This window comes from Mercenaria mercenaria, chromosome 1 (assembly GCF_021730395.1).
Source record: "Mercenaria mercenaria strain notata chromosome 1, MADL_Memer_1, whole genome shotgun sequence".
NCBI lineage: Eukaryota > Metazoa > Mollusca > Bivalvia > Venerida > Veneridae > Mercenaria > Mercenaria mercenaria.
The window spans coordinates 83,421,146-83,481,198 of record NC_069361.1 but is presented as its reverse complement, the minus strand read 5'-3'; the positions used below and the strand labels follow the sequence as shown (position 1 = coordinate 83,481,198).

The window sequence follows — 60,053 nt, the reverse complement described above, 5'->3', positions numbered from 1 at the left end:
AATTAGCATGTTTCTGAATGAAAATGACAAACATCGTAACGATTAAATGGGTGTTAAATGTAAATTCCACGAATAAGGTAAAATTAATTGAAATATTGCTTGCACAGGGCTAAATTTTGCATATTTTTGGGCATGGGGGTGACCTGTAATGAATTGTCATTTCTCTACATTTTCTCAATATTTTGCACCAAAACAAAGCAGAATCATTGTGAAATAGGTGTACCTTGAGAATGAATGCAAATTCATGGAAAAATCAAACAAAAAAGTTCTCTTATAGGCTGATCACTACCAAATAGAATGTAAGCCTCCGCAGGTCTAGTCACAAGTAGTCCAAATATAAATAGTACTAATCTTTTTTTCCTTTCCTAGTGCATTTTCTCGGCAGCAACGTGCTTACTTTTACCCTACCGCGTTTCAGTATGTATCACTTTGCATTCTAATGAAATCGGCATGTTCCTATTGCCTGCTAGATAAAAATGGCGGCGTAAGAATTTAATGTCACGAAAAGATAAATTGAAAGAAGCGAAAAGTAGTAAAATCAGCGGGTTGTATTTAACGAACTGTAGTTTTCTTATATAAAAGTTAACACCCCCTTTTCTTTTTGTTTTTCTAAAGTAGCGATCTAGTTCTTTATGGGAATATAAGTCTCTGAAAATCTGATATGCTAGAAAATGTCGAAACACCGTTATGAAGTGAGTGGATTTTATATGAAATAAAGAACAGCTGGATTTAGTGGTGTTCAGCCTTTATGATACTGACTGTACATCTAAAATGTCATTTATCCTATTACATGCAAAAATTGTCAGAAACAATATATGTTGGTCAGACAAATAAAAATCTATCGAAACGTATAAATAGCCACCACTCTGATATAGTAGTAGTATATAACATGTTATTGCTGACTAAATTGTTTTCTTATTTTAATGTACTAATGCTTATACATGGTATTATTAGCTGTGTCCATTAAACTGCCGTCTGTGTCCCACAATTTTGACGTAACGTACTACGACATTGTATCCGTTGTTTATTACTGTTATCATTCCGTGAAGAAGGCAATAAGTCCAAACGCTGGAATATTAGTAAACTGTAAATTGACTGCGTGCTTGGATTTTATCTTCTACATTATTTAATTTCAAGCCTTACAAAGAGTACAAAACCGAGACATTTTTCGACAAAAGACTGGTACTTTACTCGCCATCCAACCCTTCCCCGTCCCTGTGTGCTTTTCACTTAAGATTGCGTCTTTTGCATTTCATATTTCATATATCTTTCAGCATATGATATCTACAATGCCGTTTCAGTTTAAAATCTTTTTGTTATGAATTAAGATTTCATCGATCGATTTAATAGTAAACATAAATACCTGCCCTACGTATCACTTTGTCTTCGGTAATACGGTGAAGGTGGTTTCCATACCGGCCACCGAGTGCAAATTTACATGGCAATGATAAAGCCAAGTACCCGGATTATATCCCAACATCTCAACAGTTTGGTATGTTCCAGCCCAGATTTCAAGCACATCTCGCCTCAAGGTTAATGACGCCGTCCGCAAATAAAGTTGACCGTGGAAATGAACAGTGTGTATATTAAGAAACGAACCCATTCCAAAAATATACCACGCGGACCTCTCCCCTTCGCGAAACACCAGTCCTTTTAAGTTTCCGAAAATAAAGCCATTAATTGTGTTATAAGTGTTGCTCCGGACAAAGTCACCGGCCATTGTGTTTTGTCGTGCAGGCGCTCGTGCAAAATTTGTGTCACGGTAGTTACTTTTATTTTCGTCAATGATGACAAATGCAGTGGAAAACTCTTTTGTTACTTCGTCAGTTCTCCTACCAGAAAGGTCGAGGACGCCAGGTTTACAAATAACTAAAGGTCCCAACAACCCACTGTATGTATCAGCCACTGGATTAACTCTCGACGAGTATATGGATCCAACACAGTTAGGCTGTCTCGGTAGAGGACCTGATCTTTTCGGAATAAAGTAACGGTATATTCGTGTTTGTCCAGGGTTCGTTGGTAAAGCTGAAGTTATTGGGGAGCCGTCTTCAAAGACAATATTCCTTGGGACAATATTGTACGGAAAAGAAGCCATATTCTTGAACACTATTTCGATAGTATCTCCAACATTGCCACGAATAAATGGCCCTAAGAGTGCAAGATGTTTTTCATCATCTTTTCTTGGTTTTATATCGAGGAAAGATTCGTCGGTGAATTCTCTGTATAATGCCTTCTTATAGACACTTCCAACAAACATCGGATCATCTCGGACATATACGTATGCACTTCTGGAGTGAAAAAGACCTCAATACTTTAATTTGACGTTTTTACTAAAGGTCACATAAACATACACGTTCAAAATATGACAAAAATGTTGTAAAAGAAATGATTTAACAACAATGGACCTGTTGTAGAACAGTACGTTTGCTAAATCAAGGGCAAATAACTCTGAATAAATCAATTCGTGTTGACTCATAATTCAGACTGGATAAGTATTTGCTAATGTATCTAGATATTGTTAAGAATTTTAAAGAAATGGAATTGTTAGTATTAAAGTGGTGAAATGCAACAGATAAATGAACCTGGCATTTAACATTAAAGCACCGCATCCAATATTGCCCTTCATCAAACTTGACTGTTAATATCGGTGCTAACATGCTATTTACCGATCTACAAGACTTGCCAAGAAACAAATGTGGTAGGCTGCAAAATATTGATATATAGTATTCCTACTGGTCTGAGTCGGTCCATGATTGAACTTTCATAAACACATACTAGTCGTGTCAAGTATGCAAACTATGCTAAAAGAAATTGAACCGCATTATGTCAGATATTATGATGGATATTTTGAATGTTCCCATTACCCAATATTGAAAATAATGGAGTTCTGGCCTACATTGAATGTTAAGTAAAACAAGAAAACAGTATGTTGCATGTGTTATTTAAATGGTCATAATTCATTACTTTGCCCATTGTCTTCCATTCTGGATCAAACGATACTGAAACAAATTCGTCCTAAAGTAATGGACCCGTAAAGACAATCGGCAAGTTCCGTTCGATTACGTATCCTGCGTACGCGATTTCGGCATCCTTTGGCCACATTAGAAACATGCGGAGAATGCCGAATTCGTATACGTAGAATACGTTAACTAGCGGAAAATGCCGATTTTCACTACGAGCATTAGTGGACGGTAAAGACTTTTACGTGCACAATTATTGCAAAGCATTTGCAGATATACTATTTATTTGAGAAGTATCACTACTGAATACGCATGCATATTTGACTGATCCAAATTATATGTAAAATGAATTATATCTTTTCAAAATGAACAAACGTAGCTTAATATGCTTGTAAAAGCTAACCGAATACTTGATCTCCTTCATCTTAAATATTATGTGACAGAAAAAATATTGAATTAAGATATACATAGAGGATATTACATAAGTGTCTTTTCATATTGAGTTTATTAAACGAGTTGGATAAAATGATAAAATGCGAGGCTCTGCCGAGCATTTTATCAATTTTATTCAACGAGTTTTATAAATTCAATGTGGAAAGCCACAAATGTTATATTCTATTTATCACATGTTAGCCTTTCCTTTCGAAACATCAAAAAGTCCACTTTCTTTTACTATAGAAACAAGTCTATTTGACCAACGTCTCCTATATTATTATTCAACTTTACAATATTACACACTGTATTAGACCAATTGCGAACAACATATGAAACAGATATAGCTAATACAAAACATAACTGAGCCAATATGAGAAAAGCAGGACCAATACGAGAAAACAGGGCCAATACGGAATTCAAGCATTTTGATTGGTTCAAAAGATAGGGCCAATACGGAGAAATCATTTTGACGTCATTTTGTTTTACATCAGAGTTATAGATTATAATTTTTATCAAATTTTTGACAAAAAATCATCTAACATGTTCATGTGATAACCAAGTATGTCTGAGCGGACGTACGATGTCGATGTACGTCTTTTTAGATTACAACGATACTTTCGCTTATTCGGTAAAGTGTACAAACAAGTGTTTCCTGTCAAAATTTCTGGCAATTTTCAAGGAAAAAAAATAGAAAATATGCGAAACTCAGATTAATTAAATGGATGAGACTTATCTTTAACATCCATTTTGATAGTGTGGACTATTGTGCAATGGTAAATAGTGATTCACATGCTGGAAAGTGGATGAAAAAAAATGGCGAACACGAGTGTCAGTTGTAAACTGCAGACAATTTCGGATAAAAACAAGTGAATGAAGTATTGCCATGCAATACAAAGTCCCCTACTGGAATGCACCTAATTTTCTCTACTGCAGTATAGCATAATGAACTGGTATCTGTCAATGATGTATAAACAAAAGACTTGGATTAAAATTTGTATATATAAAACCCTAAAGTTGTTTTCATATAGCATATTTGGCCGATTATCAAAAAGGTAAAAAAAAAATCCATATAAGTCCACACAAAACTCTTTACCAGGTAGAGATAGGTCAAAATACACCTAAAAATTGGATGTAACATGCATGTTGTACCACAGAAAACTGGTCTCGATTTTTCCCTACGGCCTGTAATAAGTAAGTTACAATATAAGCTATTTATAGTAAAACAAAGGGAAATAACTCTAAAAAACGAGAGTGCCTTATGGTGGTGAACATTTTTGCCAAGTTACATCAAAATCCCTCCATGCATAAAGAAGAAATGCTCCGGACAAAGTCATTCTTGAATTTGGCATTTGACCTCTAAGCTTGACCTTGACCTTAGACCTAGGGACCTGGTTCTTGCGCACAACAATCTTTCTCATGATAGTGAACATTTATGTCAAGTTACATCAAAACCCCTCCATGCACCAAGAAGAAGTTTTCCAGACAAAGTCATTCTTGTATCTGACCTTTGGCATCTGAGTGTGACCTTGACCTTCGATCTAGGGGCCAGGTTCTTGTGCATGACACTCCCTCTCATAGTGGTGAACATTTGTGCCAAGTAATATTCAAATCCTGTTTTGCATGACAAAGTTATACACCGGACAGGAAAAATGTCCCATTAACCTTTGATCTCCAAGTGTGACCTTGACCTGTAAGCTAGGGTTCTGGGTGTTGCGCATGACACGTCGTTTCATCATGGGGAACATTTATGCCAAGTAATATTAAAATCCCTTGATGGATGTCAGAGCTCTGGACTGGACAGGAAAAAAACCCTATTGACCTTTGACCTCCAGTTGTGATCTTGACCTTTAAGCTAGGGATCAAGGTTTTGTGCATGACACATCATCTCATCATGGGGAACATTTGTGCCAAGTAATATTAAAATACCTTGATGGATGACAGAGTTATGGACCGGACACGAAACAGACCCTGTTCATGCTATTTTAACATTTGACTGCCAAGTGTGCCCTTGACCTTTGAGGTAGGGGTCTGAAAGTTGTGCACGACACATCGTCTTATTATGAGGTACATTTGTGCCAAGTAATATTAAAATCCCTTCATGGATGACAGATTTATGGACCGGACAGGAAAAAAGCTGTGTTGACCTTTGACATCAAATTGTGACCTTGACCTTTCAGGTAGGGGTCCAGGTTTTGCGCTTGACACGTTGTCTCATCATGGGGAACATTTATGCCAAATAATACTAAAATCCCTTCATGGATGACAGAGTTATGGACCGGACATGAAACAGACCCTGTTCATGCCATGTTAACATTTGACTGCCAAGTTTGACCTTGACCTTTGAGGTAGGGGTCTGAAAGTTATGCACGACACATCGTCTTATTATGAGGTACATTTGTGCCAAGTAATATTAAAATCCCTTCATGGATGGCAGAGTTATGGACCGGACAGGAAAAAAGCCCTGTTGACCTTTGACCTCAAATTGTGACCTTGACCTTTAAGCTAGGGGTCCAAGTTTTGCGCATGACATGTTGTCTCATCATGGGGAACATTTGTGCCAAGTAATATTAAAATCCCTTCATGGATGACAGAGTTATGGACCGGACACGAAATTGCGGACGGGCGGACGGAAAGACGGACGGAATGACGGACGGACGGAAAAGCGCATTCCTATAGTCCCCGAAACTGGTTTTCAACCAGTAGGGAACTAATTAAACGAGGCATGCGAGTGTATAATATGTGCTTGGTTGGTTGTATTATCTTGATCATCACATATGTGTACAATTTTGTGTCTCGTTGCCTGCATCCTAAAAGGAAATTACTTTTAAGCAGTTTTTATCACAGTTCAAATGATATTAAAGATACTGCAGGAAATAAATAGGAAATTTCCCAAAAAGGTAAGTTCTAGAACTAGAATTTTTCTCTTGATCATGTTGCATAAAAATATCTCTCACAATTATTCTCAAGTACCTATATACAACATGCTAAAATGATTATAATTTCTAAAATAATTAATAGTCTTAACAACTTGTCAAGATTTTTCACCTGAACGTGCAAAGCTGCCATAAAGTAACTCACAGAGTTCTTATGGTGTTACTGCCAACAGTTGAAAGTTGAATAATTATATTATCATTAATCAAGCGATTTCATATTGGCCTAGTTATTTGTCCTCAGACAACTCTTAGACAAATAACAAGGCCAGTATGAAATTGCTTGATTAATAACATTATATTATAAACGACGTCGACGTCAAGGCCTTAGTACACTAGTGTATTATCATTTTTATTTAATGGCTTTATTACACTCCCACGACGTCAAACATGTGATAAATATTAATTGATGATGTTTCAACATGTTCAAAGAAAAAAATGTTGAGAGAAGACATCAGTTACTGTGATATTCCACAATGAAAGGTGTTTTTTTCTGTTAGTGAGCTGGTATATTTGTAATATTCTTATAGTTACTGTATGGTTCTCGGTTTTGTTGTAAGGTTCATTGAATAATTAATGTACTAACATGTTAGGGTTCAAAAGACTTTCGCCATTTATTGGATCTATTTTCTCCGGGCAGTAATCCCAGTCATCCTCAACAACGCCTATATAATATCGCCGTACTACACCTCTAAATTTCGGCAAGTTACGAGGCGGTGGAAACCTTTGTCGGTAGTTCCCCCTGCAGTCCATGACGTCATACCAAGCAAACATTCCTTCTGATTCATAATTAATTTGACTTGTTCGTAGCAATAGTCTTCCTGTGAAAAAGAAATAATGCAAGATTCATGTCAAGAACATATTAATACCTTTTCAAATATCTTTAAATAACATTTATTAGTAAAAAGTAAGATATTTTCTTTCCCGTAGAAAATGCTACATGTATAAATCGACAATAAATTTGCAGTGAAACAGACTCAGTTTGTACGACGGTTCGCAAATTAGGCGAAGTTAAACAACAGAAATCACCACGAAATTATGGATCAAAATAAGAACGGAGAAAATCCCACTAACTGGATAAAAACAAGAACGAAGAAAATTCCACTAGTGGACAAAAATGAACGGGGAAAATCCCGCTATTGGATAAACATCATTATAAGATAAAACATGTATGCGGAAAATCCCACTGTTGAATAAAAAACATTAACGAGGAAATTCTCATACAGACATCGCATTATCATATTAACTTACTTTCCTGGGAACTTTAGAATGTTATAACTTTATGGCAACATCACTTTGCAAAACTTTAACACTTTTTTCTTTTTGATTACGCTCAATGTGAGTTAGCAAGTGAATACTGATGGAACAGATATTTTGATAAATTACTGTTAGTTACATGTTCTTTCTTGACACATTTACACCACCTGTTTCTACCTAGTATTATAATTATTTTTAAAGACTGTTTCGATACAATAACACGGCCACACATTGTTTACCATGTTAAGGCTGTATACCACTGAATCCAGATGTTCTTTATTTCACATAAAATCCACTTACTGAATATTGGTTAGCATATCAGATTTTCAGAGACTTATATTCCTTTAAAGTAGGAAATACATGCAGCTTCTAAAGAAAAACAAAAAGAAACAGAAAAAGTAGTTAACAGTTAATGTTATATAAAATATGAAAGTACTATTCATCCCTCGTATACAACCCTCTGATTTTACTCCTTTTCGCTTCTTTCGCTGTCTCTTTCCGAGACTTAAAGTTCCCACACCGCTTTTTTCATTTCTAAAGAATGCTACACATACATACAGAAACACAATGCTATTGACAACGTGGACGACGATAGAAAGAAAGTTAAAGATTATTTATGTTTGGACTAGACCAGAGTAGGCTTCAATAAAAAAAAAACAAAGACAAATATCAAACAGGGAATGCCACGTACCAAAAACGCAGCCTCCTCAAAACGAAACCCACAGCACGCAGACGCGTGCACCACACACACACACAGACACACACATTAGGACAAAACGAACAAACAAAGGAACACACACACAAACACAAAGTCAACACATCAGGACAAAACGAACAAACAAAGAAACACAGTGGGGCACCGCCTTGGAACGGTCAGTGGCAAAAACACCACTGGGGAGCTTAAACCGGTTTATGGTGCGCATCCAACCTCACTCTTACCCCCACCATGTTCCAAAGACACGGGACAGTGTAAATAAAAGTAATCCCCTCCAGGTGAATCTCTTACACACGTAATGGAAACAAAAAGGCATGGCATGTAAAACACAAAAATGCTCGTGTATAAATATATAAAAAGCAAACCTTAAGAACCAAAAACGTATGTACTCAATGCCTTTTCAGAAGACAGAGCAACAAGAGAAACACCCTTAAGGGCCCGACGAAACAGGCCAGAAGACAAATATCAAAACAGTTCATTCCTGATAGGATTTATAAACTGCTTATCATAGAGTCCTCCCCCTCTTCCGTCAGACACAACCAAAGAGGGAAGCGTAGTGTCCAACTGTAAACGGGTTGAACACTAAACATGCGGTATGTCTCAAAACAGTTGGGTCGTAACCTCTTTTAATAAAACGTTTTATAATTTTACCAAATACATTTGGAAAATTACCATGACCCAATATCTTACGAAGTTTGTAAACCACATCCCCGTAAAAACGGGTTTAAATTACTATTGAATTTTAAAACTAAACCAGAATTACGATAGTAAAATTTAGCAAAATATTTTTTCTGACGAAGACATAAAGGTCGAAACTAGTCAAGAATGTGTTGTCTTGGTCATTTTAAATCTTTTTGATCGCAAAATATTTACGCAATTTGTAATAACGGTAGCCTTGCTGAAGAAGTTTACTTGTAATATATTGATTACGTTCATTGAAATGCTTGACATGACTACACGCTCTGGCAAACCGAGTCTGCAACATTTTCGTTTTTGTCGTGTTGAGCGACCTGTGGAGTTTCCACTTTTTCTATTTTACGTTTGTTTTGTAGTGATCATCTACTGTAACACCAACAAAGACTAAAATTCTATATAACCTTTTACATAATTCATTGATGTCCATTATTTTTCATCAGTAAATGACCAAATTTTAAATGTATATTCGGTATGTATACCGGAAAGGATCTTGATGAACTAAGTTAAAACAGAAGACCTCTGCACACTCTATGCTAGTGTAAACAATATAGATGTATACAAATTCATACGAAATTTCAGCAAGATACTTTTGGCTCTTTTCTGTCTTTACTTTTTAAGATTTTTTTTCAAGAATTTTTAGAATTTTCTAATATATGCCTTTTCCTGCTAATTTCCACATACAAATTATAACGTAGTGGTAATAAATGTGTTCTAACACAAACAAAATTTACCCACTCAAAAATAAAAGCGCCAACGAAAGTTATAATCAGTATTTGGACATTTCTTTTATATTTTGGTTTTACGTTGCGTTCCGAAAATTAAGCTTGATCTGCATTAGAATCTGAACTATTGAATTAATATATATATAGCTTGATCTGCATTAGAATCTGAACTATTGAATTAATATATATATATCTATATATACACACACTAACTGCGTTGTTTTCCCCGCCTTAATCGGAAAAAAGGCTAATTTAGGATCAATCTTACACCATTATACAGTATTATTGCATATGTTACTATATATAGTAACAAATTTGCACTGAATTTAAACGTATATGAGCAGCGTGAGGCCGATATTCGCGTTCGTGTGAGCTGGTGTGCCTGATATCGATATCAGGCACACTTCCGGGTGTGCCTCAAAAATCCATATCAGGCACATTTCTGGCTGTTCAAAACATCAAGATCTTATACTCCCACTGGCAGAATGTCAAGTATATACAAGACAAAAGAATGCGAGATATGAAAACATAATTTCTCTGCTAGCATCTTCTTCTATGGTGGATAAATAAGGCTGACACAAGAAACTCCAGCACTGCAATGCATGAATTTAAAACAAATGTTTGACAGTATAGTGGAACATATGCAATAAAAAGGTTATAAAACAGGGCTGGTGTGCCATAAGGCGATATTGGCATAAAAAACAACAACCGGTATTTGCCCTCGGGCCAATACCTCACCTAGTATGCCAATACCGCCTTAAGGCACACCAGCCCGGTATAATAACCTCTAATGATATTACACCATCAAATAGGTTAGGTGTAGTCTTACCTTCCTGATCAGGAATCATTGTTACAGTTTGTCCATATCCAGGAAACACAGAAGCTGTGTCTACTCGTTGTCCGTCATGTAGAAAGTTATTGCCCTCAAAACTAAAATGGTGGTGATCGAACCCTGCTCCAAAGCCGTACATATGCCACGAAACACGGTCGCCTAAACACATGTTTAGTCCGCGAAGTGTTCCGAATGAATGTCCGTTTATCGCTGAAATTAGACGGTTTATGAGCCATGTTTATTTTAAAATTTAATAGAGAAAGAAATGAGTATCTCTCAAGCATGTACAAACTTGAAGAACATTGTTAAGATGTGTCTGACATTTAAATTTATTTTTGTAAAATGTGACATCTACATATCTGTTTCCTTATCAATAATATTCAACACATTTGTTTCTATTTTGCGACTGGAGGTCATATAATTCATATGTTTGTATAACTCGATCAATTATTGTGTTAGAGCATTATTGGATCGATTCCCAACCAGTATCCATTTTTATCTTTTTAATTTTTATTGTGAAAATTGTGAATGTAGCCAGTCTATATCCTACGTCCAATATCATGATAATATAACAACCAGTTCTCTGGGAAAACCTCTAAAATAGACTTGCATTTGTCACTATCACAAAAATAAATATAAGAGAAAAATTACAAAAGTGACAAATTCTTTATTATCAGTCTAGTGTCTAGTCTAACTCTGAATATACATATTTTGAAAAAAAAAAAAAAAAAAAAAAAAAAAAAAAAAAAAAATAACAAAACAATACACCCAAAACAGCGAAAATGTGACTTTGTTTGAATTTTCACAATTTTTGTAGCAAATTGCAATGAAATGTTCATTTTCTATCAAAATCTGACCAAATTAGCTTATTTATACCCAATGTCGATGTACGGTAGTAAATACATCTGCTATATGTTCTATATAAAAATAACAATCTTCTGAGAGCTGTAACACATAGCCAGACCCATTAATAAAAGAATTACCAACATTTTTGTTCTTAAATGACACATAAACCACCACAAAACACCAGGAAAAGTAGGGCTCATGTAAGAGATATTTCTTGTCTGACAGGTCAACACTATTGAATATCTTTCAAACTGACAGCTAAAATGTGGGTATGAACATATGAGTAATAAGGTTTGTTAAAATTTCTATAAATGCGAAAACTCTCCTTGAAAATGCTACCAAAATGTCAAGAATAGGACCACAATAAATTAAAAACAGGAACTGGCTACTATAATACATGAAAAAGCAATTTTAACTAGAAAGAATTTGAGGATTTTTTCTTACCGCCATAATATTATCCGACTAGCCCGGATATGCTCCTGCATTACCTATTTAGTACTATTGTTACTTAACTATTAAAAATGAAATACAGAATGGCGTTACACTTTTGTTCTTTTTCCATCTAATTTCTATGTTGAGTGAGAACTATATCAAAGTAATCTGTCGTTTTACTTAGTGTAAAAGCCAGTAAGGGGCCAGTTCATTATGCAAATGTTCAACATAACTGAGAAGACAGAACCATTAACCAGAGCTACACATAAAGGAAACAACTTCCATTTAGAAAACGTCTCTTTGGCTTTATCTATTGCAACAGCTGGTTCTCAGCTTGACATGCATTTACCATTGCTTGTACAGAAAGCAGGATAAAAAAAACCTCCATGGCATTCGAAGGGTTCCGTCTTTTTCGTTGTTTTCAAAGAAAACTCCTATTGTAATACCTACCGGTCGAGAAGGGCAGTTATAGGACTTTAACATCAGTCTAAACGTAGATAAAGCGAAGAGTACGTGGCTATGAGTTAAAATGACCCGAAATTGTACTCCATTCAGTATAATGTACCCGTTATACCTAATAAATGAATCTATGTATTCATAAACTGTATCTAAACTGCTGAAAATATGTTTTCACAAACAAAGAACAGACGAAAAAATATTGTCAGAAAATCTGAAATGGAGCAATTGAAGGAATAAATGTTATTAATTAACTTAACGGTTTAGAATCATAAGATTAGAAATTTAAAGACACACATTACTACATTAACCATTAACAATAAAAAGCAAAATAATGAGCAGAAGTTTAGCCTGTAGTCAAAAGGTTAGAAAAAAGTATTTGATTATAATGGCCCTTACTTAAAGGTCAATTGAGAAAAAAAAAGTTTTCTTGAAACTTATCGTATACATTCATCTTTTGTATGACATCTTTGTTTTCTTTTTCAAAAACATTTAACGACCATTCTTTATAATAATAATCAAAGTATCTATTTAAATTTACGCTGTAAGGCCTACTAAACGACAATGGTGGGACTAAAGTTGTTATATATTAACACGACTAAATCTATATTTCACGAGGGCGTATAACGATTGCTCAGTTGGTTGAACCAGTTGAACCGATAAGGTATCGAAGATCGAATATTTCATCGTGACGAAAACAGGGTAAAATGCTGTTAAAACAACGTCATTCAGCCCTGGCGGGCCAATTACCGGTTATATTGCCCACTTCCGGTTACTTCTTATTTGGCCTGGGTTACAGGATTCTGTCCTATGCAGTTTTGTTTCTATTTAACGTATGGTATATAATAAGTGTATATTCTTTCACCACCGACATTACATTTTCAGTGATGTCAAAAGATGACATTGCCGTGAATATACGTTATCTCTTTTCCATATACGAGTATGTAAAAAAACCATTTGTAATTGTATTCTTCTGAAAAACAATATTTTAGGGTTTTCATTTATTGTAAATTTTAAGAAAACAGCAGCATATAATTTTACACAGTATGACATCTTTCAGGTACATGTTGTATGTGTCAGATAACAAATGACATACTTTGCCTATTTGTATAAAATGAGATTTTAGTGTAAAAAGATGAGAAAAATGACTGAAATTTACAACGGAAAATACCTCATCGAATTTTGACGAGAGAAAGACATTTTTTATACTTTTAAAATTCCCAATAATCACCACGGAGTTCGTTGAAATTATGTATTGTCTTATATTCAAAGGCAAATCAAAAGGACCCTGATTAAAGGAAACGTCGGCCAAGCATTAGCATACATTCTGATTGTTAGTAAAATACGCCGTTGTGAACAGTATACTTATTTGATCCTGTGACAACAATCAGAAGACTACTCGAAGGAATATGGCCCTATGTACCTTACCTCTTATCCTATTTGAAAGCTGAAACTGTCCGTCCCGTTTGTTGACTGTCATTGGTTCCTCAGCAAAATCATTGATATTCTCGTCAATATACCAGGATAGGTTCTCATCTATAACCATCCAATTTAAAAAGAATTCTCGATCCACATCAATCTAAAACATCAATTAATCCACAAAATCTATGCTCTTACTAGTCTTAATATAAGAAAGACGCTAAGAGGCGATAGAATCTTTTTCTTCCATACCATAATCAAGAAATAATTATGATTATAAAATCAATCGAACGGCTTTCCTTTTAGAACTATTTCTTAGAGCAGCGTATTTAAACAAAGTATGGAAAAACAACGTCCGTAAACAGGAAAAACGGGTTTGTTTTGTCAGTTGCAGCGTAACGTTATGAATTTTTTATTAAGTAATGTTTTTTTGTTTTGCTTTTTTTTTTAATCGAGAAATATTCAGGAACAAAGGAACAAAGAGGAACTGTCAGGGTATTGGAATTTTATTCCTTTAAAAAAAAATAACATAAAAATTACTACATAAATCTTCTACATATTTGTAGTTTGTAATACGTCATTAACAACACAAGAGTCATCTTACACCCCGGGATGTACGAGGGGTACTCGAAAAATATCCGAAAAAGTTTCTTAACTTATTTATTTATGTGGTTATTAGAATGAAAATTCTAAAAGTGATACTTTGATATATTTTGTACATAATCCAATTGACAAAATGATATAAATTGCACTCTTGCAGAATCCACAGTCACTATGGTAACGTTGGGTAACGTTGGGCGGGGCAAACTACTTATGACGGGAATATGGCATCTAAAAAGCCTGTCTGACACCTCTAAAATTAACATCTTTTCGAAATATTCGCCTTTGCATGATACACATTTCTCCCACTTACAAATCCACTTGTCAAAGGATGACCTGAAATGCTCTTTTAGAACTTTACGGAGTGTTTCCCGGACAACGGTGGGTAAGTCATCAACCTATCAAACCTATTGCCGTGCAGGTCTGATTTCCAGGTAGGAAAGAGCCAGAAATCGCACGGTGCTAGATCCGGTGAATATGCAGGATGATTCATTGTGTCAATTCCCAACTGTCTCAGTGTTGCTTTGGGAGGTGTCCATGATCATGGAGAGCATGAACTAGAAGGAATTAGAAGTGTTAGCATTGCGGGCACTCCATCTATTGACCAAAGAGCAAAATCCCTAAACTATGCAATCAATGTTGCAGAAAACGTCTAAAAATCTATAGAAATGCAGATGAAAAACTTTAATGACAGGGAGTGAGACATATTATTTTGAACCTTGAAGGCCAGTTGCTTAGGAAAGGCCAAGAACGACCAGTTATCGCAAACAAAAACTCAAAATTTGCACTCGGGTTCTTTAAACAACTGTCCCCAATTCCAAAGGTCATATTGTGTAAATTCCCAGGGAACCAGTCACATCTTTTACTAAATTCCCAGTGAACCAGTTACATCTTTTACTTGAAAGAGTTGCAGGGAAGGGTTCTAATATCAGTTAGAAAACATTACGTTAAACGTCACCCACGGCACCTGCCTTATTTATCACAATGCACATGTGCACAAGAGCAATTTTGTATGGCATCTTTACATGGCCAGCAGGCCAAGCAATTGCCGCACCTTCCATATTCACCGACCTAAGTCCTTGTGCATTTTGACTCCTCTGATAAATGCTTGCAATTCCAAAAAGCTCCATTAGTAGCACAGTGTATCAGTGTCTGCATAATGCTAAGGGCAGATTACTCTGTAACTTTCAGGTCATGGATAGCCAATTTCTGTTAAGGGTGAATGCAAACAATATGCTTAGATACAGGGTTTTCTTTTATTTTATTTGGACCGTCTCAAAATTTTCGCAATTCCCCTCTTATTACGAAACTGTAATTATGTATGAAAAATAAGAGGATATTTGTTTGTATCCAGTGTAAGATCGAAATATATTTTTGCATAGTAGTCTAGTGTAAACCAGAAGCAAAAATTTCTTGAGCGAAAGTATAAAAGGCTGGTGTTCATATGTTAAAGGCTTTAGATTTTACATGTAAAACAAAACCATTTTCCTTTTAGTTTATGTCTCTTTATAGTTTTAAGCAATTCATGCCCATTTTACAAACGCAACGTCACACGCAACACACAGCGTCACGCAAATAAACTTGACGTCGCAATATTTATTGGGTAAAAACTAAAAACTGATATCCTACCTGATTTCGGTAACGTGAAATAGTTCCTGGTTTACAGACAAGAAGCGGACCAAAAAGTCCTGAGTGAATGTCTTTTGACAGGTCAACGGAGGAGTGATACACGTAAGTAATGCAGTCTCTGTTTAATGGCGCCGGTGAAAATTGCCGTGGCACTTCAAATTCATAGACCCTTACATTTCCCGGAAGAACAATGGAACCGGATTCTTGATCGTCTGTGGACAAAATTACCATAAAATTGTTTAAATGTGGCTATATCTGCGAAACGTCATGTTTAGCTCGAGTCTACTTAATGAATTTTTGTACTGACACCTTCATTAGTGATACAGCGAAGACAGCACTCAATTTATTCAAACTATTATGCGGGTACATGTGCGTTAAAAAGTATGTATAAATGCAAATATTTGCCACTTTTCTACTGGATTTAGAAGGACTTATATCAGAAAAGTTTGTTTTATATCCTTGTACAATAAAACAGTAGAAAATAATACAAAATGGTCTAAAAAGACATAAACATACTACTGTATTACTATTTTTGTATGGCATCCTTAGCGAATCATTAAAACGGCTAGTGTGAGATATTTTCGCTAGGTATAAGTTCATTTATATGTCTTAAGATGGAAACATTATTTACTACATCGTAATTATCAGTAATTGGCATAACTACTTCATAAACATAAGAGAATGATGTTTGAGACGATGCTGAGGTGTCAACTGAATTTTTCTTCATGGAATATGAATAGGTGTTACTCCTACTGCCCTAGGAAGAACAGTGACAGCTAAAATAATTGGTGTTTAAAGAAAAAAAGTAATTTCAGTGATAGGGAATGAAATTATTAGTTTCCTTGAGTAAATATATGAACATGAAAATGGTGCTAGATAAATCTAATGATATTACTACTACTACTACTACTACTAATAATAATAATAATAATGGAAGGACCTTCAATAAATTGACTAAAGTTTTACCATTTCGACTATTTTTATAGGAAGCCCCTTCGTTTTCCTTTGTTACTGAAACACCATTGGCAAGAAAGGAATACGGTCTCGATGCCCTGTTGAGGACGACAACGATGACACGCTCTCCGCATTCGGCTTTGATTGGAGGGCCGGCCAGACCATAATGCAACTCTCGTTCTATGAGCGGTTTCCGCACAGTAAATGTTTCATCAGTGTATTCATAATATTTCGCCTTCTTGTAAACTGAGCCAATGCGCTGTTTCCCTCGCTGCAAGAACTTGTCTACCTCCCTTTATGTAAAAAACAAACAAGAACAAGCCGCCATAAATCATTTCATTTAATGATATATATCTAATATGAAAATATGCACTGCCTTTCTTACGACTAACAACGGCAAATCAGGGGGGAAAGGGGGAGGGAGGGCTTTACTGATTTTCATTTAAATATCGTATCACGACCATAGAAGTTATGAACTGTAAATCAAGGACAGTCAAATTTCATTGGCTGAAACTCGGATAATTCGTACACTACCCTTCGCTCGGACTCGTCATCACGCCACGGCAAAATCTCTATATAGTGTTTATCTTTCAATGTCTCAAACTACTATAATTCGAGCAAATTTTGCTTTTCCTGTCGAGTTCAGGCGAAGTTCGACTTATTCATGTCCGCACTACGTAAAATATAGGCCGAATTGCACCATCTGGGTTATACTTGCCAAACACTTTCTAGGTAGACATAGCCGTCGGAACCCCTTACAAACTCCGCGTCCCTAAAACACAAAATGTAGCATCCGCCCCTGACTGCGGTCATTTCGGTCCTTTTAGCAGAACATCTCCCCCAATTATTTTCGTAGAGGAGCTTTTCGAATTACGGGGAAATGATGTCTTTCTGATAAAGGATAGTATCATTGATAAAGAAAGTATAAAAGGTTACATGGTATTTCTGTTGGATAAGAATACAAGAACACAACTACACCAATTACAGGACGGAAATATAATACTTTCCAGGCCCATTGCACACGAAGAGATTAAACGCTTAGTAATCAAATAATAAACATAAACATGCCGAACACATCGAGACGACTATGCGAAAAATACTTAGTAGGTAGAGCTGTTGCACTGACTCATTATTGATGTGGGCGATTTGATTCACCTTTCTTTTGTATGTTTGCTTCTTTCTCAGTAAACTGTGGCTAGCAGGAGCGTAGCCTGGACAATTTTGATGTTACTCACCAGTATATTGGAGGGGGAATAATCGCCGATACATGCGGGACTAAGGGGCGTACCTCTAGAACATTAAAATAAAAGCAAATAAAAATATCAGCTTCTTATGCTCCTTAGGCTATCAACGGTCCTCAATTTAAACGAAATCCATATTTCCCACGAGGGGAACACGTTAAGTAATCGGGGGTCGGCAAGGGTGACTCTATGAAAGTCAGAATTTTATTTTTCAAAACTTGAAAGCCAGAATAATAATTGCTTTTAGGTAAAACAAAGTTGATAACTGTCTGGACTTAATACAAGGTACAAGTAGTCTGATGGGTAGAGAAATGGAGAAGAAGCAAAATATTTTATAACTAGAAGAAAAGGGGTTGTTTTCTGCTCTCTCCTGGGCTTCAGCTTAAGATGATACTACTGATAGATCTACCAGATTTGCGAGTAGAAAATTTGTAAAGTCCTCTAAGATCTGAGTTCTAGGCTTTAAAAATGTATGCTTGCAGTTTTTTAAGGAACAAATGGTGTGTTTGGTACACCCTTGACTCAGTGTATATTAATATTATATATTTATACCAGGGTGTCGGAGGTTGGGGGAGACTATTCGAAGGGGGCCCCATCTTGTAATATTTTGGTATAATGTTAAAACACTAAATCCTGCATTCTGCTGAGTTTTAAGAGAAAGTCATTTCTGTCATTCACTGAAGTTCACAAGTGTTTTACATTTTTTTCACCTGCAAAAAAGTTTGTATTTTGAAACTTATATTATGAAAATGTGTGTCATTCACATTCTTTGGTCTATGTGTTCGAGAGCTGTTATCAATAAAATGGTATTATCAAATTGAGATATTACCATTTTATTGATAACAGCTCATTTTGAGAAAGTGTTGTTTGCAATTTGTTTATATCAAATTATGAATTCGAAGCAGATTTCAACACGTCGATTACTTTAGGTTTAAGTAATATAATGTCAACAAACCTAGGAAAAAATATATTTTGAGTAGAAACATTTTAGGGTGCAGGATCCTTGTAGGGAATGGTACTGTAGCTGATTTGGAAAATTTCAAAAGCCAAATGCTGAATTTTAGTGAGCTTTTAGTATAAAATCATCAGTAAATAAGAAGGAAATATAACCAAAAGATGGTGCTCCACTCCCCCACCTCCCTGCTATTTCGTCTATTATGTAATTATAATGTCATATGAAATCCAAAAGGCAAATGATATGGCTTTCGGAGTAATGGAAATTAAAAATCTGAGTTTGAGTCAGATTTTTCTCTCAATATATTGAAGCTAGAATATTTTTTTCAAGCAAAACCAAAGACAGATTACTTTTTTCAAAACAATCCCAGTCCCCACCCCTCCCCTCGCCTAGAATATCAAATGGTCAATTTTTTTCAAGCAAAACCAAAGACAGATTATTTTTTTCAAAACAATCCTAGCCCCCACCCCTCCCCTCGCCTAGAATATCAAATGGTCGGCCCTTAAGCAACTTTTGTTCACTTTCATATAGTTCTGTTCTACACCCTTTGTAAACAACATTCATATACGAATAATAATTATGTGAAACAACAGTTATGCAAATCGTCCCGCAGTAAATACTCTGCAAAAGGCCTGAAACTTACCAGACTAAGGGACACTAACATGGAATTTAACATACTATTATCAGATCAAAAATGTAAGGTTGTTCTAATGTTTCAGAGAAGCTGTAGTACTTATGTACTTAGAATTATAAGTGCCAGCGAATAGAGAAAAATGTAATTAGAATATGAAGCCATGTAATATAGAAGTTCGGATAAAGGAACAGCTTATTAAAATGATTTCAAAGTCAAGGACCAATAAAACAGCATACTCATATCCGGTAACATTGCTCCTAACCCCGCATATCCTTCTGTTTTTTTTTTCTGTTTTGCTTCTATCGACTTTTTAACGTTTCTTAACAAGGCAGTCGGTAACACCGATGAATGTTCCCCAAAGCAAATATCCAAAAAGGTAGGCAATTCAAAGACAGGGCCAGAAAGAGTTATGATTCTTAGTTACTGCACTCCCCTTCAATGTGTTCTATAAGAATTTAAAGTTTGAAGAAAGTATCTCTTATAGTTAAGGAGAGATACCCTAGACAAAGTTTTTAACACAAAGGGAGGTAATACATAATGAGGCCAACTAGATTTATGGTTCTTAGTTAGTGTACTTCCACTCACTGACCTCTATAAATGTGTGAAGTATTGAATCAAACATGTATATACTTTTCAAGTAATACACCGGAAAAGTTTTCATGCATAAAGGTAGATAATTCAAAAACAGGGCAAGCTAGAGTTATTGTTCTTTTACAATGCACCCCCTCTCACTGATTTCTATCAATATGTAAAGTAATATATTAATCGCTCATAGAGTTATGCTCTGGATAAGCTTTTTGCACTTAGAGGGAGATAATTCAAAAATGGGGTCAGCTTGAGTTATGGTTCTTTGACACTGAATATCCTCTGCCTGACCTCTGTCTGTATGTACAGTATCAAGTCAATCCCTTCCATAGTTTTTGACTTAGGTCAGGACAAATATTTTACATAAAGGGAGATACTTCAAAAATAAGATCAGCTATAGTTATAGGTCCTAGTTATTCCATTCAATGATCACTATATTTGTGTGAAATATCAAGTCATTCCTTTTTATAATTTTCAAACTATACTCTGGACAAACGTTTCTAACATAAGGGGAGATAATTCAAAAATGTTTTCAGCTAGAGTTTTGGATCTTTGACACTGTACCTCCTCTCACTGACCTCTATTAATATGTAAAGTATCAAGTCAACTCCTTTCATAGTTTTGGACTTAGGCTCCGGACAAGCTTTTTACAAAAAAGGAAAATGATTCGGTAACGGGACCACCTGGAATTATGTCACTTTCTCTCAATGAGCTCTATCATTGTGTGAAGATACAACTTAGTATCTTCAATACTTTTTGAGTTATACTCCGGACAAGAAGTGTGATGGGCGGAAGGACCGACGGACGGACAAGGTGGCGACTATATGCTCCCTACCCTTTTCGGGGAGCATGAAAAGTAGCCTTGGATGTTATGTTATTCAGTCGAGCAACTGAATATGCCACGCTACGCGCCTTACTGGTGAGCATGAATTGAAACTTCACACGATTCTTGACAGTGATGACCCTATTTGTAAAGGGAAATAAAATGAAAAGGCAACCTACGGGTTTATATTGCCCGTCATCCCCGGAGCATAATCCCAAAGCACTTCTTCAATTGCAAGGTAATAGGTTCGTGTCCTCCACGGAGCAGTCCTGTATGCATTAAGTGTTTGGCGAGTTTGACATTGATCTACTCTGAGAAATGATATCATTCCATCTGAAAAAAAAAGAATTATGAAATACTGTTATTCAGTTTAATATTTTCTTGTCTATCGCATAGCATTATGTATTTTTGCATCTAGATTCACATGGCCTTAGATCAAACAAATAAGTTTCACTGCTAAAAAAGATGACAATTCTGTTATAGCGTCCTCTACGCAACATTTTTACCAATTTATTACGTAAAGTCATATAAAGGATTACTGGCCAAATTCTATTGGACCGCGTTTTTGAAAGTAAAGATGACTCGAACATATTGTTTTGGCCTTAAATATCTTAAGCTTTAAGGACCAACTAATGGAACTGTTGGTTGTTTAAACTGTACCATCCAACAAAGTTTCATCACCTTTCACCGAAAGGTTTCAGAGAACATGTTTTCGAAGTAAATATGAAGGGATATACGCACGATGGGGAAATGGCGGATGGCGAGTTGTCACAGTAAGTGAATTAAAAAGAGAAAACAATATGTTTAAACATAAAAAATTTAACGGCCCGAAATTGTTGACAGCTGGCAACTTGAATTATGAATTAATTTAATGTAGATGTAATATATGCTACAGACACTAAATGAACCGCTGTTCTTTGGCAAGTAAAACATGTGAGGACATTTTTGGATATGTGAATATTTTCATAGACATACTTGCATAATGTAATCGATTCCTGCAGTACATAAGCCATCTTCCTGGGGTCATTGGGGTCATATAGCCAGAATAGAAACTTGCCTGCACCACGAGAGCTGTGTCCGTTCTACAATAAAAGGCGCGTTGTAAGTGGTAGATAATAGATCATAATAGATCATAAACACGTATTGAACACCAATGAACAAAAAGTATTCGGCGTATTATGTACTTCTAAATAATAGACTCCATAAATACACAGTTGAAAATGTTGTCATCAATGGATATCAGGTTTTTGAAAAGGATGTACAACAACAGATAATATGTTTAATCTGTTGTCTCTTATCGATTTTCTCCGTAATAGCAAGAAAACTTTTATTATAGTATAAATATAATTCTTAATTGGCATAATGTCACATGTACAGATAGCTGTGCGTACAAAGCGATTACCTGCCAATCTCAGGGTTGTTGGTTCGAGTCTTACTTCTTTTTTCCCAAATTCTACATACAAACTTTCCATTTATCTAATCAAACTTATCGTGATTTTTATGGTTCATTTATTCGAAAGTTATAATATTTAACCGTTGTAAAAAAAAATAGAATAAGATTGTTTTTTAGATCAAAAGACTAATTACCTGTCACCAGCGTTTCCAGAAAACAAAATTACCAGAGAAAACAATTAACTCATGAAATGTGATACTTAATTATAATTAATAATAATTAAATTGTAGACACTAATGAACCATTCATTACAATAAAAAATGATGGAATTTTTGGTATTGAAATTGGTAGTACTTTGCATATGAAGTCGATCCTATACATAAGCCATCGTTCCTCGGGTTCATTGGGTATACTAGGATATAATAGTGATTTAGAATGTTGCCGGATCTACAAAAAAGTGCGGTTAAGTTACGATAAAGTCCAAAGTTATTGACGAAGATTAAAAAAAATGGTATGTAGGTACAAATAATAGACCATAAATACTGGGGTTGAAAAATGTGCCCAAGGATATCAGTTTTAAAAGATGACATACAATAGATAAATGGTAAGATGTTTCTATCATTTTTCTAATACAGTACTTTATATAGTATAAATATAATTCTTAGATTTTGTACAAGTACAAATTAGCTGTGGTACAAAGCGATTCCTGTCCAATCCAGGTTTGTTGGGTTCGAGTCGTTGACTTCTTTTTTTCCATTTGCAAAAAATAGTTCCTTTATCTAATCAACTATCGGATTTTTACTGGCATGTTATGAAGTTTATTATTTAACCAAAAATTGATAGATTGTTTTTAAATGAATCTTAGATAAAAAATAATTACATTGTACCGGGGTTTCTTTTGAAAAAAAAATTACAAGAAAAATCAATTAGAACAACGAAAATACGAAAAAATAATAAAAGAATAAAAAACAAAACAATACATTACAATAAAAAAATGATGAAGGAGTTCGAACCCATGTAACGTGCTATATGAAGTCAGCACCTTTACCCAACATGTGTATGGTTAATGTACGTAGGTTATTGTAGTAATTTAGATATTTGCTGGTCAAATAATTGCGTAAATTACGAAACGTCCTAAATCAGTTATCTGAAGATTAAGAATCGTCATACTTACGGCAATAACGTTACTGGGTTGTACGTAATTCTCATAGAAATCGCCGATTGTTATTACGGGTCCACTACCTTAGAAAAGGTAAATAGAGGGCTAGTATAAATATTTTGATGTGTTCTTGTAAGAAGCAGTTCGTTTTTCAAAGCAAAGTTTTTCGAAGCATATTTTGCGATTTAAAAGCTCTACACCAAATGCTATGGTCTGATGTCAGGAGCGGGGGGCGGAGGGAGGGTAGGGTGGGGACCGGCTAGAAAAAGGACTAAAGCGGTAAACCAAGGGACACAGCTAGACAAACCACAGGGACACAGAGATAGAAATCGTTTAGATATAAAGATTGTCTGGCTTATTCAGCCCAGGTCTTTGTGAAAAGCTGGGTTCTTTATGTGACGGGTTTAGCACTGATGCATGCGAAGCCCACTTTCCTGGGAGCCAGCTGTGTGGGTGACACACAAGAGCATCTCACAAGTTTTCATTGTCGTGACCTGGATTCAAATAACAGACCTCTCGACCGGACTACAATGACTTTATTTAATAGTTTTGCAACGTCTCGATGTCAGGTGGCTTTCCTGTCACTTATATAAGGGAATGTGAAATAAGAGTACTTACCGTTGTTTTTCTATAATCATTGTCTGTCCGTTCGCATGTATTGTATGCACGCCAAGGTTCAATGACATAAAATACCAGACGACACGTTCTCCTTCACAAACAGGGAATTCTAAGTTACCGTAAATGAAACCATTGACGTGGTACTTGGTGTTGCTCGCTCTAAATCCTGCATCCCCCGTCATCTTTAAGATAAAATTTGTACGGTATTAAGTTCAATACTTTCTATTTGAAATAGGGCTTCCTTGCCCAAGTGGCTAAGGTCAATGACTTCACATCACTTGCCCTCCGCCGACGTGGGCTCGAGCGTTACTTGAAGTGTAGAACTCTTTATGTGATGTAGCGATTTAGCTGGCTTACGGAAGTTCGGTGGTTATATCCAGGTGCCGGCCAATGACGAAATACACATAAAAGTAGCAATGCTAAAGAAATTTCAAATATCTTAAAAAATATACAGAAATTACCCGTAGGAACAGGAGCTAAACACAAACTTCAAATTTGCACTACATGTAACCATTCTAGATATATGTGTAGTTAACTGCATTAAAGAACAGGATCACAAAAAATAAGATCCTGTATGAACTATTTGGAAAAAAGGGAGACAATTCCGCTAAAACTTCATTGTAAGCCAAGGTGAGTTGGAACTGTTTAACTCCAGAAACAATGCATTTTACCTGAAAGCATGGTGGAAGAATGCATACTACGGTCAGATTTGGGTTTAAATATCTTTAACTGGTTAAAAAGGTAACAGGGCTTTGTCAAGTTACCGCATTAAAGTGACCCGAGAGCCAGATATATCTATTCGCACTTAAACCAGTGTTAGATACTTTATATTATATACAGTATTCTTCAAATAAAGGAAATATTATTATCATAATAGCGTATCAGCTTAGGCATTCATTCATAAATAACTGCACGACTGACATCTTACACCTTTGGATTTAAGAGGTTTTGGAGTTTTTCCAGCACCAACACGGGGAAATCCTTCTTCCATGAACAGCCTACACTATGTTTGTGACCTTTGATGTTAAAAATCAATGCCCTAGAGAAATTATAACATTTGTTCTGTAGTGAAATGTATCAATAAACATACTTTAAAAACGTTTAACCCACAGACTTTCATAAGGTGAAGTATGATGATGATGGTAGGGTGACTTCATCTAGGAAAGTCCACTGTTTCTAGGTGTAACCCGGACCCAATTTTAACTAGCATGTTATGTACCGAAATGTTCGTAAAAGTTGTAGATTATGACAATGCCAGCATAAATTTGCATAAATGGCGGTAAACTGAGAAATCCAAGAAGGCGTCCAAGATGGCCACCATAAAATGTAAAAGGTGTTTATTTTTTAAAAAATATGTTGTTTTTTTTTCGTTCAATTTTGATGAAATAAACTGCTGGCATACATTGTTTTGTAGAATTATTGCAACACACCTTTCATGAAATGTAAAGAATTTAAACTGCAACATTTAAAGGTCAAAATATGTCAAAGGTCAAATTCCTGCTAAAATACAAATTTACCCATTCATTATTACTAATTTGTAGTTTTGAAAATTAGAACTTATAAATTATCTTGAAAGAATTCAAAGGATGGTACAAAAAGATTATCTTAAACAAAGAATGACAATTAATAATGTTTTACAGTAAAACGACTGTTAAAAGTACTCATACTAATGTGACTTTATATGCACATTACAAGCAGGTAAACAGAAAAGTACTTTAAAACATTGACACATATTGGTCAGTTTCTATTTCTAATTTATGTTTTATGTCCCCCCAATGACAGGGATTTTTGTCCATTATAAGGTCAGAATATTAGAATAGTAACATATTTGGTTTGTTTACGTTAATTGAAATAACATAGATATTTTCATAAAAAATACAAAACATCAAGATTTCGTTGGTTAGTCTTTTATTGTTTTGAATAGGCAACAATTTCTTTTTCTTGTTTTGTTTTAATTTAATATTACATTCTTTATCTCTATATTGTGTATGTTATCTGTCTTATAAATAATGAATTAAAGGTGGACTTAGTTATAACATTAATGCAGTGTATATTAACTTTTTTAAATATTTTTTATTCAATTAGAATATGTACAAGTTTGTTTTTGCGGTTGAATCACACTTTTGAACACTCTGGTAAAGGCTGCTGTAATGTAAAAGCAGGTAGTAACTCGCACATAAAATGACTGTCTGAGAACGGCTATGTTAAGTAATAGATCAGCAAAAATTGAAAGTTAAGGAAATCATTCACATGCTTCAATGTTTGTTTAGTTATCTAATATTGCTAACAGTTTTTTTGTGGTGGTCTGTCCAGGAATTACTATTTGTCTGTTGAAATCTCATGCTCCAAGTTCTAGAACTGTTGGTTGTATCTCCGAGAGCATCATGCAGTTTGCACACTACAATGAAGTGTGTTGCTGCCTTAGGTTCTCCAAATATAGGTACTGGTGATATATCAATTCCTAAATCGTGGAAATTATCATTCAAACAGCAATCACTTTGAAGCTGAAGCATTAATATCTGTTTTTTTTTTTTCATTCCATATAAGCTTATGGCCATTTGCTTCACCTGCTGTTTGAACTGGGGAAAATGTCCACTTCCCTCCAATGTCCCATCTCCGTTGCCTCTTTACGAATACAGATTCTGTAAGAACTGTGTTTTGATCTCGGTCTAGCATGTTATACAGATTCTGTAAGAACTGTGTTTTGATCTCGGTCTAGCATGTTATACAGATTCTGTAAGAATTGTGTTTTGATCTCGGTCTAGCTTGTTATCAGTTCATCATCTGATATAGTTTTTACCTCTTAGAATTTCATTGCCTGTGATTATTGCATGGCCCGGTGTCCAGTCAAAATCAATATAAATATATTACTGTTCCAGTTGTTGCCTGCAAAGTTGTTAATTTTCTGTTCATATGCATTTATGGTTTATATTTTTTTAGGCAAGCTTTACAATATCTAGGACAGACTGGCTAGGCCAGAGGTGTTTGATGTTAGTCTTCACATACTCTACCATTGTAGCCAGAAGAGTGATTTTGATTGTGACAGTTTCACTGACAAGAAAAGTTGATAATTTGGAGATTGATTGTTTCAGCTGAACCGTTTTCTCTTTTGTTGGAAAAAAAACTGAGTATGCTGTGTTTTCCTTTGAATACGTGCCTAAACAGTTTGATTTTACTCTTTATCTCTTTCTTATTCATCGAAATGCAGGCTTTTTTGTTGTGCTGATTTTTGCAGCGTATTAATATGCAGTATTTGGTCTTGTCCGTATTCAGTTTCATTTTCCATTTTTGTGTCCAACCAAGTATTGATTCTAGATCTTTGTTACTGCTAATTGACTGAAATATTCTCCATTTTTCCACATAATCACATCTTCTACACACTTGATACTTTTAAATGTACGTTAGATACAAACTAAAGTGCAAAGTGGAGAGTACTGAGCCTTGGAGTAAGCCTCTATCAGTGCTGTAGTTCTCAGTTTTTCATTTCCTAAATAGGGGCCTCCGTGGCAGAGTATTTAAGGTGACTGACTTTGAATCACTTGCCCCTCACCGATGTGGGTTCAAGCCTCTCTCGGGGCGCTGAATTCTTCTTATGAAAAAGTCATTCAGCTGGCTTAAGGAAGGTCGATGGTTCTAGCCAGGTATACCCCCGTAATGAAATAAAGCATGTAGGGGCACCAGGGGTCTTCCACCACAACCAAAGTAAAAAGGTCGCTATACGACGTATCATTGTGTCGGTGCGACGTTAAATTCAACAATATTTCCTTATAAGCGTCTGGCTTTTCGCTCTGTCAAAAACTTTGCTATCTATTGACTATGAAACCATCTCCAAATGGTGTCAAAGGCATATGTCATGTCAATGAAAACTGTTTCTGATTCCAAATTTATGGTTAAATCTATCAAATAATTTACTGCCAGACTCAGCAGAGCATGGGTAGTATTTCTATTTTCCCTGAATCCTTGATAAGTGTCCATATTGTTGTTGTTTTGAATATGAGTAAAGCCTAGAATATACCATTTTATGAGTTTTCAAGAATGATAGCATGACTGACTGTATGAGCTTAGTTTATAGCAGAAATCTTTTTCAGTGTTCTTTTTTAGCCTTTAGGAGCATACAACTTTCTAATGGAAATTAAAGAATTCACAACCAAATTTTGCTTAGCTCTTTAATTTACAACTTTCATCAGGACCCTGTGCTTTTTGCCTTCAAAGAACTGCTTCTTATTCATCATGGCTATTTGCTGTCTTAATATTCTCCGGCTTTTTAAAAATTTTCTTCTTGAATTCACCCTCAAGAAAACTTGTTCAAGGTTTCTTTATCATTTCAGTTGAAAACCACTTCTCCTATATTGTCTAGCGAATGGAGAACAAAGTTTGAATCATCTAGCTGATACACTGTGAGGTGTCTGAATAACTTCCACTTTTTATACGTTTCGTCGATGTTATTATTGCTGAAATACACCTTTTCTTCTCTGGTGTTTTCTTGCCATTTAGCAATGTTTATGTATCTGATGTTGTATCTTCCAGTCTGGTGTATTTTTTGTTCTAAATTTAGAGGTACACATAGGAGGGAGTTAGCCCCCTAATTTTAGGGAGGTCAGGGGGCTGCCTCACACCTCTGGATAATTTTGAAATACATGTATGAAATACTGGATTGTATTGCATTTTTTGGTCTAAATTGTAGCATTGTGATTCAGATGTATTTCTATTTAAATAGCTATGTTAACAGAACAAACATTTAAACAATCGGATATATAACCTTGGGAATATTTTACATGAACACCGGTAAATTTCATATTTATCTGGCAAAAAAACAAAAAAACAAATTGACCCAATATTGTCAGTAGCTTTTATAAATATATAATTTTTCAATGCTCCATGTTGTTGCAACAACATATCTATGTTGAATAAAGTAGAGACTTAGCTGGATGTCATTTATTTCTTGTTTACCAATTACACTGTTTATCTTTTTTGTGTTATTCCTGGTATTGGCGTGCATATCATGGTTAAATAATGCCTGTGTGTTTTACTATTGCTTTGTTATGTTTTCATTTTGTATTTTATATACCATACATTGTTTTATGCCATGATTAAGATGTGCACTAAATGCCAAATAAAACTTACTTACTTACTTGAAAACTCGATAATTACGAATGCTGCAAATCTCAATTATCAATGCTGAAGGAAGATACAATCTGAAAAACTGGATAATGGAAAGTTATCTATTCATGATTTATCTTTACAGTCTGTCTACAGCAATATACATTACAAGAATACTCATATATTCAACTTTTCTACTTTAATGCAGTAATTAAGGGTTGGACCAAATGTCATGGGTATAGTCTACCATGACACAAAAGGTACGTTAGAGGCAAATTTAAATTGAAATTATATTACATAAAGTAAATAACCATTTAATTCAGAATTTATTAAATAAATTCAAGTAAACTTGTGAGTGATAAATCAATTTTATTCTTAAAGACTTCAATCTACCCAAAATAAGCTCATTCGTTTTATTCTTAATTTAGACAGCAGAGCTCATATTGATTCTGATCATTTCAAAACACCGAATTGAATGCCTGTAGAAAAGATGGCACGTCAGTTAACACTATGTCATGTTCATAAAATTCAGTTTGGTTTGACCCCAGATTATCTAAATGATCATTTTGTTCCTTAAAATTCTATCCATAACAGGTGTACCCGGTCAAGAGTATTTGCAAATGCCGGTCAGGATCCCAGTTATGGCCAAACCTTCAGTGACACAGGTCGTTTTGCATTGCCCAAGGTTGGAAGTTTTGGGAAAAAGTAATTTGCTTTCTCGGGTATATCTTTATGGAATAAAATTCCACAAGACTTTAGAGATATTACTTCCCTTTTCAAATTTAAAAAGGCCGTGAAAGCCCATTTAATGTCCAGTTAGCTATGCAGTTCCTGTGTTTTATTAGTAATTCTTGTAATTCAATGGATTTAGTCTTTTATGCTTCGGTATTTTGACTTAATTTTAGTTGTTAGTAGAATGGTATTTTCTTTTTAAATTCTCAATTAGATTTTTTTTTTAAATATTTGCCTCATAGGTTAATGCTATTTTGTCAGCATAATTATGGAAACATGACTTTAGGATGTGTCATGCCACAAATAACAGGGGCCACGATGAAAATAAGGGAAACTTTATGTTTTTACGCTTTATCCGATATATTTTCAAGAAGAGTTGGCCAGTGTGCAAAACTTCTGAACATAAGGATATGTTTTTGCATAAATACTTTTGAAATCTGAACATTGTCTTGAAATCATACGCTAAATATATACTTTTATCTATCCGATATTTGAGTTTTATGATTATTTGACCTTTTGAACTTTAATCTGCATAATAACATGTGCAAATGTGCAAAAAAATGATTAAAATTTATATGAATATGTAGACATGACGGTGTGTTTAAATATTGTAGTCTTCATTACTTTTGTGGCAGCCATCTTGAACGCCGTCTTGGATTTCTCAGACCGCCACCATTTATGCCAATTTATGCCGACAGCCTGATAAACTTCAGACATTTACAAACATTTCGGTATATAACTTGCTTTGTTAAAAATTGGGTTCGGGTTCAACTTTTTGAATGGCCTAGTAAAACTAGTGATGAAAAAAAAAAACGATTTTTGGTGTCTATATATGTGTGTCGGGCAGATATCTAGAACTATGAGAAAATCAGAGAATTTAAAGCCTTTTAGATTCATGATTTGGTCTGTGTCATCCGTCAAGTTTTAGGCCAACGTACGACGGGCGACACTACGACACGACGCACAACATTTATATTGTAATGTCGTGTCGTATTGTTGCCCGTTGTGTAATCTGTCGAGAGTCGTGTCGCATTGTCATGAGTCGTGTTGTGTGTTGAGTCTACTTTTCTATGTCCAAGCACGACAATACGTAATGATGTTTGACAAGAAACACGACAATGCGACACGACGTTTAACACACGATTCGACAGGAGACAGTATGACACGACATGGTGACATTAATGGCGCGTCGTGTCTTATTGCCGCACGTCGTGTCGCATTGTCCTGTTGTAATTTCTTTTAAATCGACGCACGACATGTGATACGACACACTACAATACGACACGAGCACGACAATACAGATATAACCGCAAGTTGACAGGTGGACAATTTAGGATCCTCCTGAATTAATGTATTTTCACAACTTTATCTGTGCAAACTAATTTAGTCTTTTTTCAGAATAGTTTTAAAACATAGAAAATACTTATCTTACGCTACAGTAACAAAGTGTTGTCTAAGTCTAACTTTATGCTAATCATATATAATTTCAATTATGGAATACAAAAAAAAAATACAGTTATTATGTTGCGGTACTTTAAAAACTCGACAGAAAGCCAAAAGGAATTTTAAAAAAAAAATTAGAGATGACCTTACAAGGATGCTACAGGCCAAGTCTAGTGACGATCCATCAAGCGGCTCATGAGGAGAAGTTGTTGAAATTTTATTCTATTTTTAGCTCTGAGTGCCCCTAGTATCAATCAGGTGGAACAATTTGAGAGTTTGGTGATGATCCAGCAAGCCATACATGAGAAGTCGTTTAAAGGTTTTGTTTCGTTTTTCAGATATGGCTAGCTCTAAAATCAGTGTGGCGGAACAATTTGAAGAAATATAGAAGAGCATTGTGAAATGATGCTATGTACAGGCCAAGTTTGTTGATGATCCATCAAGTACTTCATGAGAAGAAGTTATTTAAAGGCCAAAAGCTAATGCAAGATGTAGAACGACAGACGACGGACGCAGCCCCATCACGAAAGCCCCCGCTGAACCTTTGATGATCGGGTGAGATAAAAATAAAAATTTGCTTCTGGGTGAGCGGACTTAGTAGGAAGCAAACAGACGGACATATACACCTTCGACTATTCAAGAGGGATAAAAGAATAAAGACGGCAGTCTAAGTTGAATTAAATAAGTACAAAATGGAAGGTTATTTTATCAAATATATATAAAGACTTATGGCACTTTGTACATACTACTGAAATTATGATGGCTTTGCCAGGTGTAAAGTATCCGTGACTTATGATGTAAAGTTACTGACAAACTGGCGGGAATTTGTTGGAAAACATTGCTACATTAGTTCAAAAGCGGGCATTGATTTCATTATAATGACACCAGGAGTTATGAGCCCTACGCCACTTAGTTGGTATTATTGTCAGAGGGTTGTCTTCCTTTCTTACGGGATGGACTGTTTCTGCCTGTAATGGCACAGAAACAATGCTTGATAAAATAATTTACCAAGAGACACGACAAGCCTTCTTGGCGCTACCCATGAGATTTAAAGTGCGCATGCGTGCCGGTAAATCCGGATAAGTTAGAATAAAGGAGGCCCGTCTTCCAATAATCAGTTGTTAGAAAAATGAAAATGATACGTGGTGTTACATGTTACGATCAATGAATATATTATGGATAATTATATCATAGAAAAATGATACAGGACGCAAATATGGTGATATAGGCAATGTTCACATATAAATCTAGACATAAATGACATACGAACAGGGATATATAACGACACAACACAAGGACAGACCAACTATATACAATACTACGTCGTTATATTACCCTCGTGACATTATCATGGTTAAAAAGGGTTTGTGGTTTCTTTCAGGTGTATATGTAGATACTGAGACACTTGCAAATAGAATGTCGTTGAAGTATAAAAAGGGGCATGATTTTATCTAGACGACAGCAAAAGTTATGTGTGAAGTTTCGTAAAGTAATGTTTATTAATTTACTGAAACAATCGTTTTAACAAAGTACCTACAGACGATGCCGACGCCGGAGGTTTCAGACGATGCCGACGCCGGGCATATAGAAATAGCTTTTGCATATTGTTACTTTTATTAGAGCGAACTAAAACAAGCGTCGTGTTACTTATCCTGGTTATGTGACATATCGTAAAACCATCTGACTTCAGTTTATTTGATTAACCTTACCATCAGTGGAATGGACGAGCAAAAAAGATATTTTAAAGACAACAACATTGGTGTGCATTCACATTATAAACAATGGTGGAATAACAAGTAGTAACCGGTTCTAGATGACTGCTAGTATAATGATACCTTCAGTTGCTGACAAGCCATAGGATCGCCACATCGCCGTAAATTCTCGTCGAAATACCAATTGTTATTTTCGTTAGCTGTGTCTGAGTAAAAATAAAGCTCCTTGTCGACGTCCAAACGATTTCCATCATGGTCAAGAATTCCTAAAATGAACAACGACGAAATATCAAACGAGTCAAGTTTTCATAATTTATCCGATTTTGTCCTACCACAGTCATTCTGAACCAAACGATAACATATTTTGATAAAAATATTATTTTCTTTATCTCGTCACCACGAGATACATGTACTACTAACTCGTTTGAACGGGATAGTATCTCGTAGCTACGACTCACTCCAGGCAACGAAATGGTATCTGGTAGGCCGGTTATACTACTATACTACTAGAAATAATGTCAGAACCTTAAACTAATTCCCACATAAAGTTTTATTGATGATTTATAATGTTTAGTCTTTTTTTATACAATACAGTAAAAATGTCCTCGAAATTAATCCATTTGCATGTATTACATAATAAATCAGTTCAAGAAGCATTTTGTAAAAAATGCCGTAAGTGTTTATGAATTTTGAGCAAATATTGATGTTATTCAGTACCCCACCTATCTACAGTAACATTATCAATACATTTTTGTTTCACAAATCCCTTATGAATGTTTTTTTTCTTCTTGTTTTTTTTTACTTTAAGATACACATGTTTGGTGTTCAACGCCTTTTATCTCCAATGCCGACAAGTTTGTTTTAAGAAATATGTATGTATGACGTTGGTTCGAAATTCTATGTTCTTAATTTTGACATCTATGTTCTGATTGTTGATACCCGAATGATTTTTGACAAAGATGGTAAAATAGTAAACGTAGCCAACAAGTAGTCGCTAGAAATCTTAAAATATTCAAAGCAAACATTAATTCTATAGTAAACGAGTAGTAGAACACTACAGCATATGATCGTTTCTCGTAAGTTTTCTCGTGACCGCGCTTAATATTTGTAATATGCATTTTGAACGAAATATTACTACATTATGTCTATACACCCCAAATACACCCCAAATCTCTGGTATGACACGGTCTTACAATTTAGAGACGATACTCACCTTTTCTACAAAATACAGCCAAACCAACTAAGCCTGTGTCAATGTCAATTGGTGCATGCGTGTGAGAATGATAGCCCCACGTAACACAGTTGTCATCCTGAGGAGTTGGCGCGTGAATCTGGTCAGCAAACCAGACGTACGTTACTTCACCACCTGGCGGCACAGCATCGCCAGCTTTAGCACTTCCGCTTGTACCATCAACGTAAAGAGCACCTTAAACAATACGACACAAATAATTACGTACGTAAGAATGACGCCCATAGTCAATTTGACCAATTAATTTTATTGACATTTCTTCAAACATATATACTGCCGTTTGATCTGATAGTAAAATATTTTCCTATTCACACTATTACAGAGGGTTTTTGTGTCAATTCAACCTAGAAATGAAGAAGGACATCATGGTCTGCACTGTTCGCTATTCAGTCAGTAAATTTTCAGTGAACCCTCCTTCGAATAATAAATGGTACAGCCCGAATTGAATGCTATACCAGTCCATTTTAGAAATTTAGTAGGGTAAAAGTTAATAATATCAAGGCAGAAGCATTAATTTTGTTTTCCTCTAACCAGTAAATGATTTATTTCAGACTATCAACGCTTATTATTGATATTTGATAGACAGCACAACCCGATTAGTCGGTCCATGTTTGATAACACAAGCAGCAGTGGCCCCTGAGCTTCTCAGCGATGTTGTCTGTGTGTGCAAGGATACACTACTGAATGTCCTTGCGAGTCATATCAACAGCCATGTACTATGGCATGTGGCTTAAGAGCTAGCTGTGAAAACCACAATTGTTGTAGAAATATTTATTCAGCTCTACTAAACAGTGAATAAATAGCTCAAATAAGTGAAAACAGTGCAAAATGCGTGCATAGATATTCGGTTACAGTCAATATGAAACCAATGAACGATAATTAGTTTCAACTGAATGTGTTGTATTAAAATTGTTTGTGTATAAATGCATATATTATCAGTTCTAAATGAAATCCGGAAAAATGACGGTTTTTGTTTCTTTTTATTGGTTGTTATCTATAAGGAATACTGTGGTGACTACCAGTAAAATGTAATTCACCTGTGTAAACAATGTGGATGAGGTACGACTACTTTCAGGAATTACTATTCACATAAAAATAAAGCATAATTGCCGTGCCATGAGAAAACCAACATAGTTGGTTTGCGACCAGCATGGATCCAGACCAGCCTGCGCATCCGCGCAGTCTGGTCAGGATCCATGCTGTTTGCTAACAACTTCTCTAATTGCTATAGGTTTTGAAAGCGAACAGCATGGATCCTGACCAGACTGCGCGGATGCGCAGGCTGGTCTGGATCCATGCTGGTCGCAAACCCACTTTACAGGTATGAGTTACTTCATCATAGAATATAGCAATGTGCGTCATAAACAATCATATTGTTATTGACATAGTTCAAGACAATGCTACTGTGGTTGTCGATAGCATTTTAGTAACATATTCTCAGTATATAGTTTCTTAGATTGACCTTGACCTATCTGCTTCAAAATACACTGTAAACATAGAGAATCCACATATCTATTTTTTGTTTTATTGTTGGTACATAAATGTGTACGTATTCATTATGATAACTACTTTTCACTGTCTTCGTTCAAAGCATTTATCGATTTGAAATCCAGGACTATGTATATTTCCATATGGTTCATTGTTTCTCCATAATAACCTCTTCTTGTAGCATTATAGATACAATGTAATCCATAGTATGTTTAGCTGTATCAGTTTCCAACCCCAAACGTACTGCCCCCATCAATGTACGCACTAGCTTCTCTTAGAGTTTACTCCCTTTACAAAGCGTCTGTTCAGTTATTGTAAATAACTGTGAATAAATAAGTATCGCGTGTAACTTGTGCTATTGCCCGTGTTTGGGTATTATATTAATGATTTTTGTTAGTATCAGTCGGTTTGTTTTTACCTGATTGTTCGCAGAATTCATATAATAAACCTCGAAAGCTAGTCACTAGCTTCGTACTCATCCGTACTCTGTTTGTTCGTACTCCAAATAATTCGAATGTAAAGTTGTTTTTCTAAAAATAATTGTGTTCCTGTTTATCAAATGTTTTAGTTATATGCAAAATTATGTGTAATGTAACGTTTGTAATAACTAAAAATAAAAATAAAATGCTCAAAAACCTTCAAATCACGCTTTTAATAGTGTTATTGTTATGTGTGCACCGGTTATGGATATTTAAAACATGTCTACCGTTTCCAAGAACAACAAGAATGGTAAATAAAAAATGTACTGGAATCGTCAAGTCATCACATATGAAAACAATGCATTTAGTCGTCGTGTAATGTTTTTTTATGCAAGAATAGCGACAATACACGTTTGTTTTATGTATTAACGCCTGCAGAAGCCCTTGGGATATGTTTGTGACCTCGACCTTCGGTCTCGGTCACAAACAATCCCGCGGGCTTCTGCAGACGTTAATACACAAAAACGTGTATTATCCCTACAATCTTACTGTATTAAATCCTGATTGTTTAATTGGCATTGTGATAAATGTGTTTTTTTATCAGACATATGTATGCTTATATGAAAATACATATGTTTAAATATCATTTGCGCAATTAAATACATTTAATATCAAATTGAAAGAAAGGCTTTTAAGCCTATTTAATGATTTTTTTTTACAGTTTGACCTTGAAATGGCATTGACCTTGACATTATCACGTCAAAACTTTTATTTAAAATTGTAGCTTTGGCACTAAGGTATCGTTTTATATCAAATCTTTAACTTTGTTATGTTTTAAAATACTGTATTAAATGTAAGAGAAATGCGTTGTGCTATCTTATTAAGTTTTCCCTTTGACCTTGACCTCGCCTTTTCCCATGTTCCACCCAAGGTCAGCAACATTTATCTATTATACGAAGAAGGTTAATGGTTCACAAACATTTTGGTTTATGACTTAGCTTGTTACTTTTAAGTGCAGACTACACTCAAGAAAAACTGAAAATGCTGCTCTGCCATCTAAACAAGCGGTTTCCTTGAACTACTTTCAGTTGAGTGGCTGAGGTGTATAATAATCTGCTGTGATGAACATATAAACTCTGAAAACAAATTTTGCTTCAAACTTAAATTGAGGAATATCTCGGATTGTAATATATATCTAACTAGAGCATAGGCGTCATGAGAAAAATGTGCATTTTCGCCGAAATTGCCCAAGTATTTGTTGTAATGCGACGTTACAATTTGTGCCATTGCCGTCGTTAGTTGACGACTCTTTTGTTGCAGTATGAAAAACTCTAAAGATAAGAAATAGACGATGGCTATGTATTTACCACCCGACTATAAAATACAAATTTTATTCCTAAAATATACCGAAATATGTATTGAATATGCAAAAATTCCAGTGTATTAGACATGCATGTATCGAGATGTATAAGCATGCACATGTTTAGGATACGAATGTAGGAATAACGCATGTTTGTTCGTGTTATAACATTTGCAGAATCCCTCGGGATTGGTTGGTGCCCGAGCCTGGTAGGGCGATGGTACCAACTTATCCCGAAGTATTCTGAAGATGTTATAACACGAAATGAACATGCGCTAACGCTATTCTAGTACAAGATGCACACAATCTAATAAATAAATATATTATCCCTCAACGTTATTAAATTTCCATGAAATGCGCAGGAATGGCTTGAGGTTTTTTTTAACGTTGACATCAATTCCTTTTGAGTTATGCGTTTTGGGGCCGTAATATGTTTACGCGTTGCCACGGAACAAGCATATACGAAAAGCTGTTTTAATAGCTCGTGAGCGCGAGAATCTCTGTTAACACACGTTTTCTCTCCTGTTAAAACATCCCCGAAAAGTGGTTAGAACAACATTTTTTTTATGCTAGAATCTACTGCAAAGTATTGGACATTCATGTGTTATAATGTATTGCAATCGCACTTATCAAAATAAAAAGGGAATGCATGTACCATAATAAAGGATATTAAAGTACCTTCGTTCGCTTTATCGTATAAGAACCCATGAGGGTGAATACTAAAATTGCTTCCGGAAGCCCGGTTCTGGAAATGAATAAACACAGTATCTCCTACTTCTGCTTTAATAAGCGGTCCGAGAATCCCCGCCCATTCAGGAACCGGGACAGGTTGTGAAAAGGTTTCATCTGTATAACCCCGGAATATTGCCTTTTTGTAGATGCTGCCTATCCTATCTTTGCGATTTTCAATCCTCTCCGGGACAAACTGTAAAATAAATATCAAATTTCGAATACAAAGAATGTTGTCAAGCATTGTATACATGTATTTAAGAAATAAGATATCCTTTTACAGTGATTTTTTCTTTTACTAACACATTACTTTGAGTCCAGATGTGTAGCAATTATATCACGAGGGCGTTATAAAACGCATCTTACCGACAGTTAATTTATTCAACAATAAAATCACTATTTTTTGTATATTCAATTCTAAATTGGCATCTATCAGATATTCCCTGCAATGAGAGTAAGAAAATAACAATAGATATCTGAAATCAACCTTTACAAAATGGCAAATGCGTAGCTCTGGGGCTGTGTTTTTGGTGCTCTGTGCTTCCGAGAAATCTACCCTTACCTATTATCTTTTACAGCAGCCAAAAAAAACCCTCAAAAAACAAGAGGACCATGATGGTCCAAAATCGCTCATCTGTTCCCACGTGAACCAGTTTTGAACTGAGTATGACGTCGTTTTTTTTCTATTGTTTGACATAGTGACCTAGTTTTTGAAAGCACGTGACCCAGTTTTGAACTTGACGTAGATATCATCAAGGTGAACATTCTCACCAATTTTCATGAAGATCTCATGAAAAATATGGCCCCTAGAGAGGGCACAAGGTTTTTCTATTATTTGAGCTAATGACCTAGCTTTTGACCATAGTTGACCCAGTTTTGAACTTGATCTCGATATCATCAAGATGATCATTCAGATCAAATTTCATACAGATCCCATGAAAAATATGGCCTCTAGAGAGGTCACAAGGTTTTCTTTATATTTGACCTACTGACCTAGTTTTTGATGGCACATGACCCAGTTTTAAACTTGGTCTAGATATAATCAAGTTGAACATTCTGACCAATTTTCATGAAGATCCATTCAAAAGTATGGCCTCTAGATAGGTCACAATGTTTTTTCTATTTTTAGACCTACTGACCTAATTTTTGAATGCAGTTGACCCAGTTTCAAACTTGACCTAGATATTATTAAGATGAACATTCAGACCAAATTTCATACAGATCTCATGAAAAATATGGCCTCTAGATAGGTCACAATGTTTTTTTCATCATTTGACCTACTGACCTAGTTTTTGATGGCACGTGACCCAGTTTCAAACTTTACCTAGATATCATTAAGTTGAACATTCTGACTAACTTTCATGAAGATCTATTGAAAAGTATGGACTCTAGAGAGGTCACAAGGTTTTTCTTATTTTAGACATACTGACCTAGTTTTAGACCGCACGTAACTTAGTTTCGAACTTGACCTAGATATCATCAAGATAAACATTCTGACCAACTTTCATGAAGATCCCATGAAAAAATGGCCTCACGAGAGGTCACAAGGTTTTTTTATTATTTGACCTACTGACCTAGTTTTTGATAGCACGTAATCCAGTTTCAAACTTGACATAGATATCATCTAGGTGAACATTCTGACTAACTTTCATGAAGATCCATTGAAAAGTATGGCTTCTAGAGAGGTCACAAGGTTTTTCTATTTTTAGACCTACTGACCTAGTTTTGGACCGCACGTGACCCAGTTTCAAACTTGACCTAGATATCATCAAGGTGAACATTCTGACCAATTTTCATAAAGATCCCATGAAAAAATGTGACCTCTAGAGTGGTCACAAGCAAAAGTTTACGCACGGACGGACGGGCGGACGACGGACGCTGCGCGATCACAAAAGCTCACCTTGTCACTTTGTGACAGGTGAGCTAAAAATGCGTTAAAAATCCACATAGGTGAAATTGTAATCTACCGTTCCTGATTTCAATTTAGAAAAAAAATGTAATTAAAATCATATAGATCTAGGCATGTTAACTCATTTTGTTGCAAAATAACATGACATTTGTCGACTCCTTTATTTATCATGAAGGTATAAAATAGTAGGTGCAATAATAATTTGTTAGAATGAGAATGCCACTTTATGCAGAACATGACTTTTTTGATAGAACAGTTTTGCTTGCTTGCGGCCATTTAGAGACTACATGTATACTTCATATGCGTGTGATCTGGTTTAAGATGATGGGAAAAAAGACCTAGTCAACCCTATGATTATTGTGGTTCGACCTTTTTCTCTTAAACTGTTCTGTACGTTCTGTTTTAGAACAGGTATTTTTGTTTGTTTTTGAATGCATGGGAAATTGTAATAGTGTACAGTGTAATAATGTGGACGGATAGCTCAGTGGTTTGCACACTGGCCTTCCAATCCTGAGGTCGGGGTTCGATCCCCGGCAGCTACTCGGGAATTTTCAGAAACGCTTTTCAGTGTTTCCCACCCAACTAGAGGTGTACTGGTCAGGAACCCAGGCAATCCTTGCGTGTATCAGTGCTATACACTGGGCACGTTAAAGAACCAGGCTGTCTATTCGAAACGAGCTAGGCTAAGTTAGCCGGACAAGCCTATATCCGATTTCTGATCTCTCTGTCGTGGGGGCTTTGTCTTACTCTGTCCCTCTGGTCAGATCGCTCTGTGTCTGTACTAGTAGAGGATGAATTATGCGCCCTGTGTGGCTGCATTTGAACTATGTAAAGCGCCTTGGGCGCTATATAAATCTGGTATAATTTAATGTACAACGCCAGTGAATATACTATGTGTAAAATTAGGCGTTTAATCAAATAAAGCAGTTTCAGTTTTTTTCAGTTTTTAATAAGAAAAACTGGTTTCTGTTATAGTCTCAATTTCATTTGTTTAGTACCAGTAACATATCTGCTCCAAAATTGATGTCGTAACATAGTTTTTAACACGTTCTTCTAGCTGGAGCTTGCTTTTGCCCTATTTTATATATTATTCTATAAGTTGCGAAGCAAGTTGCACACTTACACATTGAAATATACCAAATGTCCCCTCTGAAAGCTATAAATGGGCAAAATTTAGTGTGCAAATGTGCATTTAAAAATGTATACACCCAAAACAGTGAAAATGCGTTTTCGTTGGTTTTTATCATTTTTTGTAGCAAAACTTACAATGACTCGCTCATTTTTATCAAAATCTGACCAAACTAGCCCATTTATATAAGCATCTGGAATAATCTTAATTTTTGTCCACATTTTCTTATAGGTCATACTACAATAAATGATATCCCCCATATAAAACTGACATTTTTATGCCCCCGAAGGGAGGCATATAGTTTTTGAACCGTCTGTCTGTCGGTCTGTCCGCATTTTTCGTGTCCGGTCCATATCTTTGCCATCGATGGATGGATTTTCAAATAACTTGGCATGAATGTGTACCACAGTAAGACGACGTGTCGCGCGCAAGACCCAGGTCCGTACCTCAAAGGTCAAGGTCACACTTAGACATTAAGGGATAGTGCATTGATGGGCGTGTCCGGTCCATATCTTTGTCATCGATGGATGGATTTTCAAATAACTCGGCATGAATGTGAACCACAGTAAGACAACGTGTCGCGCGCAAGACCCAGGTCCGTAGCTCAAAGGTCAAGGTCACACTTAGACGTTAAAGGTCATCTTTCATGATAGTGCATTGATGGGCGTGTCCTGTCCATATCTTTGTCATTCATGCATGGATTTTAAAATAACTACGCATGAATGTGTGACACAGTAAGACGACGTGTCGCGCGCAAGACCCAGCTCCGTAGGTCAAAGGTCCTAAACTCTAACATCGGCCATAACTATTCATTTAAAGTGCCATCGGGCATGTGTCATGCTATGGAGACAGCTCTTGTTAAAGAGCTACCAAACATAGCTAGACCCATTTCAGAACAAATCCTTACCCCATTTTAAAGAGTTATGATAAAACTGATATAAAATGAAGAGAAAAGTAGGGCAAGTATCTTATATAAGAGAGACTTCTCTCGTCACATTTACTTACTGTAAAATCACATCAAATTCACACAGCTGTGACTTGGAAGTACTACTCATACTAAAATTGAGTTTCACTTCACCAATTACAACCTCTTCTGCAGTTTTTCTACCAAAATGTCAAAAATGCATCCACAATAAAATTTAAGCAGAAAACAGCTTTCATTTAGACCTCTGTGTCCATGCCAAGTGAAAATTAAGTGTTCAAAAAACCTGTCCGACATTACGCAACTAGACCAGATGGCTCCCATGGTGGTTCCTTTACTATAGTTAGGCCCATAATACTTATAGTAATAAAATAACTGTGGTCTTATGCCTAATATGGACATATAACTCAAAAGTTACTTGTCAATACTTTTTGTTACTTTTCATTCTATATAACTATAATTTTGATATGAATGACTGGTGGACATAACAATCTGGCATATATTTGGAGTATTCAGTATATTTGCTGTAATTGCTTCTGTTTTGGTTAATTTGTATACATCTGCTGTAAAAAATTGAAAAACCGTTCTTACATATTTCTTGAAAGTTTCAGTTTGCTGGCGTTTTTGCACGAAATGTTTTGTTTTTTTTTACAAATTTTATGCTTGAAACCGGTTTGTAGAAAGCAAAACTATGATTTACAAATGCCACGATTGGATACTTTCTATTTTTAACAATTTAAACATTTTTCGCTTCTATTTCTTTTACGTGTATTTATTTTCTTGTTTACTTGAATTTACACAGTACACACGGTCTCTAAAGAGGATTATTTATTTCTAAGCTCTTGTGTGTAAATTTCAGTTCAATTACTTGAAAACCTAAAATTGGCATATTTTATTTGATTTCGAAAGAAAACAGGCACAAAATCACACGCTAGACTTGCGTATTGACTGCCTTTACCTGTAACTGAATATAAATCCTCATATCTGGAGTCCTGAGTTGCTGTGTATTCTGTTAATTTTGTTACATTTGTCACATTACTTGAAAGTTTGTCGCACAGATAGGAACTGGCAGCCTTTTTATATATGTCTACTGCCGAACCAATTGTTCGGTATTGATAATGAGTACATACTTTCTATGGAGACGTTATGAACCAAAATATATGCACTGTTTTCATATTACAGAATTCAACAGACCTCGATAAATTGCAACGGCAAAAGAAATAAAAGCCAGAAAACAGAAAACTCGTAGAATAATACCATTTCCATACATTTCAGTTACTTCTGTCACTATGACTGCTTTTCGAAGCAAGTGTGGAAACGAGATAACATCTATAGAAACAGTTACAATTTAAACTAATTGGGAAGGAAGTTACTCAAAATGGTTCATGCACTAATAAGGATATTCGGTTCAGACTAAAGTTAATTTTACTTGATAAAAATACCCGTTTCTTCAGATCTACTAGTCAGTTAGGCAAGGAGCTATGTGACTGATATTTTGAACATTTCTAGGAGATCCGCAACATTAAGGTGATGACAGAAATTTTGTCATGGTTGACATCAGGTTGCTTATTTAAAAAGAATAAGCTCGGATTCGACAATTTCCGAGCAATATCAGGAATGGTACTACTTTTCCAGTTAAGGAAATATGACCGAAAATAGGGACATGAATTCACCAAAAGCAAAAGAAATTCAAAATTAATGACAGAACTGAAAGACAACCTACTCGCTATCGGCTAATGCAAGGTTCCGTCCCGACGGCGCATAATCCCAGTCCTCCTCCACTGCTCTAATATAGTAATGCCGTTCCATTGCCGACGAAAGGTTCGCGCCTAGGACCAAGAGAAAAATAAAAAATGTTCCCGTTTGTTTCTGAAGCATAGTTGAAACTGTTGAACAAAATTTATCTGCATCAGTTTAAGCAATTAACGTTTTCTAAACAAAAATGAAGACCATCATCTACACAAAACCTCCCCAACAAAAAGCAAGAGATGTTTCCAAACTAAATGTTTTAGTTAATCTGACCAAGTCACTGGCTATCAAGCATTTTTTCTAGACGTTTTTCTCATACGTATGCACTTTATGTAAAGGGAAGTAAAAAACCACAAATGTATATAATTTTTCCGGAAGTTCCTGCAAGTTAAGGTTATTTTAGCAAAGCATGACACGCGTATTAGCAATTTTACATCGGTTTTGTACTATGCCTTTAGGAACAGATGGTAATAGCCTAAAAAGTAGGTAACATTCATAATAAAACTTACAAAATTCAAAGCGAGATATGAAATTCTATATAAATGACTTTTGATAAAAAATTTCGCCGAAACGTCCTTTTTGTAGTTATCAAATGTACATACCAATGTATTTTTAAGTGATGTACACTGATCACACTTAAATAAACAAATATATATATATTTGTATGAGTGTGTCTTTGGTGGTGCCCTACTGTGTTGTTTTTTCTTACTTGTCTGTTTGTTTATCTGTGTTTGTGCGTTTCTGCGCTACTGTGGTTTACGGTGTAGAGAGACTGTGTTTTAGAAACGTGGCTTTCCCTGTTAAATATTCATCCTTGCTCAACTTTCCCCAACACACGATCCTTTTATCTACCCCTCCCCCCACCCCCGCCTCCTAACTCTCTCCCCTTCTGCATTTTGCATATAGGCCACACTACACTAAATAGTATTCCCTACATATGTTATATAAAACAAATTTTTAAGAGCTACCAGACATAGCTAGACCCATTTCAGAGAACAAATCCTAACCCCATTTTTATAAGTTATGATAAAACTGATATAAAATAAAGAGAAATGTAGGGGTCATGTATCTTCTAGAAGAAGACTTAAGTGCTAAAAGTTAGGAATATGGTGTAGGCATCATATATAAAATACAAATATTTTAATGAATATTGACCATGGTGCCAGCTAGTGCAGTCATACAAGAAATACAGTTGTATGGCGGCACGTTTTTTTTTTGGAGCGGAATGATTCTTGTGACTTTTTGCTTATACTTATAGTTTTACAGCTCTGGATGTATAGAAAAAACTGTGCTGAGAGGTGACATTCTCTATCGGGGTTTAATAATAGACTTTAAAAGGATTAATATTGACTAAATATCTTTTTCTACTGTGACTGTATTGTTTGTGCTTTGTTTGAAAATGGCGGACAATAATGATCAACTGTTATCAAGGCCTCTTTCTGTTCATTTTGAGACTAGATTCATCGGGAAAGTCAATCATGATGAGGTATTATCTTCTCTTTCGTCTTTTATAAATAAAAACGATATAAAGGCTATCCAGATTACTGAATCTGAGTGCATCATAACATTTATTAAATGAAGAGGTGAAGAACACGGTCATTCTGCACGGCCTGAGAATCTAAAACCGTAATGTTCACATAACAGACGTTGAAAAAATAATTACAAAATATGACGGTGAAGGATGCCCCATATGAAATGTCCGACTCAACTCTATTAAACGGTATGACACAATTTGGCGATGCTATTGTGGGCAGCGTATCTAGAGGCAAAATAAGAGGTACAAATGTAGAAAATAGAACTAGATATTTAAAAATCCTAAATTGTGTGCCATTACTACCACACTCAGTTCATATCGGTCAGTTTACGGTCCGATTGTTTGCAGACAACAACAGAACGGCATGCAAGTATTGTGGGGCGATGAACCACGCCTACTTTAAATGTAAAGATATACCAGCAAATCCTCGTGCAAAGAAAGCGTGTAATAACTGTCAGAGCGAAAATCATGTGAAAAGAGATTGCCCTTTTGACACAATATGTCGATATTGCCAGAAGGAGGGTCATTCGCAAAATAACTGTCCAAATGAAAAATATGGAGAGTATGCAATGGAAATTTTAGAAGGACAAACTTCAGATACTGTGTCTTTTGAGGAGGGAGCGGTAACTGCAAATATAGAGGATATGGCGGTATTAAGCGGAGCTCTAGAAAACCCGAGGTTATCAGAAAACGTAGGTAGAAATTCTTTGGGAAAGGATGGAGACTTAGAATTCAAACAGGACAAGCATTCGCAGCAACAAAACGTCAGTGCCTCTAGTGACGAAACTCACAAATCAACATCAATTCTAGAAAACCCGCCATCTTTTATTAACAATGCAAACTCTGGGGTAAATAGAGCATACCTTATTATCGGTGACTCAAACTCTAGTAGACTACATATCAGAGAAAGCAATATTTACAACAAATCCGTACCGGGTCTGCCATTTGAAACAGTTGACATTGTGATTGATTCGGTAATTCTTCCAGAAGGAAGCATGATGGATGGTATAATTATTCATTTAGGAACAAATAATGTAGCAAAATGTGACAAAAATACTGTGGTTCAAAAGGCAAAACGTACCCTTAAAAAGGTAGCGAAGAAATGGCCAAAGTGTCCGGTCGCATTCTCAAGCGTCATGCCGAGAGCGGGGAATAGCGCACCAATCAAGCGTATCAATTCAGATGCAAATTTCATCAATAGTTGTTTGCTTGATCACTGTAAGAACACTCATGGTCTGCATTATTTAGATAATGATGAATTATTTCTTAAAGGAAAGAAACCCATTCCCTCTCTCTATGATGCTGGGGATCCGACGGGTATCCATGTCTCAGATGAGGGTGCTGAGAAGTTATATATGAACATGACAGCATTTCTCATCGACGGTATGTCTGATGAAGAAGTATAAAAATGTATTTGTAAAATGCAAAGAAACTATTAAATTCCGTTTTTGTGCATGATAAATTTTATGAAACGTAAATGTTTGAAAGCTTTTATTATCATGTCATTATTCCATAACATAATGTTTATAGTTTCCACCAAAGTTTTGTTTTGCATTTTTTGTTATATAATATATGCGCAAGGAAACATCAATTCCATTTTGTGTATGATAAGTTTCAGAAAACGTAAATGTTTGAAAACTTTTATTATCATGTCATTATTCTATAACATAATGTTTATATTTTCTATCAAAGTATTGGTTGACAATTATTGTTATAAATTATATGCGCTATTAGTTGTAAAAGTGCGCATCAGATTACGTTTTTCATTTAATTGCTATATTGTCGGAATATTGTTAATACTGAAACATTCAATTTCTATTATCCTAGTACTATGCCCCAACGATAACTTGATATTTACAAACATGACTATAAATAGATTAAAATGGAACATAGGGAATTCAACATTTATCTAAAATGTTACAATCTAAATATTTCCAGGTTTTGTACCAGTTACGAATTAGCTCAGTGGTAAAGCATACAGTCCATATTCAACAGATCTTTTGCGTGTGGGTTCGAAACTCAGCATCAACATTTATTTCTTTTTAAATTTTATTTCACTTTTGCATAAAAATTAAGATTCCTTCATGAGCTCTGTGACAACACGACAGAGAGGTATCGAAAGGCGATATTGCAGATGAGAATAGTTTTTGAGTTTATTACACAACAAAGATGATATTGATTAAATGCATGCACGTAGCCATGCAAATAATGAACATACTAGTGTGTTATATAAAGACATATATACAAATACAAGTATGCCCACGGGCAGAATGTCGAGCCCACCAGCACATTTGACCTCTAAGTGCGACCTGGACCTTTGACCTTAGGACCTGCTTCTTACGCATGACACTCCGTCTTATAATGGTGAACATTCATGCCAAGTTACATCAAAATCCTACCATGCCTGAAGGAGAAATGCTCCGGACAAACTTCAATTTGACCTTTGAGATAGGAACATGGAGTTTGCGCATGACACGCCTTCTCATTGAGTTAAATATTATTGCGAACTCTAAACAAGATTGGTCCATACATGTCAAAGTTATGGTCCGGACAAAATCGGACAGACGCACGCACGCACATACACAGAAAGTGGCGACTATATCGAGCTCACCGCAAGCGTGCTCGACAATAAACCATCAAAGAAAGAAACAAAAATACGGAAGCAAAAATGAAAACGAATAGGAAAAACAAAAACAAAAATCTGAAAAAAAACAACAAAACAAACCCTCGTGAGGATTCGAACCCACAAAACGATCCGCTTACACCCAATCATTGTCTGCATTTTATCCCACTGAGCTATGTTGCCATATACTTTTACTGGATATTTGAAATGAAACAAATACTAATATTTGCTTGTCAAGTAATGTGCAAGCATTATGAATGGTTATTTCATCAGTTATCATGAATTAGACTCGTCCTCGCGTTTCGGCGGGAATCACGTTATCATTGGGGATTAGTATACTGTTAGTACAGAAATATTTATTTTTAAACGGTGGCATATTCTCTTGCTTCTGTAAATGTGAATGGGTTGAGAGATGCTAAAAAAAGATCTCTTGTTTTTAATTGGTTGAATAAGAAAAAAATAGACATTGTATTTCTGCAAGAAACACATTGTAAAGATTAAAATGAAGCAAATCTTTGGGGTAATCAATGGGGCGGGCAGTCGTTTTGGTGTAACGGTACAAGTGCCTCACGTGGTGTCGCTATTCTTGTAAAAGTAAAACTATCGGTAAAACTCGATATTGTATCCAGGATACCGAGGCGCGTTTTATATCTGCTCAGCTGATCTAAAATGACAAAAGATATCAACTGACTAATGTTAATGCACCAAACTCGGGCAATTTACGCAAGCAATTTTTTAAAGCCCTGCTCCGCTGCTATTCAAATTCTTTTGTGTGTATGCAACCCATGATTACAGAACAGAACAGAACAGAACAGAACTGAACAGAATTTTATTGAGACTTGTACATCGTACATCGTCTAAACACCAATATTACAATATACATAGTCACGTTCATACAATTTTAAAGAAAGTAACAAACATGTTATTAACTAGAAAAGGGAAAACAATACCTAGACATATCATATATAATCAAATATAATGTAATTAACAAAGGAAGTGAGAATACAATGACCTATTACAATAGGAAACAGTTGACAGCCACGTGCCACACTTTAGCACGCATAACCACAGTTAGACCACGATAATCTGTAAATAGCCAATCGCAAAGCAGATTTGTACCCGTCTATATTTCATATACAACAGTAGCGTTGTATATATATCGGGGGTAACTTGGGCAAAAAATTTGAATTTCGTGTCAATTTACCATCTTAACAATACAGGCTAACGCCGGAGTTAAATGACCTTGCAATCACCAGTTATCAATGGGATAAAAAATAAGAGTGACTTGTAGGTAAATTCAGTTGACAACGTCTAAATATTAATATCGTAAAAATGACCCCATGTTATTAGATATCAATAAAATTGAATTACAATAAGTTACATATTTGTAGTGTAGAACCAACTGGGTAAAAACGTAAATTACACATTCACTGAAACGTTTCCAACAGTTTTAATTCTTTATGTTCACTTGTTATAAAATAGACATGTCAGCACGATCCTTACATTTGCAAACAGCTGGATCCAGTTGTTCGAAACTTTAACAGGCGATTGAGTTCACGGTCGATTAACTTTATCAGTAGATTTCGACAGTTTAGAAAACTTAGAAAATCAAATGTACTTGTTAAGGATTATAAACATTAAATCATCTTTACAGTAAAATTAAAACATCATACTAGTGTTTCCCACCCACCAAGACTAGTATCTTGAATACAAATTTAACAGGCGGTTAGTTTAACAGCTTAATCCAGTGGCCGTGGTTTCGAGCATCATTGGGGTCACGACCATGACTTCTCATATGACCCCAGTACTGGTTTTCATAGGAAACGGACTCGAGAGTTACAGTAAGCTTAAAGCTTTCATCACAATCGAGCTAAAACAAATTAGTATAAACTAAACTAAACTAAACTAAATTACAGCCAGTTAAAGTTTCGAACAACTTGGCCCAGTTAGAAAGTAAAACAACTACATCATTCTTACAAGAAGGACACGGTATAGTAAAAGGTGTTCGTAGTCTTACGAGCATCTACGCACTAACTATACCCTGATAAACAAAATAAATAAATAAAAAATAACTAAATAACTAACTAACTAAGTAAATAAATGAATAGATAGATAAATAAACACCGACACTGGTTCCTGTTTAAATAAGAACAAAAAAGAATATAACCATAATTATTTTGTCACTTTACACCGATTGTTAAAAAGTGATTTCTAATAGAATCTGATAAGTATGTGATTATGTATGTTACCAGTAAGCACTAGTCCATACTTAAAATACCAGATTACTTCAAACAACAAGATTTTTTTATCCAACATGTTAACCTCCGATTTGCTGTCAGCCTTTTTTTGTAGTTTCGGAACCCGGCTATCTTCTTGAATCAACGTATCTGTCATCGTGTTTCGCCAACAAGCAAACTCCTCACAAAATTGTTCAGCATGCAGTTCAATTTTGAGTATGTTTGAGAAATCCATATTTAACTGTTTAGTATTTGTGATTGCAAATGACTCAATGCGTTAATGAACGTCAAATCTTAGTAAATCCGGTGTTTGAGTAAATCTGAATTTATACAAACAACCTGCATTCTTTCATATGCCTTACTGACAAATAAGCGCTAACGGTACAAAGATATCACTCTTATAAAAACACGTTAATCCTAATTTCTATAGAACGCGTGGGAGAGTTTTCAATAATTGCAGTTTTTATGTCACGTGGTCTAAGTCGGATAGACAACTCGTGCCGTTGTCTACGGGATATATACAACTCGCTTTGCTCGTTGTATATATCCCGTAGACAACGGCACTCGTTGTCTATCCTATACGTATTTCATATAGAATTTTATATAAAATAGACTCTATTTTGTCAGGCGCCACTGTTCATAGTCAGGATTTTCATGCTTTTTCAGTGACAATTCAAGGTTAAAAGGTAGAACGGGAGCAGGGCTTTAAATACATTGAAAATCAGCTACAACCGCTTGACACTCCGCATATTATAGCTGGCGATTTTAACTGTACTATTAATCCGGCGTTAGACAGGGATAATTTCTCCAATAAAAATAGGCGAGGTGAAGGGTATTTTGATTTAAAAAATATAATTCTTAAGTTCGACCTTGAGGATATCTGGCGCAGACGCAACCCATGTGAAAAACAGTTTACTTTTAGGCGTGCCGATGCTAAATCGCGTATAGACTATTTTTTTCACCTCCAAAACTATTGATAACGAAATAACCCACACAAAGATAAGAAGTTCTATTTTTTCTGATCACGATTTAATTTCTTTAAAGCTGAATACTGAAAACATTCAAAGAGGCCCCGGGCTCTGGAAATTTAACGCTAGTCTTTTACAAGAAACAAAGTACATCAATTTAGTTAATACCTTTTGGCGATATTGGACAAAACACAAAGGAAACTTCATATCTTTGAAAGAATGGTGGGATATGGCGAAGATAAAAATCAAAACTTTGTCAATGGAATATTCATACAATAAAGCTAAACCGCACCTAAAAATAAATCAGCTAGAAATAAACTTCAAAAGTTAAAAAACGATTGCAATATAGAATATAGTGATATAGAAATAGAAAAAATGTATACGGAACTGAAATAGTATTATGAAAAAACAATTAGAAGCAGTAAAAATAAGATCAAAAGCTAAAGAAATATGTCAAGATGAAACATAGTCTAAGTATTTTTTTGATCTTGAGAAAAAGCGCGGAAAGCAAAAACTATGGTCTCAGATACGTACGGAATCGGGTGAAATTATAAAATAATTGCTAAATGTCTCGCAGAACGTGTAAAGCCACTTCCATACTCAGAAGGGATTTATAAAAGGTCGATTTATGGCAGACGCAAATTGTTTTTTTACAAAATATAATAGATTTTGCAGATGGTAACAACAAAAACGGAGTAATGATTTTTTTAGATCAAACAAAAGCATTTGACAGAGAAGAGTGGGAATGGGTCAATATATGTCTTGAAAAGTTCGGCTTTAACATCAAATTTAGGAAATGGGTTCAAATGCTTTTGGTTGGTTCAAGAACTGCTATACAGTCAAATGGCTTTGTATCTGATTTTTTCAGTATATCCCGTTCAATAAAACAAGGTTGCCCGATTGCACCTCTGCTCTACATTTTACAAGCAGAGCCTATGGTTTGTATCATAAGACAAAATGAAAATATATGTGGTATCAAAATTCCTTAGCAAAATGGCATTGCACTTGAAGCTAGGTTAAACCAATATGTTGATGACACACACTTTTTTTGTGAAGATGAATCTTCAATCCCTGAGATTTTTCAAAATCTTTCTATTTATGTAACAGCATCTGGGGCAAAAATAAATAAAGAAAAAACAACTGGGCTTTTTATTGGAAAGTTGAAAAACAAGACCCCCAAATTCAAAATGGACCAAAAACTATGTAAAAACATACATTAGGCATTTGTCATGGGTACAATATAGATTTAAATGAACTTTGGATGTCAAAAATAAACAAAATCAAGAGTTGCCTAGAAATATGGAAATCGAGAGGTCTCACACTTAATGGAAAAATCCTCATTTTAAAAGCATATGTAATATCAAAGATAATTTTTGAAATAGAGATCAGAGGAATTCCGGATAATTACATCAAAAAATTGAACTAATTATGCGAGATTTTCTTTGGGACGGCAAAAAACCATTGGTAGCAAGTAACACATTACTTTTCGATCGTAAAAACGGGGGTTTGAATATGTGTAGCTTAAAAGACATTTTAGCAGGTTTACAAATAAAAACAATATTTAGAATAATTCACTCTGAATTACAAAACTGGAATTCAATTGGAAAATACTACTTGCAATCTCTCGATCCATTGTTTTTACAAACTTTTATGCTTTGCAAATGTTCATCCTTAGAAAATGTTAAAATAGTATGTAACATGAGCGATTTCTATAAACAAGCGCTCAGTGAATTGGTTAAATTCAGACAAAACTTTCGCCTCATAACTATTTCTGATATAAAAGAATTGTTCTTATTTGGAAACAAGGAGATAAGATGTCGAGGGAAACTTATATTTTTTAAATCTTTCTTAAAAAGTGACATTGTTTCAATGAAAGATATATGGGATCCGATTCTGAATGATTTTATTACTGCAGAACATCTACTAACAAAATTGAAATACAAGCAAAACTGGATATCAGAATGGCATATTATCAAAGCTAGTATTCCTTTAAAGTACATTAAAACTCTTAAAGAAAACTTCTATAGCGGTGAAAAATATACGACTTTTTTGTCTGGTTTATGTTTAGTGAATAATAATCGTAAAATATTGGATCAAACTAATTTAAAACTGAAACAAATATCATCTGTTTGGAAAAGAAAAAGAAATCTATTACAGGTAGAAAACAAATGGGAGAGCTTGTTTGCGCGCGATATACCATGGAAAATGGTATGGGGTCAAATTTCAGGTTCTTTTTCTTCGAAGTAGCAAAACAGTTTCAATGGAAATTTTTACACAACGTTATATTTACAGAACAGAAACTCAGTCTTATGAAATTATCAAACGGAATTTGTAATATATGCAAAGAACACAGAAACTTTAGTGCACCTGGTGTGGGAATGTCATTTTGCCAAAAATATTTGGACACTTTTAAATAAGAACTTGAACGACCTGTTTAGATATGTCAACATCTGTGATTCTGCTTTTAAATTTGCTGTCTGTTTCGGATATTATGATGACAGGCAAGTGAACAAATTGATTAATACGATTATATATGAAACAAAATGGGAAATTTGGAAATATAGAAATAATTGTAAATTCAATAACAACTATCAGTCAATAAGAAGCTTTTATAAACATCTAGTTAGAAAAATTAAAGAACAAATAAAATGGCACAATACTGATAATGAAAAACTACAGTTATTGAAATCTATTGAGTCCATGTCAGATACATATATATACGTATAAATTTTCACAATGTTGTGTATGAAAAAATATTTGTCAGCTTGACAAAAAAAAACTTCGTCAACTTTTACTTGTCTTTTCGTTTTCGAACAAGTTCTATTTCAATGGCGAAGTAACTATTGTCTTCAATATAATATTATCACTAAATTTATTATTCATATGTTTGTATGAATTGGTTAATGACTTCTTTTATGGTTATTGTTTTGTAAATGTTCATACCTTACAAAAATAAATTCGGTTATCCCAAGTGGGAGTCCGAAAAAAAAAACACATTTGTTATCAGGCTTGCGACTGATTACATGTGTCAATAATTGATTACATTACAACTGCTTTGATATTTTCTAATTACAATTACATTTGATTACTCTAGATTTGCATCAGTAGTTGATTACATTACATTACTTGCTCTCTAGTTATCATGATTACATTTGATTACTTTCAATATAACCATTTGTTTGGACGACAGGAATATAGGCATATATAACTGAATAAATGGTTTTTAACTTCTACAGATTTGATAATGCGACTAATGATTCAACAGATTTGACAATGCAATTAATGATTCATTAATCTGGAAATCGAGAAACTTCATGTTTTGCATTGTCTCTCACTGTAGGCTATCATTGCACTAATCATTGTTATCGTGTGAAATCTATTGCATTTATTTAACCTTCGTTGAAAGCTATGGCAAACAAACTAAAAACATAATTTCCATTTTCTAATGTTCGGTATTTATGCTTCCAGGTATTTTTTTTATATAAAATCAATTACCTTTAGTAAAATTTGTGTAAAAGATAAGTGGTAAGAGTAGATTTCTCAGAAGCACAGAGCACCAAAAACACAGCCACAGAGCCACGCAATTGCATAGTAGGCCCACAACAAAAAGAAGCTGTAATGGAAAAATATTTCAGACGGGTTGCTTCAAACATCCAACAAGTACATGTTAATTTATGCTAAATATAGATGGAGGAGAAGGAAATGGTAAGGGGCAAAATTGGGCCGGGGAAGGGGGGGGGGGGGGGAAGTTAAACAAGGTCGAATATACAAAGGGTAAACTTATCTTCAAATGGGTTGAAAAGTTTGATATCAACAATGCACCCACAGAAATTATGGATGTGCACATTTTCCTTTTTGGCTTTTATTGGCCCAGAACAACCTTTGGGTAAAATGAAATAATTCAGCAGCTACTATGACATCTTTCAGTAAAATGTTGAAAGGAATGGTTGTTTGCTCACAAAAATCTCTGACAGTGCATTTTGATGTATAAATTAGCCTTAATCTAATAATTACATTTTGACTTCAATTCAGGCGTGTCATGTTTGCATTACACATGGGGCATTGTGTAAATTGTTGGTATATGAACTGCTAAATGTCATATTTTCTCACCTATGCATAATACCTGAACCCACTGTACATATTGTAGGTGACACTATGGGTTTTATTGATCCTTAATAAGATGTCAAACTGCATTTATCATACCTCTCAATTGTTTAGGGATAATAATGACCTTAAATGTTTTGAATACATTGAACTTATTAGGAATAATTCCCCAGAAGAATTGATGCAAGCATATTAGATAATCACTTACATTGTGAATTTATATATTTATACCCTGGTGTCATACTATTCCTCCAGTAATCAGAGAGTAATAAAAAGTAATTACAGGCAGAAAATTCACTGTAATTGATTAAATTACATTACATGCAATCATATTTGAATCCTGTATTTGAGTAATCAATTACAAGTGATTTCAATTACTGTAGCCTGGTAGATATTTTATGACTTGTAATTATCTCCAATTATCTCATTGGTCCATAACTAGTCAAAAGGATTTATAGAAAGTGTTATTCACCGCAAAAAGGTGAACATTTATTGTTAATAAACCTGAATTAAAACAAACACAAGCCAGTCATATCAGGTTTCCACATACGTGGACCTCTTTTAATTTCTACAAAATAGTGTATTCATTTTTCTTTTTTTCTAATGAACAATGCTACTGAGATATTATTCATATTGATCAAAGTCAAGTCAAAAGTTTATTAAATGTAGCAAAGGCCTCCGGCCCAAAATACACAACATATATATGCAGTAAGCTTATGTAAGTGATTCAAATTAAATAGCTGTGATCCCACAAAGTACACATTCACTGATTAAATTGAGATACATATTCACAGATTCTACATACAGTCAACTTGCAAAAATATGTTTAATAGAATAGTAGTATCGGCTGTTGAATATCATTCTTAAACAGGTCAAATGTTATTTAAAAGCTTCTCAAGATACAATGCTGTTCGGTGTAACACCTTTTCATTATCACAGCTAAGTATGTTATAAAAACTGTGTATACTTCTGTCAGAGTAATACCAGTTTACGAATCTCACTAAAGATCTGTTAAAAGTAAAATAATGTAATAAAACACTTATTGTATGATAATAAAAGTTCGTTTTGGATGACGTTCATATGCATTTATTTAAGACCACAGTTACTTTACTGTATGTTCTATATAGACACTGTGCACTATTGCAATTTCGCCTGAATTCCAAACCCCTAAAAATACCTGCACTCAGCAGAACTATTCAAGAAAACAAAAATCAAGCCATTTTACATGTAACCAGTATTTCATATCTGCAGTATTAAATTTGCCACTTATTGCGGGTCTCTCACTAAAACTTTATCAATGATTTACAATCAAAAGACGACTTATTTAAGTTATTTTCCGGATAACCACTTCCTTATTGTGGTCAATCACGGACAAGTAACTGTGTTCTTGTGCCTCAATTTCCTTATGCCAACATTTTATGACGTCATTTCAGTCTATTTTGTGGCCTTGTTTTTTTTATATTTTCAGGTTTCTTTCCTCATATCGTTCAGTAAGGTCATTGTCCCACAAAAAGAACGAAGCTATTTTTAGCAATGTCCTGTCGATAAAGTACCGTGACCTCCGCATGCGATTTCGGCATCCCACCGCCATAAAAACATCAACTTTCATAACAATCGGACATTACCGAAATCGCATACGGAGAAATCGTTCACAATTGTAGAGATAGACCCGAAACATTCAAAGATAGAAAGACAATAAAGAAAGGATCAGCCTTTTTTGTTACCGTTCTTTCCTGTTTTTGAAAGCACTTGCTTGTAATAATATGAATTAAGACACTGCCTAGCATGGGGATTTATCTTTTATATATCTACTTACGAAGAAATGTTCAACACTCAAAAGAAATAAAACTTCGCGCTAATCAGTTTACATTAGTGTCATCATACCTCTTATAGCGAATATCATACTTTGCAAAATTTACGGGAAGCCGCGACGGTGACGTCATGCACCGCGTTCTGGCACTGGCTTTAGGCTTTTATTGTTTGTTTGCACTCCACGCAGAAACTTGACAGCCTTTACACTTCCTTACTGTTTTAAAAGTGTTTTTCAATTGCATGTACAGTTTTCATTACATAAAAGAAGTAAAAAGAATCATGTTGGCGCGGTTTACGAATTTCTGTGACTGATTCGGGGTGCTCGGATGTTCTTGCAGACAACCAGTCTGCGTTTTGTACATAAACCGGAACCGGAAAACATCGAAAAAATTGCCTCAGTATATGCAGACAACAGAAACGAATAACTATATACGGACGTTACCGTCTCGGGGATTTTCATCCCCTATTAAGATAAGATAGGAAATAACAAGAGGATTTTAGATAATCAGATGCATTTTTGCATTTAAAATACAAATAATAAAAATAAAAATATGAATAAAAGGAAATTAAAAAACCTGCAGCTTTTTAGCATTTTAAACTTGCTTTAAGCAAGCCAAAGGCTGTATAAATGATTGCAATAAATTACTGATTAATTAAAATTGAATGACCTAATATAGATTTTATTGTTTATTTACGTCTCATCAATGTACATACATATGATACAACATAAAACATCATAATTAATTAAAAATATGAATTTATAAAACAGTACATTGCCACTCTAAGCAGAGTTATAAGAGACAATAATTATTCTGATATCATAGACATAATTCATTTACATTGACCAACATAGGTAAGTGTTTTAAAATAAAAATAAAAGGAAAACACCACTACTAATCAATTATAAAGAGGAAATGTCTTAAAAACTGATAATAAAGTGAATTTATAAATGGGTGTTACTATAGATAAAACAGGTATAAAACATTTTTTTATGTATTATTCTTAATTAATCATATATTACTGATTATTAAAAATATTTTAAAGGTAATCTAGATAAGAAACAACCTAACACTTAAGATTTCTACTAAGATAAACTGGCTATATATTACAGGATTGTAAAAAGCCTTAAAATACAATGTTGGAATACACTCTTAAGAATGACTGAAGAACTGATATTTGCCAAAAGCATGATAATCAAAGAGTAATAATGCCTAGGAAAAACCAATTTATATATGTAATAACCAGACCATAGAAGTCATTGCAAATTAATCAATATTCTACGACCCCCACCCCTACTCACAAAAAAAGATCATGATTTCAACAATGACAATTCTTCAACCATGATAAACCAGCACACTTGTTAGTTTATTTGTACAGCAAATTGTTCCTAGTTTTTAAAATCATACAGCAGGTTTTGGCAGTAACATTAACTATATCCTTGTTGGAGAGCACAAAAATCAATTTCTCTTGGTTATTAAAATTCACGTAATTATTATTAATTTATTTTTACAGCTAAATCATTCACAAACATATTAAACAGTAAAGGTGACAGGGAGCATCCTTGTCTGAGGCCGCATTGTACATCAAACCATTCAGTATAATATCCATTTACTCTAACACTAGATGATACATTGTTATACAAAGATTTCAATGCTGTAAGTATTTTTCCATTAACGCCTATACTAGGGCTATTTAATTTACTCCATAGTATACTTCTATTAATAAAATCATAAGCCTTTTTGAAATCTATAAATGCACAGAAAGTAGACTGCTTTAGTTTTTTCCTAGTATCAATAATATTGGTTAATGAAGAAATATGGTCAACAGTACTTCTACCTTTCCTAAAGCCATTTTGTTCGTCTTCTAAAATGTTATTCTTATCTGACCAAACAGATAATCTTTCATTCAGAATAGAACAATAAAGTTTATACATAGAACAGGACAAGGCAATACCTCTATATGATAAGGGATCTCGGGGGTCTAATGTATTAGATTTGGGAATTGGACTTAATATAATTTTACCCCAGTCAGTTGGAACAACTCCGGTGTCAAAACAGACATTATATAATACATGTAAAAAAGAAACACAGTTGTTATTCTTTAAAATGTCAACTGGAATAGTATCTATGCCGCAAGCCTTTCCGGATTTAGCTCTACAAATGGCTTTCTGAACTTCCCATATGGTAATATTCTCATTAAGAGCAGTACAGTTACGAACATTATGATTATCATTGCTAATACTATCTTGAACATTTATAGTTATATTTGGTGTAAGTAACTGTTGATCAATAAAAAGACTACTGACATCTGTTTTCCACTTACTAAGTACAGTGTTGATATTACTAGACAATGAACCGTCTTCACAAACTACCTCCATAGGGATTGACTTAGTCTTAGTCTGAGCAACACCTACCCGACCTATAGATTTCCAAAACTCCTGCTGGTTCGAATCACAGTCTTTAAGCAATTCTGCCTGAAAAGATACCCAAAGGGCTCTTTTACTTTTCTGAACTTCACGGTCAAAGGTTTTCCTAGCGTTTATA

At 34.9% G+C, this 60,053-nt stretch overlaps 1 protein-coding gene across 1 annotated transcript; it reads right to left on the bottom strand.

Moving 5' to 3' along the window:
- Positions 1 to 1,373: 1,373 nt before the first annotated feature.
- On the bottom strand, positions 1,374 to 44,292 carry LOC128547833 (hephaestin-like protein). Its single transcript, XM_053521265.1, has 15 exons — positions 44,207 to 44,292; positions 42,567 to 42,665; positions 38,921 to 38,966; positions 38,473 to 38,719; positions 34,492 to 34,704; positions 33,402 to 33,544; positions 26,580 to 26,795; positions 24,292 to 24,473; positions 16,896 to 17,176; positions 15,930 to 16,141; positions 13,710 to 13,860; positions 10,469 to 10,763; positions 8,019 to 8,116; positions 6,912 to 7,146; positions 1,374 to 2,288 (listed from the first exon to the last, which is right to left on the bottom strand). The coding sequence occupies exons 1-15, from the start codon at positions 44,290 to 44,292 to the stop codon at positions 1,376 to 1,378; spliced, it is 3,417 nt and encodes a 1,138-aa protein (XP_053377240.1). The 3' UTR covers positions 1,374 to 1,375.
- Between the last annotated feature and the right edge of the window lie 15,761 nt (positions 44,293 to 60,053).

Excerpts from the sequence above, each read along its gene's own strand:
- LOC128547833 (XM_053521265.1), bottom strand. The coding sequence starts at position 44,292 with ATGGAACGGCATTACTATATTAGAGCAGTGGAGGAGGACTGGGATTAT. Across the intron at positions 33,545-34,491 it reads GGCTGTATTTTGTAGAAAAG|GAATTCTTGACCATGATGGA; the intron begins GTGAGTATCGTC and ends TGTTCATTTTAG. Across the intron at positions 8,117-10,468 it reads GGCTGGTGTGCCTTAAGGCG|AAATGAAAAAAGCGGTGTGG; the intron begins GTATTGGCATAC and ends AGCATTCTTTAG.